General features: G+C 37.9%; 6 protein-coding genes, 1 long non-coding RNA gene and 1 other non-coding gene across 11 annotated transcripts in view; 4 read left to right on the forward strand and 4 right to left on the reverse strand.

The window, feature by feature from the left end:
- Positions 1-17883: 17883 nt before the first annotated feature.
- LOC122317185 (probable inorganic phosphate transporter 1-8) lies at positions 17884-21150 on the forward strand. Its single transcript, XM_043134140.1, has 2 exons — positions 17884-18863; positions 19855-21150. The coding sequence occupies exons 1-2, from the start codon at positions 18157-18159 to the stop codon at positions 20669-20671; spliced, it is 1524 nt and encodes a 507-aa protein (XP_042990074.1). The 5' UTR covers positions 17884-18156; the 3' UTR covers positions 20672-21150.
- A 7664-nt stretch (positions 21151-28814) lies between these two features.
- On the forward strand, positions 28815-31654 carry LOC122315012 (protein CUP-SHAPED COTYLEDON 3). The gene is made up of 3 exons (XM_043130687.1): positions 28815-29269; positions 30051-30325; positions 30660-31654. The coding sequence occupies exons 1-3, from the start codon at positions 29068-29070 to the stop codon at positions 31302-31304; spliced, it is 1122 nt and encodes a 373-aa protein (XP_042986621.1). The 5' UTR covers positions 28815-29067; the 3' UTR covers positions 31305-31654.
- Positions 31655-33497: 1843 nt separating this feature from the next.
- On the reverse strand, positions 33498-38110 carry LOC122317513. The gene is made up of 2 exons (XR_006244491.1): positions 37664-38110; positions 33498-33831 (listed from the first exon to the last, which is right to left on the reverse strand). It is a non-coding gene; the product is annotated as an uncharacterized LOC122317513 (long non-coding RNA).
- Positions 38111-40882: 2772 nt separating this feature from the next.
- LOC122317514 (protein PLASTID MOVEMENT IMPAIRED 1) lies at positions 40883-43938 on the forward strand. The gene has a single exon (XM_043134638.1). It carries the CDS (start codon positions 41125-41127, stop codon positions 43723-43725), a length of 2601 nt encoding a protein of 866 aa, XP_042990572.1. The 5' UTR covers positions 40883-41124; the 3' UTR covers positions 43726-43938.
- A 2111-nt stretch (positions 43939-46049) lies between these two features.
- On the reverse strand, positions 46050-48899 carry LOC122317516 (protein MULTIPLE CHLOROPLAST DIVISION SITE 1). 2 transcript variants are annotated; one of them, XM_043134640.1, is made up of 5 exons: positions 48765-48899; positions 48292-48558; positions 47511-47677; positions 46899-47286; positions 46050-46462 (listed from the first exon to the last, which is right to left on the reverse strand). In XM_043134640.1, the coding sequence occupies exons 1-5, from the start codon at positions 48777-48779 to the stop codon at positions 46262-46264; spliced, it is 1038 nt and encodes a 345-aa protein (XP_042990574.1). In that variant the 5' UTR covers positions 48780-48899; the 3' UTR covers positions 46050-46261. The 2 variants fall into 2 exon arrangements, with proteins under 2 accessions (XP_042990574.1, XP_042990573.1); XM_043134639.1 differs by having other exon boundaries at positions 48666-48841.
- Positions 48900-48942: 43 nt separating this feature from the next.
- TRNAW-CCA lies at positions 48943-49014 on the forward strand. Its single transcript has one exon. It is a non-coding gene; the product is annotated as a tRNA-Trp (tRNA).
- A 13328-nt stretch (positions 49015-62342) lies between these two features.
- Positions 62343-63229, reverse strand: LOC122315192 (RING-H2 finger protein ATL80-like). Its single transcript, XM_043130985.1, has one exon. The coding sequence runs from the start codon at positions 63111-63113 to the stop codon at positions 62514-62516; it is 600 nt and encodes a 199-aa protein (XP_042986919.1). The 5' UTR covers positions 63114-63229; the 3' UTR covers positions 62343-62513.
- A 4711-nt stretch (positions 63230-67940) lies between these two features.
- Positions 67941-72089, reverse strand: part of LOC122314930 (outer envelope pore protein 21, chloroplastic-like) — a 5615-nt gene continuing 1466 nt past the window's right edge. The window contains exons 5-7 of one of the 3 annotated variants that reach the window (XR_006243903.1): positions 71607-71716; positions 68275-68428; positions 67941-68089 (exon numbers count right to left, since the gene is read on the reverse strand). Coding sequence is in view for 2 of the 3 variants with exons in the window: in XM_043130588.1 (XP_042986522.1) it covers positions 71633-71716 (84 nt within the window). In the remaining variant the exon portion in view is untranslated. Of the gene's footprint in view, positions 68090-68274; positions 68429-70451; positions 70871-71510; positions 71717-72089 lie in introns of those variants that run through there. The other 2 variants (XM_043130588.1, XM_043130587.1) reach the window with 2 other exon arrangements.

Below are 72089 nucleotides of genomic sequence, written 5' to 3' on the forward strand. Positions count from 1 at the left end.
ACTGGTGGGATGGAATGAAGAAGGACGTTGCCTTATATGTGGAGAAATGCCACACGTGCCGTCAGGTGAAGGCCGAGCATCAGAGACCTGCAGGTATGCTCCAACCCCTCCCTATTCCTGAGTGGAAATGGGATGATATCACGATGGACTTCGTGGTGGGTTTTCCGAGAACGCCTAGTGGGAAGAATTCTGTTTGGGTGATTGTGGACCGGTTAACGAAGAGTGCTCATTTTCTGCCTGTTAATAACACCGACTCTTTGGGTAAGTTGACCCGTTTGTATGTCAAAGAGATAGTGCGACTACACGGCGTACCAAAGAGTATAGTGTCGGATCGAGACCCGAGGTTTACGTCGCAGTTCTGGAAGAGTTTGCAGGCAGCTTTGGGTACTAAGTTGAAGTTCAGTACTGCTTATCACCCGCAGACAGACGGCCAGTCAGAGCGCACCATTCAGACCCTGGAAGACATGTTGCGAGCATGTGTTGTGGAATTCCAAGGGAGTTGGGAAAATCATTTGCCGCTCATTGAGTTTGCCTACAATAACAGCTTCCATGCGACTATTCAGATGGCTCCCTATGAAGCTCTTTATGGGAGAAAGTGCAGGTCGCCCTTGTGTTGGGATGAAGTTGGGGAGAGTAGGATAATCGGACCCGAAATAATTCAAGAGATGCAAAGCCAAGTCCGAATCATTAGAGATAAAATGGCGGCAGCTCAGAGTCGCCAGAAAAGCTACGCTGATACCAGGAGGAGAGAATTGTCATTTGAAGTTGGTGATTGGGTTTATCTTAAAGTCTCTCCCATGAGAGGTGTTAAGCGTTTTGGTAAGAAAAGGAAACTAGATCCGAGGTACGTCGGCCCTTTTCAGATTCTGGAGAGAGTAGAGTCCGTCGCCTATAGAGTTGCTTTGCCAGATTATTTTGGGAATGTTCATGATGTCTTCCACGTATCATCCCTGAAGAAGAGCTTTGGACAGCAAGAGCCACGTTTCGTCGACCCAGCAGGTATTCAGTTGCAACCGGATCTCACTTACGAAGTTGTTCCGTCGCAGATTTTGGATTGGAAGGAGCAACAGTTGAGGTCCAAGACGATATCTTTGGTTAAAGTGGCTTGGGGAGATCCGTTGGCACAAGACTTCTCTTGGGAGCGAGCAGCGGATATGAGGGAGCAGTACCCGTATTTGTTCGAATAAGGAAGGTATGTGTCTTAATCTTGATCACAGATGGTTGATGTGCTTTCTTGTGGCTTGCTTTAAGTTGGTGGTTGATTTGCAATTTCGAGGACGAAATTGTTTTTAAGGAGGGGAGGATGTGATGACCCGCTTTTGAGTGTATTTTCGCTGAAATAATTGTTTTTATTTTAATTAATGTATCAGTTATTTATTTTAATTTATTTGCGTTTTAAAATTGGTTTTTAATTTAATTTAATTTATTTGATGTTGTGTTTTATTTCTTTAAGTTGTTTTGTGGTTTTTAATCTTTTTGGCGGTTTAGTTTTGTTTTCCCGGAGTGAGGATTAGACCTCACTTCCTTTCACATCTTTTTCCTTTTCTCTTTTTCATTTTTTCTTTTTTTCTTTTTTTTTTCTTTCTTTTTCCTTCTTCTTTTCTTTTTCCTTTCTTTTTCTTTTTTTTTCTTCTTTTTCTTTTTTCTTTTCTCTCTCCCCGCGTCCGAACCCCCCCGATCGGCTCTCTCTCTCTCTTCTCTCTCCCTCACGGCCGGAGCCTTCTCTCTACCGGCCCACCGCCGTCCGGCCACCATTTGGCCCCCCACCGGTCCCAAACTCTTCCCCTCCCTCCGGCGCACCACCCCTCCAAAGCCCACCCCCAACCGGCCGGCCGTTTGGCCGGAAAAGCTCTCCAAAGCCTCCACGGTTTTTCCTCCGATCCGCCGCCGTTGCTCCACCTCCGGTCACCATTTCTTCACCACTTCATCACCGACTCCTTGCCGTCCTAACCCACCCATTTCCGGCCTCCAATGACCACCGGAACAGCTCCTACGAGCTTAGTTTCCGATTTGCACTTTCCGGCCATTTCCGGCGATTCCGCCGCCACCCACGGCCGTTCATCACTTCCAATAGCTTCACAACCATCCCTAGACCATTCCCTATCAATTTCATGTCCTAGTTTGTCCCCGTCCAAAAGTGAGTTTTTCAAACCCACGGCCGCAGTGAATTTTCACTGTGACGTTGCTTTTCCGCCGCCATTTGCAACGCCGCTTGTTTTCTAAAATTACCGTATAGCGCTGTAAGTATTTTTCAAACCCTATTTTCAGATTTAAATATATATCGCTCATACAATTTATTTATTGTTGTTGGTTGTTGATTCCGGACTGAGTCCGAGAAGTTTCGGGGGTCGGATGGATGAAGGACGGAGTTGTTTGTTTAATTGTTTTATGTTGTTTGATTATTTTATTATGCATTGTTATGGCATTGCATGGTGCATGCACGTGTGTTTGTGGAATTGTGTGAAAAGCCTATGTTTTGGCGTGAGTGGTTTTACGGGTGCGTGTGTATCATGACCCCAAGCCGGGATGGGGTATTATCCCGGTAGAGCTCCTCTGGTCACTCAGGAGCGGAATACACTGAGTGATGTCTCCTGAGTTGTCGCTAGACAACGGGAGCGGGGGCTAGGGGTTGCTTGGCTACGAACGCACCGGGCGCGGAACCGGGCATCGCCCTACGCACCGACTCCATGGCCCTTCGCTGGTGAGGGCTAGAGGATGCTTGGCTACGCACGCGCGGGGCGCGGAACTGGGCATCGCTTGTTAGGTGTCACACGCGTGGTGGTACTCTGCGGTGTGGCACTGGAGCCAGGGTGTGCGGATGACCCCTAGGGGAGGTCATGGTGCACGCGGTTAAAATTGGATAATGGTTTGAGAGGCCAAATGAGACTTTTGGCGTGGTATTGGGCCAAATGGACTTTTGGCGAGATATTGGGCCAAATGTGACTTTTGGCGTGTTAGTTAGAAAGGTTGTGTGTTTTTGGGCCAAATGGGTTTTTGGCGTGTGTGGAAAACTGGTGTTTTATGAGTTTTGTGCATTGGGCATGTTTCATGCATCTTGTTTGAGTTTTATGTGTTTTTATCTGGTAGTGTTTGGGTTTTACTTACCTGCGGTACCATTCTTGGTTCCGTAGCTTTTGGTGCAGAGTTAGAGGACGAAGAGGAGGAGGCTGAGCCTGAGGATGCGGCTCCGCCGGGTTGCTGATGCTATGTTTTATATTTGTTTAAAACTGTATTTGTGTTTTTGTAATATTTTATCTATGTACGTTTTAAACAGCTTGTATTACGTTAAGAAAAATTCTAGTACTTAGTATGACTTTCGTTATCTGCTGCGTGTTCTTTCGTGCACATTTGTTGCCTTTGCACACACTCGGCACCCGTTGATAGGATGGTGACCCGGGTTGTCACCATCCGGACGTCTCGATTTCCCCGTGTTCGGGCGTGGGGATTTGGGGGCGTCACAGTGTGTATAACCCTTGTGCGTGTAGAAAGTGTTCTACACAGGGAATAGTTGAATCACCACGTGTAAGGTGATTGTAAGTGTAGAGGATGTTCTACACGGATCTTTTGTAGCGGTGTTGTTCAAAAGTGTAATAGGTTTCTATCTCCACCTAAAAGAGGTTGAATAGTGAATTTGGGGATCCTCAAGGGGTAGCTTGAGGCGAGGACGTAGGCAGTGGGGCCGAATCTCGTTAACATACTGAGTTTGCTTCTCTCTTACCCTTACTCTTTATATTTATTACTGTTTCGTATTTTGTTTTGTTTTGAATGAATGTTGTATGCTCTTAGTATTGTGAATGTGAAGCTCTCAAATGATCTATTTATAGGCATATGAGATTTCATATTCAAATTAAAAAAAATTCACATATTAAAGACAACATCATTCACTTTTTCAAAAAATTTAAATAAAAGGTTCTTCTTTTCAATTGTCAAAGACAACATCATTCATTTTTCAAAAACCTCAAACCTAATCTTTTACTTTTGACATATGATAAAAGGAGCACACTTTTCTTTTCAAACAAATCAAATCTAATCTTTTACTTTTTGCATATGACAAAAGGAGCACATTTTATTTTTTAAAAAATTCAAACCTAATCTTTTACTTTTTGCATATGACAAAAGGAGCACACTTTACTTTTCAAATATTTCAAACAAAATCATCTACCTTTTGTATAAGTCAAAAAATGTATCAATCACTTTTGAAAATATTCAAATAAAACATGCACATGTGAAAGATGACAATCAATCATCTTTAATATTTTCAAAGTTCCACCCTTTAATCAAGGCATGCACATGTAAAAGATGACAATCAATCATCTTTCAAAAATTTTCAAATTTAATTTTTAAAATATTCATGCACATGTGGAAAATGATTTTTAATGTTTTATGATAAAATATTAATTTTGAGCCTTAATCCTAATTTTGAATTTTTAAGAGATTTACAACATTATTCTATAACTTTAATGTGAACTTGTTCCCTTCTTGCTTATGCTTGTTTCTTTGATGTGCTTGACTCCATTGTGTAGACAACTGAGTTTGAGACTTCTTTATTCTTTGAATTCATTTGTTATCATCAAAATCTATGTGTAGATATATAATTACACAAATTTTAAAATATTGGCACTACAAGAAAATAGGCCTATTGCAGCGATTTTTATATTGTTGCAAAACAAATCGCTGCAATAGGTTATCTATTACAGCATTTTTTAAGTCGCCGCTTTTTTTGGTCTTAAAAGATGAAACGATGCATGATTTACTTGTTTACAGCGAAATATCTAACATTTACAACGATTTAAATCGCTGTATGTGTAAAATTATGTTTGCAGCGCCTAAATATAGTCGAAATTGATATGGCGCCAAGTTTCAATTTTTTTTCCCCCAATTTATGTTTTGTTTTCCCTCCAGCAGACCCCCCCTTCACTCTCTCCCCGCTCTCGTTCCCCCAGCGATCCTCCCTCGACCCACGCCGCCGCCCATAGCCCGTCGCCAGCGACCCCACCACGTCGCCGCGCTCTGCTCCTCTCTCTCTCTCGCACTCTGCTCTTCTCTCTCTCGCACTCTGCTCCTCTCTCTAGCTTGTCTTATTTTTAATCTTGTGGTTCAATGCAGGGTTCATCAGCTGTTGGGACCGGACTAGGAGAAGATCTAGGGTTGCAACCTCAAACAAACCTTGCTCATCTACCACCAAACGAGGCTCTGAGAAGAAATGGTATGTCAATCATCACTTGTTTTCGGTTTCCTTAATGCGTTTCTCCCTTGGCCTCCTCTCCAGCTCGTCTCTTCAGTACTAATGGTGGAACCCTAGCCTAAATCTCCTCAAGGAGAGGGATAAACATAGGTAAGCTTTCAAATTTTGGTTTCCATTTTTGGGGATTTTGATTCTACACGAAATGGACACCTAGGGTTGCTCTGAAAATTTTGAATTTTGTTTCAGCCGAGAGTTCTCCTCCATTCCTTCGGATTAGTATAATAGATGACATCAAAAAGAACCACTGCGGTTCACAAACAAGAGATTTATGGATCCAACATTGGTTTTGGGTTAGAGAAATTATACAAGTGCCTGAAAACTAGAAAGCCAAAAATTGCAGTTGTTGGGCGTGACATTGGTGCTCTAATTGTCTGTCGTGTTCTGCAAATGGAAAGCAATTTTTGCTTTGGGGAGGTTATATCTCAATTCACTAAGTTCTTTTAAGGTTGTTTTAGTATCTTCAATTCTAGTTGGTGCTGTTGCTCTGTTCAAGTCTTCCACCTATTATTTTAAGAGGAATCACATGTGTTTGCTTGTTTGGCCAAGTGATGTCGAGAATATTCATTGTCATACTGCATTCTATTTATTGAGTCCATGACTATTTACATCATATCTTAGATAGATTGTTGACTTTTTGGAGACTAGAAGGATCTTAATAACTTACCTAAAAGAGTATACTTGTGTTTCTATTTTTCTTCTTGTCCTCCTTTCTTTGTTTCTTGATAGTTAAGAACTATCAATTTTTCTTTTCTAAAAAAGAACTATCAATTTAAGTAAAAAAGAGCTATCTCTTAATTTTATAGGATCTCTATGAGAAGTTGGTTCACTATCATTTTCTTTCCAGTTTTTTATTTACTTCAAAGACAATAGTATTAATCAAATCACCACACATATACAAAGGCATCAAAAACATATATGTTTTCCTTTTCTTTTCCTTAATTATTGATCATGGTAGTAGCATAAATTAGATAATGGTTGCTGCATTTCATTCATTTCCACCATTGAGACTATGTTAGGCACATAGAACACAACCACCCTGAGAGCCTTGGATGTGTTTCTTTTTATTTTTGGTTCATGTCTTCTTCTAGCTGTGTTAATTAATATCATAACGATTCAAGAGCATTCTGTTTTAGTTAGAACCCTTGTAGTGTGTCGCAGCTTGAAGTCGTTTTGGATATTTGCTGTTTTTGGGTGTCATCTTTTGATATGGGGTTATTAGGACGTTGAACCAAACAATACATAAAATGAAGTACTACTTTAATTAAATCAGATATTGTTTATCTTTTCCAATATTGAAATCTATTTATTTATAATAATTATGCAGCGTTGTATCATTGCATTGACTCTATGCATGACTAAATCTATATCTAACAATATATTATTAGCAAACACAAAGAATGTGACACATGTATGCCTTTTTTTCAGCTTTAGCTTATGAGTACATATATATATATATATATATATATAAGTGAGTGATGGCTTACTTAGACACTAAGCATATCTAGGCATGCATTAGCATCATATACACTCATAATATTGTTAACTCTCAAATAATGACAAAGACCTATTGAAGATACTCATGACTGGAAAAAGTTTTGTTAAGTATTGGTTTTGTTCTTTTGTTAGTTGTAAGCAAGGAATTATTGTAATCCTCAAGATGATTGGTACTTGTTTATGATCAATCATGCATTAGTTGCATCAATACACTCAATTCCCTCAACAAAGATCAGTTTTGTTTCACATTTTACAAGTAATTAAAGCTAATAATCCTCCAGGATAATTTATAGTTAAACTACTGACAACATCGTGAATGCATGCATGCTCATATACTTATATATATATATATATATATATTCAGTTTTACTTTTGCTTATCTAAAATTGACAAAAGAAAATAGATATACACAGACCCCTCAACATAAGCAAGTGCATAATATCAAAATTCCAAAGATGTTCTGTTTTTCCCTATTAGAGGAATTTTTTTTACCACATGTCCCTTCATCTATCACTTTTATGGACAAATTGTTAGTATTAATTTTTAACCTTTTCCTCAACCTAATAACCTAAGTATACATATAGGTTATTGGCTGTAAAACTCGAATGAAATTTCCAATATGCATTCTGTTTTAGTTCAAATCAGGCCATTTTCATTTCTATCTTCCATTTGATCTTCCACTCAACTAAAGTTACTTGCAGCTTTCTGTGATGAACTACTTAAGATCAAGGGAAAAACTAGCTATCAAGTGATCCTTAGTTCTTAAAACTTTTTGGTTTCAACAAAAATACCAAAAGCTGTCAAACACATACACAGTAAATTGATGGATACAGAGAATGTTTTAGTTGTTGTCATTCCATTTTTTTTTTTTTTTTATAAATTGCCTATGCATGTGTTTGTGTATGTATAATGTAACTGTGGCTACTTAGGTATCTAATTCCATGAAGTACTTTAGCTAGCTTTTACATCCTTTGAAAAACTATTTATTATACAAGCTTAAGCCGAGAGACTTGGAAAAAAGACCCATTAATCCAAAGAATGTTAAATTTATCTGTGATCATCCCTTAAAAATTATTTATCATACTAAGCCTTTAGTTTCTTAAAATTAAGGGAAGCAGCAGGTAAACTTTGTCTGGTGTCACTTAACACACAATTATTGGTCACTTTGTTTCTTAAAAGCCAGCTTGACTTGGTGAAATTGGTAGCCTCATTATGATTTTGCAAGAGTCTCATTCTTTTTTAATGTGGATTCACTGCTTAAATATGTAGTTGGGTGTGTAACCAAGTGGAGGGAAGGCAGAAACATGAAGAATCCATGCTATCTACTGCTTGAAGAGGTGAGATGATTTTCTGCCTTGTCAGCTTTGGTTTCGAGTATTTTGAGATTGTGAAAAGTACTTTTAACAATTGGTATACGGATGTTTATATTCTATAGGTTGTATTGTGTACATGATAATATGGGATCATGTGTCTGTTATGCTAAAGTTAAACTACATAATTTCTAAACTTTATGCATTGTTGGAGGCTGCAGTAGTTTGAATTTTGTCATTTTTTTCCCAGTTTGTAAACCAATATCATGTCAATGTGCATTGGATCAGTGATAGTCTATGGAGGTGGGAGGATTGGGGAAATGGGGCAGTGCATGTAAAGGTATCAAGGAGGCTAGACCTTGTGTATGGAGGTGGGAGCATTGGGCTGTCTTTGTGGTTTAACAAGCAGTTTATTATTGTGGTTGTAATCATTTTGAGTCTTGATATTGTCATAAACATGCCCCATAGAAGTTAAAAGAGTCTTACTTTTTTCAGTTATAAATTAAGGTAGATATTTTTGAAAACTTTGAAAAACTTGTCCCAAGGCTTCTAAGTCTGGGAATGTATCAATTGTTGCTGTTTTTGGTTGTTTAGTTGGTTACTTTGATAGCTTGCATAAGCCAATAACATTGGTTAAGGGTTTGGTTGCTTGAATGTTGCTTTTGAAATATCTAACTAATGATCCCAAAAACATAGATATCTACCAAATGTTTGTTGTAATTTTGATGTTTTTTTTTTAGGTAATTGTGGAAAAAGAAACTTATTTTAGTTGCAACAAGTTACTAAAAAGCTGTCAAATGCCATTTTTTGGTGGTTTTGTATGCTCTTTGTATGCCTTTTATTGAGTGAAGTAGTATGCCCTGAGTTGAATCTCTCTACAAAGGATGCTTATAAAATTTTGAGTCTAATACAATGCTTATCAGTTTAGTGGATTGAGTTGGACTAGATGTTGGTTTGGCTGGCCGTTTTATGTCTTTGTCTATGCTCCAAGGTAGATAATGGCCGGAAAATGTGCAAACTGCAAATACTAAAGATTTATTTAACAATGCTGCCTTGGTTTTAGCTTCCAAGTTCTCCATATGTGTTGTGTGTGTGTGGTCTTTGAATCTCTGAAGGCTCAAGCAAGTCTTTAGATCTAAATTTCTTGTTTTTCCACTCGAAATTAGATTTGGACATTTTGTTGTCCTTGTTCCATGTTAAGTTAGAAAAAACCTTATTTTCTAACCAGTTTTAGACTAATTACTCATGATTGCTGATTAGTGGTTGAAGCTTCTTTCATCACTGCCTTCTTTGACTGACTTAGGTTGGATTTTAGGTTATTATATCAATCTGTTTGATTGTAGCATAGTGTCTTTGCCTTTCAAGAAACACAAGTTTGCACATTGCTTGCTGTGAGCATGAAGCTTTTTTATTCAAGTCATTGTTTTCTAAAATTATAATGTAAATGAATTTATAATTTGACTTGGGTAAGGATCCATGAGTACTTTGTTGTTATTTTCTATGTACCCTTTGTATTATTAAGTAAAGGGAATTAAATCCTAGCTGATCTACTAACTTTGCTTCTAATACAAGTGAAAAAAATTACTGAAACTGTATGTTTCAGTAGTAATTTTTTTTTTAATTTTGTAATTAAGTATTTGCAGCGATTTTTTGTCGTTGCAAATAAGCCAAAATTCGTTGCAAATAATTAGTTTCAGCGATTTTAGTCCTTGAAAAAAATGCAAAATGCAACAAAGGAAGTAAGCGTTGCTTTTGGCCATTTGCAGCGCTTTTTTTTTTTTTTTTGCAGCGATTTTAGTCCTTGCAACTAATGTTAAATGCAACAAAAAAGCAAGCGCTGCTTCTGATATGGCACATTTGCAGCGTTTTTATGGAAATTTGCAGCGATAAATAGACGCTGCAAAAAGTATCAAAAGCAGCGCTAGAATGGTATGTTGCTTTTGACGCACACAATTGCAGCGCTTATAAATGAATTGCAGCGATTTTAAGTGTTGCAAAAAATGGCAAAAGCAACGAACCAAATGTAGCGCTGCTGTTGTTGGGAGGCTATTGCAGCGAAATTTAATGATATAGCAAGGATAAATTTCGCTGCAATTGATCAAATGCAGCGCCATGGCAGTCACATGGGGTGGCCTTTTGCAACGTGAAATTAGTGACTTTGCAGCGGTTTAAAAACGCTGCAAATGAAGTCTTTTGCAGCGTTTTTTCAATAACGTTGCTATTGATCAAAAATATCACTTTTATACCGTCGAACATGCAAGGAGGGTAATAACGCTGCAATTGATCAATTACAGCGTTTTTTGAATGTATTTACAACGATTTTAAGCGCTGCAAAAGGGCTAATTTCTTGTAGTGTGGTTCAACAGTTCTTAATCAACATAATTTTTTAAATTCTTTCATATGCTGTTATAATGATTTACTGTTAAATACCGAGTCCCAAAAGAAAGGGGGGAAAAAATAGAGTGACAACATAGAAAAGCCAGCAGAAACAAAAGAAAATAAAATCTAAACCTAAGATTGTGACATTTGAGTAATATTTATGAGTAATTATAAAGTATTTTGAGAGTATAAACATGCGGTATTTCTATCATATTAAAGATATATATTGTTAAAAATTTGTGCTTACGTAAATAATTTTAATAATATAATGTTTTATGATAAAACGAGAATATCATATCATTCATGATCAGAGGATATCTAATAATTTTTCCATATAACAACTTCTTGTCCCACCACCAAAGGTGATGGATCTATAGTTATTTAGTTACTCTCATATGATTTGGCATGTACTAAATCTTAAATTTGAGTTTGAATATGAGTACGCATGAGATTGTTAATATCAGTCGCCTAAGAATTTATTGAAGAAAAAGGAAAAAAAGCTATACAACCTTCTACTATTCACACAATTTTTACATACCACTTTTTTTATTTTTTTTTTCTTTTATTAAATATTTAATATATAGATAATGAATAGAAGAATTTAATTAGTTTAAGAAAAATAAACTAAAAAAATTAAAAATTAATAAAAATATGGTGTGTAAAGGTTGGAAGGTTGAATAGATTGCTCTATGTTGAAAGTGTTGGACTTTTGGATGGTGATGGCTCTCATCACATATCACTCTATTGATAAATTGACACATATATAGGAGGTGGTTGTGTTCCCTTTCTCTCCAAGATTTTTCTTAAAGAGAGAAAAAATGGTAGGAATGGCGAGGGGCAATTATGGATGGTCTCTCCAGTTGGATGTGCCAGAGTAGCACTTTACTTGCTAGAAATTGAATAGGAGATGCTAGGGCTAGTTTTGGATTTAGAGATAGATATAATTTTAAATAAAAAATAAAAATTAAATAAAATATTATTATAATATTATTTTTTAATGTTATTTTTATTTTAAAATTTAAAAAAATTAAATTATTTATGATATGTTTTTCGAATCCAAACAGAATAGTTGGTGGAAAGTCACTAGCGTTCTCTTAAGTCAAGTTTGAATTATAGTCTATATCCTAATTTCACTAGGTAATTCAAAATTATAGTCTTGATCCTAATTCTATTGGGTAATTCAATAAGTTATGATATGTAGAAGTTGTGTAAATAATAAAAAGTGATGTAACTTTTTTCTTCAACAAATAGAAGCAAAGCAACTTCTACAAGAAAAATGAGACACCATAATATATATACGGAGGATGCAAATGAAATATTCTTTTCGAAGCCTATTTCCCACTGCAGGCACATCCAATCACTGCATATCACCTTATTATCTTTTGAAAAGAGTTTTGCTGTATATTTAAAATTTAAATTGATATTATTTTTATTAAAATCTGACTTTCTGATTAATTACGTTAGATATGTACACGTATTAATGTGCAAAATTATTTATAACTAGATTTTTCCTTTTAAAAAATGTGTAATTATACGAACAGTTGTGGAGTGTGTAAATGTTATACAATCATTTTGAAAAAAGAGTCAGATTTATTATTAAAAAATTAATTAATTTTTTCATATAGATCTCATATTTATTCATTTTTTGTTCAAAAAGATTATACGATATTCGCGTATTTTATGATTATAAATATATATTATTTCTCTTCAAAAAGTCTCATACTCAATAGGTCACCACTAATGATATATTCTAACTCCCAAAATTTAGTGGACAATTCTTATCCGGGAATTAAACTTCTTCCAATAATGCTAAGTATAAATCTTAAATAGACAAGTTTTAGATTCTTTATTAAAATATAAAAAAAATAAGTCTCATTAAAAAAAAAAAAATTAGCATTTTGAAATTTAGCATTTTTTCAAACAATTGTCTATTTTTTTTACAAAGGTATACGTAGAATATATCTGTATGAAAGTTGTATAAATCATTTTTCTACTTTTCGAGGACAAATAGAATGTTAATTCTCATGAAATATTTAGTAGACTATATTAAATCACAATGTCTACATAAAATGAATATTAACATTTTTCTATTTAATATAAATCTTATCAACTTAATACTAAAAATATTGACCACATGTTATCTTAGAGTATCCCCATCTGGGTCTGCATATAGAAGTTTTTCCTATAATTTAGATATTTTTTTAGGATTTTGCAATAAAAACACTCCACATCCTGTTTTCCATTTTGCGATCTATCTTTCTGGTCTGTACAGGAAATCTCCATCTTTGTTGATTTACTGTACATCCGCATCATGTATTTGGCTCCTATTTCTCCCCTTCCATCCTGCGTGTTCTTCCCTCTCGCTAAGGTAAACGGTTTGCTCCTCACACTTCAAGCACCATCGATGCACTAGTGAATCGCCAAACTTGTATGTACGGTTAGTTTTCTTCGTCTTGCTTACTCTTGACATGTGTTTCCACTTCTGTACGCATGTTCATGTCTATCGTTCGTATTCTCCTTCGTGATTTTCTTCGTCTTGGTATCGAGGCAGTAGTTTGAATTGAAGGTTGGATTTATTTTATATCTGGAGTTCCAAAGGAATTCTGTCTTGGGCTCAATGTGTTCAACTTTGGATTGAAGATCTGGGGTTTTCTTATGAAACCTGGGTTCCCAAAAAATAAGGGTTAATATGAAAATCGACGCTATGTGGGAATTCTGTGTTGGGATTTAGGAAATTTCACGATTCATACTCGATTAAATACCTAAGTTCTGAAAATATCGAAAAAATTTTAATGGGCAAAAGATAGCTTGAATCTTCGCTTTGAAGAAATTTCTGAAAATATCGAAGAAATATTGAAGAAATTTTAATGGGGCAAAAAATACCCTATAAAATGATCAAAACCATTATTCCGATTCTGTGAATTCCATTCTCTCTCTCGGTGGCTGAAGTTTCGAGCTCGGAGCTAACTAGGTTATGAAAGACTCTCTGCTTAGTTTTTTGTCAATTTTTTCTTAATCCTGTTTCATTGATTTATTTTCCTGGTTTTTCCTGGGTTATGAATTGCTTCGCTTCTTTCTTTGCTTATATGCATTGTGATACGGACATGCGAGAGCACCATTCTGTGATATTTTCATGGAAACTTAAGGAGTAATTATTTGTTCTTGCTACCATATTGTCAATCTCCTTGCTAGGCTGTTGGTTGTTGCGGCTTTAATTGTTCTGATACATACTTGGCTGACAATTACTGCCTTGCTTCTTTAGCATGAAGTCAATTATTTTAAATCCTCTTCTATTATAGTTGATGTCATTGATGACCATATAATTGTTGAATATAACGGTGATGTTTGAAGTTTTTCTCTACAGTTACCTTGTTTGAATATCTATCTATATATAATATCTATCTATATATAATATCTTTTTCTTTATGGTATTTTCTGACCTATTTCTTAATATACAATTCGTTGCATATGACAGGCAAGATTTGTAGCTTGTTCTGTTAGAGCTATGGTATTTTTTATTTATTTTTTGTTAGAGGTAGGATTGTTTGGTCCTGCTGTTCCCTGGGGAGGCAGTTTTTTTCTCAGTATATAGTCATGCTTCTTTCAGATAATTAGAATCAAATTGAAAACGGTTGTCTTTATATATCAATGGTAAATAGGGAATAATCATTTATCGTTTCAGAGCCCTTTTTCTCTCATGCCAAAAGATTGGGAAGAACACAAGGTATTGTTTTTTATTAACTAGTGTTTGAAAAACACTGGTCTTCATGTTTTTTATTTTGTCATCCTGGCTGGAGGTGTGTGTTTTATTGCATTTTTTGGAATCAGGAATCCAATTTTATGGTAGATACCTACTTTGAAGCTTCTAAGTTTATGAAGATGAGTTTCACCTTTTGTTACAGTTTTAATATTTGGAGAACTGAGATGACAGCCATATCAGTGACAATTAAAATCTGAACCGGATGCATCAAGTTTATTATGATTAATAGATGCGATCATAATTTCAGGATCTTTTTAATAACTAGTTTGATTTGAACCTATTGCATAATTATTTTCCAAATATATTTTGGTTCTTCATTTTTTGCTTTTTTCCTCAAATATTAACAAATAGTTCTTTCTTTTATTAATATATGTTACATTAATAATGTATATCGGATGTGGATGCTCTTATATAAATTAATGTGATTTGCATACTGTTTAGTTGGTGTTTTGTAGCTTGGTCTAATCACATATTCATTGGTCTAACCTTTTGTCACTTTGCTGTTCCTTAACTATAATATTACCATTTGTTGGTCATTGAGTAATTTCTTCGTTGTTGTTTGATAATTTGCAGTGTTTCGTATCATTCGGGGAGGGGGAAATATAATTAGGCTGTGATGATGGGGTTAATTCAGAAGTGTAATTGGGGCCCCATCGATATGGCGGGGTAACCGTTACTCGAATAGGCCAAGTTGCAGTTTGTGGTACTCTCCATAAACTGCAATCGGGGTTCGGGTGAGGTTTTGCAGCCATTCGATGTTGGACTCCTTGATTACGTATGTTGTCAATATTTACACCATTTTGAACCACATTTATTGTCTTATTCAATATGGGGAACCGGATGGGAATGCTCTTATTTTGTGTTTTGTGATTTGCATGCTGTTTGTTGTTGTTTGTATTCTGTTGCGATAGATGTATAATGTGTAAATTAAACCCCCTCAACTGTGATGATGACAACCGCATGTGAGGATTAGGGATATTTATGGCCATCTCTTCAATGGTTAGGTAACCCAAACGGCCAACAAGTCCTGGCAACCGGTCGTTGCAGCCATGAGTGGGTGGCCAAATTTCCATAATGTCACCATTCAATTCCTGAGCCCCGACTGAAACCCAAACTTCAAAGTGATGAGAATTTGATCCATTTTTTCATTATTTTTTAGAGATGGATTCTCAAGACTCTGGACATATGTACTTCACCAACCTTCTTAGCCAAGATCCTCAACTCGATCCCACTTACGGTGGGCAAAGTGGGAACTCTCCTATGACCATCGATGTCTTTCCACCCTTACCCCCTAACGAGCCTAACGGCGTTAGAAAATCAGTGAGGGTGCAAACTTCACCCCCGAAGAAGACAAGTTACTTGTCTCCGCATGGTTAAATTGTAGCCTTGATGCCGTTCAGGGAACAGATTAGAAACACTCCCAACTTTGGGAAAAAACCTTTGAGTACTTTTAGTAATATAAAGAAATTACAAATGAGCAGACAATAAAGTCTTTAATACATCGGTAGTCGGTTATTCAAAAGGCCACAAATAAATTTTGTGCGAAACTAGCTCAAGTTGAAGGGTTAAATCAAAGTGGCATGACCGAGCAAGATAAGGTAAAAATACCATACGCTTACTTATTTTACAAGTAATTTATTTTTTCATTTTCAGTGGTTTAACATGGATTTTATTTGTTTAAATACAAGTTTGAGAAGGCGAAGATTATGTACCAATCGGTAGAAAAATGTAGTTTCCAATTTGAGCATTGTTGGCACCTATTGAAGGACCAACCTAAGTGGATTTGGCGCGCCACAAATGATGTTCCGCCGTGAAGGAAGACGATGTCCCCGTCCCTGACCCCGATCTCAACTCGATGTTCCGCCTCTACAGAGGATTCGGTTTTTGATCTCGAGACAGAGAATGTGATAGAAAATGAAGTTATCGAATTGGACCGACCAATGAGCAGGAAGCTAAAAAAGGGAAACGAAAGGCCCAAAGCAAGCAAGTAGAGGAAAATTTTGAATTTAGAAAGACGAAATATACTCTTTTAGAGGAGTCACGTGCTTAGGAGAAAGAGTTTTATCGCCTTAAGGCCGAAAAGATGGAGTATGACAAGGAAAAAAAGAAAAAAAATTACGTCTTAAAGATGAAAGACTGAGGTTGGAGGCAGAGAAGATGAGAATTAAAGTTGAAAAAATGCAAAGTAAAATCCGTCAAGAGGACGAAAGACTGAGGTTGGAGGCTGAGAAAGTGGAACTTGCGAAAAAGGAATCAGATCAGCGCATTATGATGATGAATATGAGTGTCATGCCAGAAATGCAGCGGTTATATTTCCAGCAACTCCAGAGGGAAATCATGATGAGACGTAGTAATGCCCGAGATTTGGGTTGATTGTAATGTAATTTTTTTATTGTATTTTTGATGATAGTTTCCTGTTATACTTTTGTGCAAGTAAATTGGATGCCATAATTTCAGAAACAATTATAAATTATGCTAAATTTAATCCACTATTACATGAAAGAAATACGAGGCCACTGTTATCGTTAAAAAAATGAGTGGAAATTTTATATTCAATACGTGACTAGGTTCAAGACCATTAAAATAACGGATAAAGAATACTAAATAATAAAATATGGCAATCATGTTAGAAAATGCACTAATTAAATAAAAAAAATTACTATTTTTATAATATGAATTTCGATTAAAAAAAATATTGTATTTGATAGTCAAAACAGTAAAAAAATTTAATAGAAATTGATATTTGAAAAAAAAAAAAGATAATAAAACAAAAGAGTTAATAGGTAAGATTGTAAATGGAAGAGAGAGAAAAAAGTAATAAAAAAATAATAGAAAAATATTATTTAATAGAATAGAGATAGGAATGGGGAATGAGATGTGAGAAATTTTTAAAAGATGAATAATATTTAGAAAAAAATTTAAAATAAGATAATTTTAAGTTAAATTATAAAGATGAAAATAAAAAATAAAATATGAATGTTCTTACAAAACAATAAAAAAAAAAGGGCGTCATATCTGTACTTTGAAAATGATTGCTACCATTTTCTGTTCTTTCGTTTGACTTCGTACTTAGAAAAATCGTTGCAGATAAAAGGCCACCAAAGTGCCACCGAACAGCTAAAATGGGATTCTTTTTTTCATATATATATATATATCGAAAATAAAATAAAAATATACCCTCAAAACCCAAATTCTGAAATTCATATCGAGGAAACAAGGGTTCGGTGCGTGCCGTTTGATCTGTTTTTGGCACCAAAACTACGGTTCAATACATTATTAAATGGGTTTTGCTATACAACTTTCCAACACTTCAACACCCTATTTTTTTTTTTAATTTTTATTATTTTATTTTTTTATCAAATATTTAATATATAAATAATGAATAAAATAATTAAATTAATTGAAAAAGAATAAATTCAAAAAAAATATTAAAATAATATTAAAAAATTGAAAAAAGATGGAATGTTGGGGTATTGGGAGGTTGTGTAGATTTTTTCTTATTAAATAGATAACGATAGAGTTATTATTTTCTTACGATTTATTTATTATTTTATAGTGTATTGAAAAATTTTATTATTATTTTAATTATTTTTTTAACATTAATCGTTAAAAAAAATATATAAATTCTCTTCTAGTCAATTTTTTTAACTATTAAATAAAAATTTAAAATTTAAAAATTAAAAGGATTAGTAACTGGTGGTGGTAGGAGCAAGCTATACTGTCAACATGGTCTTTCGATCCGCATCTTCGTGGAATCATCGACACAAAGAGTCAATACTCCGGTCTTCGTCAGCCATCACATGATCGGAAACTACTAGATTCCATCTTCTGCTAATTTGTTTCTGCAAACTCTACAATACATATAGATGTATACATATAGATTCAACCCCAAACCCACGATGGCATTTTTTCTTCTTATGTAGACAGTCTAGTTAAGCCCGTTGAGCTTTTTTCTAAGATCTCCAACAATGGCGTTAAAAGTTCTGTCTGCGCTCGACACCGCGAGAACTCAGTTGTACCATTTCAAGGCGATCATCATAGCCGGCATGGGACTCTTCACCGACTCCTACGATCTCTTCTGCATCCCTCCGATCATGATCCTCGTCGGACGGGTGTACTACGAGAACGAGAACTTGTCCGACGAAGAGAAGTACAGGGTCCCACCAGCCGTGGTCTCGACCATGGTGGCGATCGCTCTCCTGGGAACAGCAATCGGGCAACTGGTCTTCGGTAGGCTCGGCGACCTAGTCGGGAGGCGCCGCGTGTACGGGCTCTCGTTGACGATAATGGTGCTCAGCTCCATCGGATGCGGTTTCTCCTTTTGCACGAGGAAGAGCTCATGTGTGCTGGGGAGTCTCGGGCTGTTCAGGTTCGCTCTGGGGCTGGGGATCGGTGGGGACTATCCCCTGTCGGCGACGATCATGTCGGAGTTCGCGAACAAGAAGACACGTGGAGCTTTCATAGCGGCCGTGTTCTCAATGCAGGGCTTTGGGATTTTGACCGCTTCGACGGTCACGATGGTGGTGTGTACCATATTCGACCGTGCATCCAATATATCGCCGGAAGATCTGACGCCGCGAGACGCCGATATTGCATGGAGGATAATACTGATGCTGGGTGCGGTTCCCGCTGCTTTTACCTTTTACTGGCGTATGTCCATGCCTGAAACTGCCAGGTAAGTTAATGAGAAATGACGTGTAAACATTTTAAATAGTGAAGTTTCTTTTGTAAAAAATTGAGTTTTAAAAAAGAATAAAAAAATATTTTATTAATAAAATTTATTTATTTATTAGAAAAAATTATATGAGATTTATTTATTTAAAAGTTATATTTAATTTTACTCTTAATAAATTAATTAATTGTCATATATATATATATATATATTTCATTTTATGTTTTTGTTTTCCTTCAAACTCTAATTATCAACAGAATTATTAGAAAGATACAATATAATATAATTTAATGCAATACATTAAATTTACTTATAATAACTAAAGTTTTATTATTATTATGTTATCAAATGATCTGAGGTAAATATGAATAGTAACATTTTGTGACTTTCATTGAGATATGTTTAAATATAAATAGGTTGGGGTATGTATTTAAATGTATAAAATAAATTGAGATGGATTTAACTTTTTTATTAGAAATTGAAAAGATAATGAGTTCTATCCATAATTGATTTAGGATGAGTTAAGCTTGCTCTAACGACCAAACACGGACAAAATACTAATTAATGAGAAGAGTACAACCTTAATTTTTATGTTAACCCATTTTAAAGTTTATAAGAAGCATAGTTTTTTTTGGTTTAATGTAGAAACATAGTTGGAAGTGGGGACTAGTAATCTTAGCAAAAATCAAGGATGGCTATAGGAACCAGTGAAAAAATGAAATCAAATTAAAATGGTAAAGAAATTAGCGAGGGATTAATATCTATTTGCAGGTCAACGATGATTTTTCCACATATAATGCAATCACTCACCATGATTTAGATATTATTGTTGTTGAATTCACGCAGCTGAATCAATGCTCATCAAAACTGTTGTTTGCATATCTTGCGAATTGACATTTTTTGCTTCAAGATTGAAAAGGGAGACCAGATATTCTTTAAATCAATGGATAATTGATAATCTCTTTCAGTTATCATGTATTTGTTTATTTCCCAGATATACAGCTTTGGTGGAGCAGAATGTTGTTCAAGCGGCCAGGGACATGGAGAAAGTGTTGGAAATTTCAATGAATGAGTTTGTCGAAGAGAACCCACCACTCCCAACTCCACCACCATATCCCCTCTTCTCCAAGCATTTCTTTCGTCGCCATGGCCGTGATTTAATGGCTTGCTCCTGGTCATGGTTTCTTCTGGACATTGTTTTCTATAGCAGCAACCTCTTCCAGTCTCAGATATACGAACAATTTCTCCCCAGAAAAAAACGTGTGAATGCCTATATAGATGCTTTTGATGTTGCAAAACTCCAAGCAATCATCGCAATCTGTTCCACCATTCCAGGATACTGGTTCACCGTCTATTTCATTGATATCATTGGAAGAGTCAGAATCCAAGCAATGGGTTTTTTCTGCATGGCATTGGTTTATTTAGCAATTGGGATCCCCTATGAGAAACACTGGAGTAACGACGCAAATGCAGGTTTCATGATCCTCTATGGCCTCACCTTTTTCTTCGCAAATTTCGGACCAAACACAACTACCTTTATAGTCCCCGCGGAGCTTTTCCCAGCAAGATTTAGATCCACCTGTCATGGAATTTCTGGGGCTGCAGGGAAGCTGGGGGCGATTATTGGTTCTGTTGGATTTTTGTGGGCTTCACATGAAAAGAAAGAGCAAGGTTATCCTCGAGCAATCGGAATGACTCCTTCATTGATAATACTTTCCGGAGTTTGTCTTGTGGGATTAGTGGTGACATTGCTTTTCACACGTGAGACAATGGGAAGATCATTGGAGGAGAACGAGAACGATGACTTATAAATGAGTATGAGCTGCCTTTGGGCAGATCTCCTTCGGGTACAAGTTTGCGGTCACATGAAGCTGTCTTGTTGCCTGGAGAGCAATCTTCTGATCTCCCAACTCTTTAACTGTGGTGTGTTATATCATTGTATGCCCCAAAAAAAAAAAAAAAAAGAGAGAGGTTCTTTAGGACTCTCTATTTTCTGTCATGGTAAAATGATTTGTGTGAAAGTAGCTATAGCTAGCTGAAGTGCTAGAAACTCTCTCTTTAGAATCGAGCTTCCTGAGGACTGGAGAAAACCTGTTATTAGTGTACAGATAGGAAATACAGGTATACCATTTGGAGTTCCTCGGCTAATTAAATCACTTCGTACGTTTGTGAAACCAATAGTCATTCAATAATTGTAATACTGTTATGTGCCAATGAATGTCCACCAAGAGAGATGAAGATCAGTATCACAGATGATCACAGAATCTAAATGATATATTATCAATGTTGATATGAGCTCTCATGCTATGTTATCTTTCCAAGCAGCTTGACTACTCTATTTATAGCTAGTGAATTAGAATCCACACAGATTTTATAATTCCCAAGAGGGAGATGGTTCGGCTCATATCCTAGACCAAAAGATCGAAAGGGCCAGAAATCACATTGTTCAAGACGGACTATCCAAAGCCCAGCAAGTAAACGATTAAAACAATGGATCAAAATAAAACCGAGTCTTTCGCTGTTCCTTATTTTTCTAGTTTTTAGCCAGATTGGGTTATTAGAAGGCATTCTGTTCAGTCCACAAAGCTCTTCAGGCTTCCTAGGATTTCTATCCATTCTTATATGGCCACTCTAGATCTCCCCCATTTTGGACCCCACGAATCCTTCACAATGATGTAACCCAAACTCCTTGATGCTAATGGCCATCAGATATGCCCTGCAAAGTCATAATTATCTCTTCTATTATGATACCAAGTTGCTGACATTGTTCCACTGTGTTTTGAGAGTTGAAACTTGAGGAACTTCAATGCTGCCATGATTGACTGAAGCTGCAGTCACTGGATTCACTGTTCTCATGCTTGTCTTGTTTCTATTTGACTTAAAAGAACCTGGTGGATACCCGTGAGTGTCCTTGTACCATTTGTCCATTGTAACTACAATGGCTAGCTGCATATATATATATATATGGTTGTCTTTTCGATTGACATATTATTACTATTTTTGTGGCAGATTTTGCACGAGTTCCTGAATTGGACTATTTGGGTTGGTAATCAAAGCTGTGACAAATATCCAGATTGGGAGCAGTAATAGTACTGGATATCATGATTTCTCGTTGCTTCTCCTTTTGTAAGACAAGTTTAAGAGACATTAGTTGATCGGTAGCAAAGTATCTAAGCAACAAGATTTGTCCTCTAATGTGAGAAAAACCTTGAAGTCCATTAAGAAGCATCTGACATATTCTTGCAGCTGTAAATCGATTAAAATCTTTAAGGCTCTGCAAGTACAAAGAAGGCTAGCTGTGGTTTCTAGTTCATGATGATCTGTTCCATCCTACAAACTGTTTAATTTGAGTAAAAGTAAGGAGAAATATTTTTTGTAGTCGGGAAATGCAGTCGGCGTGCAGTCGTGGAGAAAAAAATGAATTAATACAAGACCTATATGAAAAAAAAAATTATTTTTATAACTTTTTTTTATTTATGTAGGTCCCCCTGAATATAAAATAAGTGCATACTAAATTTCGATCCTGTTTATGTGGGGTGTGCCCAGGTGCATAAATAGCTGAAAATTCTAAGACTTTTGCTTTGATAAAATCACAACCAATGTAATTTCTTTGGAACAAAGTTCAAAATCCAAGATAGCAACATAATATTTTTGCATCTCATCCAAGGTTCATGAATTGGATCTTCAATATTGGATGGTTTAGCAATCGATCCATCTACTACAATGCTTGTTTTGTTCTTTGTACTCATTGCCATCCTCATGGCTTATCTCGCATGAAAAATTTTAACAGTAAAAGCTTGTGAAACCAGAGTAGCGCGCTCCAAGATTTTCATCGGGACATAGAGAACAATGGATTCGAAGATCTTCAGTAGGATTGACAGCAGCAGAAGAAGAAACATCCATAATCATTAAGTAGGGTTGATCGACAATTGATTAATCGAGAGAGAGAGCTCCGAAACCATGTAAAAAAAGCTACTTCTTTAGGAAATCACAAGTAGATTCACCATAAGTACTGAAGGAAAACCAGAAATTTATAAGAAAAAGGAAAACACCGTATTAAGCAATGGAAAAATATAGTTGCAAGCATAGTTGTGCACTAATCTGTGCACCAATGTGATGTGATTGGTCAAAAAGTAGATTTTATTGAAAACAGTGTTAATTTAAATTTTAAGTATGAATAAATCAGTATTGATACACAGATTAGTGCGTAACTATGCTTGTATGTAGCAAAACTCTTAAGCAATAAGTACTTTCCAAGAGGAAACTGAATTTTGTGTTACTGTAATCTGACCATACAAGTCGCACTTCCTGTTGTGATTTAAATGAAGTCAGATAGAAAATATCAAAATAGCGAATTTCATTTTTATTAAATTATATTAATTTTCTATAGAAATAATAGTTACAGTCATGAGTGCGCAAACATCGTATAATCACTTTAAAAAAAGTAAATAAATATGGGACCTATATAAAAAAAATTAATTTTTTAATAATTAATTTTACTCTTTTTTAAAGTGACTGCACGACGCTTGTACATTTCATGATTATATATAGTATTACTCTAATTCTCTAATATATACATTCACAATATTACTTAATTGTTATCATACTGCATGCATACCTGATAGTTGCATCAAAATATAAATATAAATTTTAGGGTAATATTGTTTTATATAATATTAGGTAAGACTTGTATTAGGTATGCAAGTCTTGTACAATGTCTTTAAAAAAAAATTAGACCCATTATTAAAAACTGAACTTTTTTTTTTATATGAATTTTACTTTTTTTTTTTTTTTATCAAAAAGAAATTTGCGAGACTTACTGTAAAAATCATTTTACTGATATGAATAATGGAATATGGAACAAATATGAGTTTAGCAGGCATCATTGGCTGAGTCAATTAACCACATTTTGTTTTTCATAAGGACAAAAACATCAACTTCACTAAATTTACAGGTCCAATATTTAAGAACAGGGCTTTTTCATCTCACAGCCAATATATCCTTTCTTTCAAACGGCCGGTAGTTCCATGATCGAAGCCCCCGTTGCAGCCATTGTTGTAGGGTTTGTCAAATCAATTAGCTTTTACTTCCCAGTTCCCTGCATATATTAACAACTACTTCCTTACAAAAACACTAAATTTTCTAAAATTTTTAAACAAATTAAAATAAATAATTTAAATTTTTTTAAATTCTAAAATAATAATATTAACAAATAATATTTTAAGAGAGTTACACCCACCGTTCATGGAGTTACGGTTAGTGTTAATCGGGTTTTTTTTTTTCTTTTTTTCTTACATGTATGTTTTTAATACTTTTAAATATTTAATAAATAAATAAATAAATCATAATATTATTAAAAAATACCTCTTTAATTACTAAATAAAAATATATATTCTGACAGAAATATTAAAAAACAAACCAACAAATACGCCATAATGAATGCAATTCAAAAGGAGAAGAAAAATAAAAATAGAAATCACTATCATCTTTCTGAACAACTACTGCGGAATTTAACAATGGGGGAATCATAGAACATTCTGCCAAAACCGTCAAATATTTCTTTTCCCAATTTACTGTTCCAGAGTGCTTTGCTATAATAATTACACGTCTTTTTAGGACTGCCCAACTCCATAAACACAACCCCCCACCCTTTCTCCCCCATTATACGCTATTTCGTACCTCATTAGCCAATAGCCACTGTTTTATAGCTGACACCATTATTCAAATAGGTAGGGACCAAAAGTTAGTTGCCATTATTAAAAAGAAAATTTTATACACTGAATCTTCTTTTTATCATATTAAATAATATATAATATATTTATTATTATTAAATAATTATTTATTACATATTTTTTTATTATCTAATAATAATAATATATCACATTTTAACAATTAATCTAACATACACTATAAAAAAAAAAATTTTGTAATCATTATTTTACAATTAAAATGAATATTTTTGACAAAAATATATTATTTTAGTTGGAAATAGTCATTTTAATTGTAAAATAATTATCATAAAAGTTTATTTTTTTTATAATAAAATAATATGAAGTTACGTCAATTTATAAAATTACTTTTATATAATCTTTTTATAATTAAATTTTCTTAATTTTTATCCATACACTTGACACTGCAAACTCATCTTAATTAGGTCTTGGAATACCTGAAAAGATGAGTGATATATTTCAATGTTAAGACAGTTCAGTATGAAGAGGAGAGAGAGAGAGAGAGATTGTATGAAGCCGTGAGTTCATTAAATTCTTAATCAATGAATCGAAACTAATTGGGTGTGGACTAGTTCAACCTTTTTATTACCAAATAAAAATAAAAATGTCATAACTCATTGTACATTAGTCGCCGTGAGCATTAAAAGCTCAGTACCGGCCACTTGCTTCCATACTGTACTGATCAGAGGACTGAATTTCAACGATCATGGCTATCGAAAAGAAAACAATATCATTCCATGCATGTCTTATTTTTTCATGTTTTTTTTCGATATATATATAGATAGATAGGTGGGTCCACTCTACTATGGGTAGGTATTAGTAGTACCCTCTATCGTCTGAATTGATCGTAGCGAGTACAATAAAATGTTATGACTTTCCTCGATCTGCAGCTGCATCCATCGCTGATTTGAGCCTTGCACCTCAGTGATACAGTACTCTTCCACGTAACATAACCAGTAAATCGAAATACAGAAAAACAAAAGAGAGAAAAAGAGATTTGAACGGAAATGGTATTAAACGACAAAAGGATATTGGCGTGGTCCCAACTCCCAACCTAGCCTTGATTCAGGGCCAACCCTCTTAAATAATAGATCCCAATTAGCAGCTGCAGCACAGCCTGCACTGGTGGGTACGGGTTCTCCTGTCGTTTTCACCCAAAAGAACCAGTACAGGCACAGTACCCCTGGCTGGCTTTCTCACGTGTGCATACATGCTTTATAATGCTAATTCAGTACGGTTCCCTTAAATTACGTACGTGTATATATATAAGTGAAGTGATTATCCACAGAAAAAAAAGGTCGAATCCCCCGTGGAAAAAAATGTCGGTCCCCCAGCTCCCAACCCAATCTTTCTCAATTCTCATATTCAGACTGCATGTATATTTGCATATAAAAGCCTAAAGCCTCATCACAAATCCGAGTAGTATTTATTGCACACCACGTACGGAGGGGACCCCTTTCAGAAAACACAGAAACATATTGGGAGGTAGATGATTGAATTGCATTCAGGGTATTTTGTTGAATCTTCGTTAATAATAATAATAATGATAATTATAATATTAATAAAGGGACAGGGCCTCTGTGGACATGCCTCTACATCTATACCCTAATGTCGTAGGACGGTAGGGAGAGCGACTGAGACTGAGACTGAGAGAAGGTCGGTGGTGCCTGCAGGCCGCCTGTGCAATGACCCGGACCTTCACCCTCTTATATTTAATGCTACCTTATCTTAGTCACCTGCTGTTGCATGTGCAAACCAAATCCTCATCCTTTGTTTTAATGCTAGCTAGCTCTCCTATTTCATGGCCCGTCCACGAAATATTGTAATTTCGGTGGTGCTTTTGCTTTGCTCAAAAAGCCCTGTAACGAACAAGCAACCATGCATTTTGCTAGGGCTCTCTCCCGGAGGCTATATTTTATATTTCTATTCAATTCCCTTTATGATCCGAAATTCATGTTTTCATCTATATATATAGTATGCCGTACGTACAATATTTCATGTTTTCATCTAAAATATGCAATGAAGATTATACTTTTGCACGGATAATATTCATCAAAATTGCTTGCACCTGTTTGTCAAAATCAACATTAGTGCTGTTCTAAGAATGCGCGATCCTACCCATCTATATGATAATATATATGTTCGGTGAGATCCAATGATAACTCTAGACAATTACTTGTCCGAGAAAACAAAGAAACAAGAGAGATATACATCTTATGCCCTGCGTGAGATTCACGTTGTGCCTTCGAGAGCCTCCTGTTGCCAACGTGGCATCTTCGGGACGCTTGACTTTTCTTTCCACTCTAAGTGTGGTGCGTGCATGTGTGCCGTCTTCGACGGTGTCTGCCCCTCGCCAGTACTCGATATAATTTCTGGTTGCTATCTTATATTCTCGTTTTCCTTAATCAAGGACTGAGTAAAAATAGATGTAAAAGTTTCATCTAACCAATTTAGACCAGCAAGTTGCAGCACACAATTCTTTATTGCTGCTTCTAACCGCAGTTCTATAATTTATTTATCAGATTATATAAAAACTATCACCAAACAATCTCTAAGAATTAGGTGAGAGCCATACTTTGTCTCCAGATCTTTTTTTACTATTTCTGTGTTATAATCTGTTAGTTTTAAAAAGGCGGGAAGGGACTCAATCTCATTAAAATTTATATATTGTAACTGTTATTTATGAAATTTTTACTTGCGGAGAAAAAAATAAAAAAAGAGGTAGCTCTTGAGATATATTCTACCAAGCTATAATAGTGCAAATCTCGAGGCCAATACCAATCAATGGTCTAAGGTCTAAAGGGTCTCGTTCTGTTCAACAAAGAGTGCTAGGTCCCTATCCGAAAGGGCAAAAAATAAAAAAATGTCAGAGACAGGATCGATCAGAGTTGTGGTAGGCATTGTAGGCTTATGTAAGATTTTTATTTCAGAGGAGCGGTAGATCGATTCATGGGCGCTGCTGTTATCTTTTACTTGTCAGAGTCAATGAAAATGGAGACGATATTATTAATTACCTCATCATGCTACACGTGCAACGCCGACGCCTTTCATTACGTTCCCGTCAAAAGAGGGAGCAAGTTTTAAATCCGTGTTAAGTTATTCCTCCTTTTACAGTACACGCTGTCATCATTCGTCTTACAATTTTCCTTTTATCTTAAATAATAACCCGATGATATCAGCTTGAAAGATCTATTGCCAGTGACCTCCTGAAGGGTTATTTGAGTTGGTATTCCCTGATCAAGATCAGTGCTACCCAGGATTTCTCCAGCACTCTCACACGTAAAGTACGGTTTCAGTAAATAGATAGAATTGCATTGATTTTGAAGGAGTTGTAGCGATCCAGAAAATCTCCAACTCCGCAACTTTGGATAGCGAAGAACACATGCTGTGGACTATTCCATTATCATGGATCAGGAAAGAATCTTATAACTCTCGCACGCGTTGATGGTCAACTAGTCAAAATGGTTGGGTAGATCGATTTCGGCGAAGAGTTACTACGATCGAGAGAGTACTGATAGCGATAATTAGTTTTATCATCGTTTGAAGAACATAGATCAGAGGGGTACGTACCAATGCGTGGTGCTCACACGTCCAGTAATAGAATATTAATGCATGGATATTCGTCATGAATTCTTGAAAACAATGAAAGTAATGAAATAAAAATAAACACAGTGACACCAAAGTTTGTGAAGGGAATTATGAAAAATGGAGAATAGCTCCATCGGCTCTAATTGGCACGGAATCATGTGGAGAAGTGTGCATCGATCGAGAAGACGGGCAACCAGAGTCTTTGGTCTACCTGATGACGTAAATCTTGTCACATCTTGAGAGCAACCACAATGAACTTCTGGCGACAATTATTTACTATTTTATTACATTTATACAGTAATTATAATATATTTTTATTATATTTCATAATGAAAAGGATTTGGTGAAGCTGATGATGATCATCTCACTGTTCAGATGGAGTACTGAATGCTAGCTTCCCTTGTGTTACCTCTCTCAAAGAAAGGCTGACCCTAAAACTCCAAGGCTCCAAACATATATGCTAACATACGCACGCATAAATCTCATCTCTGCAATCAACTTTACATTTACTACATGACCTTCACAGGCACGCACGCACACACAGTGACCCGCACGTACGAACGCCAAAATCTGTCGGTTTATTGCATTTTTACCCAGCTTTTCAATTTTTTTTTTCCCTATTTGGTTAGCCTTTCAGGTGCGCCTGTCTAGGCCCCTCTCTATGAATGCAAAATCCATCCCTCTCACGACTCCCTCCCTCGGTTAGCTTTCCTTCTATTTCGATTTCAGCGCTTCGTCCTCCTATATATTACGTCTCTTAAGAGCATTTCCCTTCACTTCACCTCATTCGTTCATAAGTATCGCTCTTTTTTTCACCCACCAAAACATTCAGTACTACACTGTCAAACCTCTTTGGGAAACATACAAATTTAAACTACTTTTGTGAAAACATGTTGACAATGGAAGACGTTCTGTGTGAGCTCGCCGGGGAAGACATAAGTGAGCAAGGCTTTCCACCGGGGTTTAGGTTTCACCCAACCGACGAAGAGCTCATAACCTTTTATCTTGCTTCCAAGGTGTTTAATGGGAGCTTCTGCGGCGTCGATATTGCAGAAGTTGACCTCAACAGATGTGAGCCCTGGGAGCTTCCAGGTAAGCATGCTATATATATACGCATAAATATCCCCAGGTAATGATGATGCAGTCATATATAGCTTTCTTCATGTATATTTCCTGCATGATTAGCTCCTGATCATATTACCATGAGAGTATTTTGAAGATAATAAAGTACTAGCAAGTACTTCTCTAAACTTTTTGTTGGAATAATTGTTTTCTCATTCTGGGTTAAGTGTAAGTAAGAATAATCAAATGACCAATATCTGCTAAGCTTTACCATCATGGTCTATAGTGACGTCCTCTTATTTGATCGATCCTTGTCGTTAGTCTTGCAAATCCCACAAATTAATTTTTCAGAATTCGATCGCCCTTTAAGAACTAACTCCGTGACCTACTAAATTACTTAAAAGATTTTAAGGAAACTATAGAACAAAATATTTGCTTGTACGTAGTTAGTAAAGAGTGCATGTCATAGATTAGATTAATGGTTTAAGACGAGGTTTTGTCCCGTTTATTTATCATTCCGGCGCACACACGCACACACCATTAACACTAAAATCTGACTGTCCCGTTGAAGCTTAATCTCCCACCATATATTTTTGGCCAGACCATCTGCAAAACCCTTTCACCTTCTGATAAGCATATCTCAACCATAAATAAATGTGCATTCAGAAAGAGAGAGAGAGAGAGAGAGAGAGAGAGAGAGAGAGAGAGAGAGAGAGAGAGAGAGTGGACTGAAAGTTAATGCGGTAGCCGGTTCTTCAGATTAACTGTAATTAACATGTCTGATGCGTTGATTTGTTATTTGCATGTTCAGATGTGGCAAAGATGGGAGAGAGAGAGTGGTACTTCTTCAGCTTGAGAGACAGGAAGTACCCGACCGGTTTAAGAACGAACAGAGCAACCGGAGCTGGGTACTGGAAAGCCACAGGCAAAGACAGGGAAGTTTACAGTGCGTCCAGTGGAGCCCTACTTGGGATGAAGAAGACCCTGGTTTTCTACAAGGGCAGGGCCCCACGTGGCGAGAAGACTAAGTGGGTCATGCACGAGTACCGCCTTGATGGTGACTTCTCCTACCGTCACACGTGTAAGGTATAAATGGACCCCTACCACAACTTTCCCCGACACGTGCGCCGTGGGAAACAAGCTATCACCCTGCAACTGGGTCCTAGTCTTTCTTTTGTAACTTTTTGGGTTGACCTTTTGCCATTTCATTTGTTGAATATCAGACCACGTTGAGTTGGATTGTCTACCCCCAATTTGATGTGACTTGCGTGATTTAACAAGCTCTATTTGGCGTGAACAGCAACTGCAGCAATATTTTGGGTTTTTACTTAAATAAGTGTGTTGGAAATAAATTCAGGGAGCATCCACTCATAATTTTTTTTGCTAGTACTTTAAAGTTTGTGAAATGGTCATTTTGCAGGAGGAATGGGTGATTTGCAGGATTTTTCACAAAAAAGGGGAGAAGAAAAACCCACTTCTTCAAGGACAAAACTACCTCTTGGAAGCTGCTTCATCGGCCACCAGTGGTTCCTTGCCTCCATTGCTAGAAGAAGTTCCAAATACACTATTAGAATGTCAATTGCAGGATCTCCAAAACTCTCTTCTGATAAATAACCAAGATGGCCTCAAAAGCCTAATACATCCAGTTGTCTCCCAATCCAACCTATTCCCAATAAATGGTTTCCTACCTTCCTTCTCTACCAGCACCACCACTGCAACAACCCAAAACACAAACACCAACAACAACCCATCACAGTCACCATTACCGTCGATACTCTTCAAGTCCCTGCTCTCACATCAAGATTGCAGTACTCATAAGGAACAGATCACAATTCAGAAACAGTGTAAGACAGAGGCAAACTTTTCCAACGTCCAAATGCCGGCCGATGCAAACTTGCAATGGATGGACAGGATTCACACAAGCACAAATCAATATCAAAATTCCTTGCTCGTTGAAATTGATTGTGGCTTGTTGGGGCTCTCAGCATTTGCTTCTGCTCCTGCTATAGATGCCCCTGTTAATGCCCTGTCCAATTCAGTTGCTCTCAACAGGACTGGCTTTTAGCTCATGTCGGATCATCCAAACAGGATCCCCGGAGAATCTTGGGCTTCAGTGCTTAAAAATTCTTCTAGTTCAACTTTTATATTATTAGTTTAGATATACATATAGACTTATAGTATCTTCAGAACCTATCAATCTGATGTGTATGTACCGTTTCTATATATATATATATGTAGAAAGCCACCTCCATAGTGTCCATCCATGCGCACCCAAATGTATTAGACAGTTTTTGCAGCTGAAGATTGAGGAGCGCTGTTTTATTACTATTATTGTACAAAAGTCGATTTCCTTTTGCAATTTTCTCCATGTTTGGCTGCATTATAGGTTGGATATTCGACGTCCTGTGCGATATATATGTTGGAGTGGGACAGGTTCTCTTTGATGTGATGCATGGATGGGATTGAAGGTGTTATATTTGAGTCATCTTTGTTTACAATTGATGATGTGATCAGGTTCCCTCGCATGCGTTCTGTTGTGGTATTTGTTGGCCCTTAATGATGAGGTCTCCTTTAACCCTACGCAAACGTAGGCTCTGGTCGGGGAGACAAGTTTCCGAAAGTATTAGGAGGATTCCATTAACGCCAGATCTCAGTTGTAACGCCGGCATATGGTTATTAGAGACCGTGTTGGACAAGAAAAAGAGTAATTCTATCCATCAACTACTACTTATATTACACATTACACATTTATAAATTTTTATAGTATAGGAATATTTTTTATAAGATATATAAATATTTTTTATAAGGTGTATAGTATGCAGTGATGAATAGTGACTGCTATTAATATTTTCTTCAAAAAAAAGTTGTGTACCATATTCCATATGGTTATTCCAATTGAGATACGCATATGGTTATTCTCTACTGATTTTTTCATATTTAAATTTTAATTTAATACTATTTTTAATAAAATTTATTTTTTAACAAATTATATTAAATTAATACACATATTAATACGCAATTATACTTAAAATTAAATTTTTCTTTAGAAAAAGGCATAAACCCCGACCTAAGGGAAGCTTTTGCCCTTTCATTTCATGCTTAAAAGCCATGTAAACCCCCACGAGCAATATTACATACAGTCATGGAATTGCAAACGCGGCACAATCACTTTGAAAAAAAAGTGAAGTTTACGATTAAAAAGTTAATTTTTTTTTTCATATGGATCTCATATTAATTCATTTTTTTTAAAGCGACTGCACACCACTTGCACAACCACCACTGCAAATATTATTTCTCAAACCCCCACGTCTCCACGCACGTGTGGTGACTGGGAGATGGTAAAGGTGACCCAATTTTGGTAGCAAGGATGGCATTAGCTTGAGCACCTAGTGACAAAATGAGTATATCATTGGGACTTCAAAATAGGGGGTTTGGGTTCCAACCAAACTAGTGTAAATAAATGTGAGACGAGATTAGCTTAGTAGGAGCTTTGCTTTTTGCTGGTCGGTAATTCATACACAATAATAAAGTCACCCAAGCCACTTTCACAAAGCGTTTGGAAGAATGCTATGCTTGTCTTGACACCGAAGAGCCGCCTTCATTTTAGTCTGGTTAATACATCAAGCTGGCACGACTAAACGACTAAACTCAGCCCATTGAGTATGACCCTGATCAATGTAATTGAAATTACGGTTGAAGTCATCGGTTAGCCTTCCAACCCAAATAGTTAGACTGATTTTCAGATGGCAGGCTATCAATATTCACGATGAATGTGAACCGTGAAGCACTGTCTGATCCAAAAATAATGAAAGCACCCCTATTACTTGCATTTTTTTCAATGCTTCATTTCACATATTCCTGTGAAGAAGCATGCCATTTGACGACCCTCCTAATTTCTTTTGTATAAAAAGGAAAAAGTTTCCTCTCTTGAAAATATAGTATTGAAATGATTCCAATGTGCGTCCTACCAAAAGCTTTCAGCTAGTCCGAAGTTTGCTACTTCCGAATTACATATTCAGAACCCTGAGATCCCAGAACCTCAAAAAGGCAACTTGGGTTTAAAAACAGTTTATCATTAACATCGCAGATGCGTGTCACGTACGGCCATATGCACATGCTTCAATTCGAAAATAGTGCTATCACTTATCAGTAGGTCATAACTCGTACTCCACAATGCGTGAGCTACTCCTTAAAATATCAAAGCATTACAAATATTTGAAAATGCATAAACTACTCTCCACAGAAACTTATATTCATATACCATGTTAACCAATCAAAACTATTATTATATTTAAGTTCTCATACATTCTGCAAAGTTAAAATCAGGCCATCTTATATAATTATACATATATTCCACAATGTTAAAATGGAACCTGGCTATACTTGTACTGATTGGATAATGCTTAGTTGTGGGCAAAGCAAAGGAAAGAACAAAGATACTTCTTAAAGTTCTTCAAACAAAAGCTAGATGCGCTCATCACTCCAAATAACTACATTCTAAAACTCAACAATTATTCTATCATGAAATTATTACATACCCCATTCGTCTAAGAGAGGACCTTTACAAGCATGCATGCCAAGTGAAGATGACCCTGCAAGAAAGTGAAAAAAAATACAAAGAGTCATGAATCATAAACCAGAAATACTTACATACTTACAAATAGAAACAAGAAAGGGACAGCAGCTCCCCACATCCAAAGTAAGAGGCCCTTCATTGTAGAGCAAAGAAGAGATAAAGAAAAAGGGAACAGTAAGCAGCAAATAAAATGCAGTTGGAAAGTGAACAATGCTTTCCACATTCCAAGTAGAAAGACAGTGTTTGAGTAGCCCTTAATCCTAATACAAGACATAATTCCAAAGATTCCAATGGTTCACAGCATAATTCTTGAAAATTCTGCATCTGTCATCTGCAAAATATCTTTGCAGGCTATGAAGTACATGAGAACATGATTTTTAAAATGGCAGCATATGCTGCTATTTCTTTTTGATAAGTAATTATCTTTATTGAATATGAAGAAACTAGGCAATGCCCAAGTACACAGGGAGTATACAAAGTGAGACACCTAGTTACATTCTAGTGTACTATAAAGAAAATAGAAACTCATGAACATTCCCGCCCTTTCGAACAATAGCAAAAAACCATTGAAACAAAGAGAATACATAAAAGTTCCAGATTTCGCCCACTCCACACTCCTTATCATTAAAGCACCTCTCATTCCTTTCCGACCATAAACACCACATCAAGAACAAGGGCATCATCCGCCACACTGCTGCCAGTTGAGCGCTGTTGTGTGGTCTATTCTAGCATGCAAGTACCTCCTCCACACTCCTAGGCATAACCCAATTTAGCCCAGTTCTACTAAGTCCAGCCCATAACTTCCCAGCCACCTCACAATGTAAAAGCAAGTAATCTATTGATTCCCCAGTCTTTTTGCACATATAGCACCACTCCATGACAACCATACCTCACTTTCTAAGGTCATCAATCGTTAAAATCTTCCCCTGAGCGGCTGTGCAAATAAAGAAAGCAACTTTAGAAGGTACTAACACCTTCCATATACTCTTCCGCGGAAAGAAAGTTGGCTGTTGGATTGTCAAGGCCTTATAAAAAGATTTAACAGTAAACTTTTTACTCCCCGTGTGAGTCCACAACATACAGTCTCCCCCCATTGACGCCTAGATTTATTGAATACAAATAGCTGTAAAAATCTACCAGCTCTTCAAGTTCCCAATCCTGCGCATTTCTTGTAAAAGTGATATTCCAAGTTACCGTCCCATTGACAAGACATAGTATTTCTGAAATTGAGGCCTGCTGATTTCCAGCCAATTTAAATACTGCTGGAAATGTAGTAAAAAGAGAACTCTCCCCACTCCATGCACCTAACCAAAAGTGGGTTCATGCTCCATCACCCACCTCAAACTTTAGATGTTTTTCAAAAGCATTCCATCCCTTTCTTATGAATTTCCACAGGCTTACTCCATATGACGTCCCTACGCTCTAAAGAACACCATTCCCCCCACGCACAACTATACTTTTGATCAATGACCTCCCTCCACAGTGAGTTCCCTTCCAAATGATATCTCCACAACTACTTCCCTAATAATGCCGTGTTAAACACACTCAAATTTCGCACCCCTAACCCCCCATTCGCAATCAGCCAGGTCACCCTTTGCCAACTCACAAGGTGAAACTTGAATTCCTCCCCCATGCCTCCCCACAGGAAAGCTCTGAACAACTTCTCTATCCGATTTGCCATCTTCACCGGTAAAGAGAACAGGGAAAGATAATAGGTGGGGAGATTGGATAGGGTGCTTTTAATGAGAGTTAATCTTCCCCCTTTTGATAAGTGTAACCTCTTCCAACCCGATAATCTTTTCTCAATCTTCTCTACTACTCCATCCCAAATGCTCATTGCTTTATAAGGTGCTCACAAGGGAAGTCCTAAGTATTTTAAAGGAAGGGGCATAATTTTACAACCCAATAGCTCCGCTAACGAGGCTATATTGCTCACGTCCCCCACCGGGACCAACTCCAACTTCTCCAAGTTCACCTTGAGCCCTGATATAGCTTCAAAACACAAAAACAACGCCCTTAGGGCTCGAATCTGGCCACTATCTACATCACAAAGAATGAGTGTGTCATCCGCAAAAAGTAAGTGAGAAATGATACTAATATTACTATTGCTACCCACTGAAAAACCAGCAAGAAAGCCCCCCCCTTGCTACACACTAGTATGAACTAGTGTCATGCTCATCATATGAACATGGGAAAGCATCTCTTGCTTCATTGTGAGATTGTTAGAGCTTTGTGGGATAGATTTTTGGTAGCATTCAGCTGGCTTGGGTTATACCTAGAAGGATAGGAAATCTTTTAGCAAGTAGGAGAGGCTATATCAATATGACAGCTCACAAATTGCCTAGCTAGTGTGGAGAATTTGGAGGGAAATGAAGGGTAGAAATTTTGCGGATTGACGATGGAAGAGCTTAAATATTCCTCTTCAATACTATGTTTCTTTGGCTAGCTGCTATAGATTTTAATGGGCTTGGTTTTTATGATTCCCTCATATCCTTTCCTGTGTCTAATTAGGTTTTCCTCTTGCAATTTTCCTTTTTGAATAAAATCATCAATAACTTTCAAAACAATATTTTTGTTTACCTTAGGTTGGTTGGCAGGTGGCAACAGAGTTGGAAATGCCTCCTCAACAAAATTTGTCGTGTTTATTTTGTTGTAATATAGAACAACAGGGAATTGGTTTCACAGAAGAAAACTCATCCCATACAGCTTTCAATCTCGTGTAATAGGAACTTACTGAAGATTGATCTTGGGTCAACAAAGCAAGATCTTTCTTGAGTTGAAACAAGCTAGGACCATTACCTTAAGTGAATCTGGTTTTCAGATTCCTCCAAACTTCTTCAGCAATTGAAGTGCTAATAACACTGGCACCAATCTCTTTTGTAAGAGAATTAAGGATCCATGAAAGGACCATATTATTACAATGAAACCACAAAATGTACAATGGATCAGATTGATCTGCAGGTCGAGAGAAAGTTCCATCCACAAAACCCGTTTTGTTCTTGGCATTGAGAGCTGTCAACATTGATCTGCTCCACGTATAATTGTTCTCACCATTTAATGGCTGAGAAACAAAAATGGAACCAGGGATTTCTCCATGATGAAGAAAATAAGGTTGGAAAAATCCTCAAGCAGAAAAGCAGGATTTGATGCGGAAGTCATCAGAGTTTATTGCTTTGATACCGTATCAGAGAATCTTGATTGTGCAAGAAACAGAGAAACGAAAGACAGAGTCTTGAGAAAGAAGTTGTATCGTATTACTTCAGTGATCAATTACATGAATTAAGTCTCTATTTATATACATTCAGTGATAACTAACTAATATAACTGACTCTTGCATATTACACGTGTAACCCATATACCAGCTTGACTTATAACTTAATGTGTTCAGAAGAAAAGCAAGCATTTAGTCGTATATCATTAACAAGGGCAAGGCAACGCAAATACTATCAAGTACCCATTCTATGTGGTTCACCAAAACAAGATTATTTCATCAGCACAAAGTGTAGCGATTGTACAGGAAAAAACCAAGCATTTGCGACTATACAGATATATGCCTACAACTTGGAAACGAAGGCAACCCAAAATTCTATAAAATAATCAGCAACTAAAATCGCATCGGCTTCACTTTCAATTCTCTACGGATTTCAATTCTTTAGAATCCCCAACACATGTGCGTGTATGCTCAATTCAAAGCCCTCACCTTGGGCCACAATATCCATTACCACACAATCACAGCCTCAAATAAATCTTGGAAATCAATCAACAAATGGGACTTATTCGCATAATAGAAGTAGAAGTACACCCTAACCCTACAGAAGAAGAAGAGGAGGTAAAAGCATGTGACGCACCGATAGGTGAAATAGAAAAGGGGGACTGATTTATTTCTGGGACTTGTCGGACTTAGAGGAGGACGCGTAATCTGGAGGAGAGTAGATGAGAGCAGCGACCATGGCTCCCGGAAGAACCACGTACTTGGCCAAAACCGCCAGCTTCGTCACCAGTGGCTCGCCCCTCATAAACGCCATTGCTATTGCTCGCTCTTTCTTCCAAGTTCGATCTCGACTTTCTACAGAGACTTCAGCGGCATTGGATTGGATCGAATCTCGATAGTACAATATTGCAAGGTGTTCCCTTTTTGTTCCACCGGAGAAGGGCAAAAAAAGAAATAAAAAAAAAAAATTGGTTAAAAGCCCACATTGAAGCAAGCCCGAGGCATTTTTGCGACCAAGGTTAGTGACAAGCTTCAACTGCGCGAATTTTAAACAATTTTTTTTTATTATTTATTTACAGAAAAGTTGGGACTTCATATAAAAAAGAAAAAAAATTCTTCTTATCATCCTTACACTTCACACACTACATTTATTTTAATTTTTTTTTTATTTTTTCTATAATAAATATATAATGTGTAGATGATAAATAGAATAATTTAATTAGTTTAATAAGAATAAAATGAAATAAAAAAAAAAAATATTATTTTAATATATAAAGTGTGTGGTATAAGATGATGTGTAACATTTCTCAAAAAAGAAATATATACTTTTTCGTAATATTTATCTTTGTTAGATGGAGGGGCCACGTGGGCTGAACCTCCTCTCCAGCATTGTAACATTACTTGGCTTGTAACGCATGACTTATAACTATGCGTAATGCCATTTAAATGGTAAGAGTGAAAGCTAAAGGACAGCCGTACAGGATGGTGGCTATATATAACCCCATTCAGATAATTCTTGGCGGCATTCTAAATTTGTCAAATTTCTCTATTTTGTTTTTTCTTAAAATAATATTTGGACTATAGATATATTGAGTATTGTTCTAATCTATACTATATAATATACTTCATTACTAAGAGGAGATGTTTGACGTTTTGCTAAACTAAACAAACTTGTGGAGCCAATTCAATATATTGCGTTTGAAGTATTTTCGATACGCTTTCTTACAATTTTTATATAGAAGACTTGCATAGAATTACATCATTTTATAAAAAGATTCATAGACTTAATTGATTTCAAAAAATCGGTTCAATAAAAAAGAGTTACTCATTATTTATAAACATGTCTAAGATCTTATCTATAAGTAATATAAAATTTATTCCTCAACACTATATCTTCTTTAAAATATTCATCTAAACTATTTATTGGAAAACAATTGTGATTTTAAAATTTCTTTATCTTTATTTTCCTAATAATCTCTATGATATTGTTTCCGAATCTTATGGTAGTTTAAAAAAGCTTCTTCGATTTAAGTTGATCTGTTTGGACCAAGTTATTGTTAAAATCTGAAAATGTTAAATGAGAGATATATGTCTTACAACGTGATGCATCAGACACAATCTCTCCTCCAACTAGTCTTAGAGCATTAGTATTGGCTTTATCAAAAGACAAGCCAAATGCACAAAATGATGAATCTATATAAATTAGAGCTGCATTGGTCTCAGTAAACAAACAATGGGAAGTTTTGAGTTACAGGATTTTTGAGTTTTCCTTCAAATTTGAAAGGCTACTATACACTCATTAAAGATTATTTTACTACATTTTAATGGCCAACTTCTATCCTTTTCTTTTTTCAGTTTTCTTCATACCTTCTACTTAATTTGTATGAATGTTATTGGGCATAATGATGACATTTTTTAATTTTTACATATATATATATTTTTTAATTTATCAGGCATAATAATGAAATTAGTTAGAAATCAATAATTTAAATATCAAATTAAATTATTAATGTACATATAGTTAGTTTAATTGCAAAATAAAAATATATATATTATTATTAAAAAATAATATTATATTATTATTTTGATGAATCCAATAGCTAATTCAATGTGAGATTATGGATAGGAAGATTTTAGATTTATGAAAAATTTATACTTTTTATCAAATTTTGAAGATGACTTTAATGAAACCAATGTGGATGTTCTTATATTCTGAACTCAAGATTATATTTTACATGAAATTAAAAGGAATATCAAACATGTAGAAGTCCAATCTTCATAATTTATATATTCCATGTTTCGACTGTCACCTCCCTCATGTACCACTAAAATGTTGCAACTTCTTCTGGAGGATGATGGGTTTTAATTCGGAGTCCCTCCCATGTTGCGTCTTCTCAAGGGAAACACATTGTTCACCCTCTTGCACGAGATCTGATTAATTCTATCATTCCAAAAACAGAGGAGGACCACGACCACTCTCCAAATCGCACTACTTTTACACGTTTTGGGACTAAACTCTCCAGTGTTAGCTTTCTTTTGTTCTACACTAACACAATTTGCTCAAGAGGCAGCTTCCATTGTTGCTTTCTCTTGTTTGTTCTACACCATTCCCCGTGGTCTCTCTACACCCAAAGTTTTCTGAATTTTGCAACATTTTTAGGACCCCCCACCATCAATTAAATTACCTTTCCGAATTTTGCTCTAGGTCCACGCTTTCTGCCCTCTCACATCCAAAAGGAGAACATCAAGATTAACTCCGACGAATCCAAGTCCAGCAAAAGTGCCAAAATTTTGTGCATTATTCTGAACATTCTATAGAGATCATTATCTCATGCTTACAACAGCTTATGATTCTCTACCGAAACGAAAGGAAAAGACTCAAAAGACATTATTTTAGCATGGATGCGACATAAAGTGTTGTTAAATTAAACACATGGGCATTCATTTATTACAATAATGAATCTTTACGTTCGTTTGAATTGAGAAAATAGTAACTGGTATGGTATTTGAAGGGAGGCTGAGCTGGCTGGGTCTATTGCCACAGGATGCTGCCAACTTAGTGTGAACCTCATCTGGAAATCTCCGTGGATTATCGATTAGGAGCGATTAAAAAAAAAATTTTGAAATTATTTAAAACACAGATCGGATTCATCCAAAACTTAGAACTCAGAAGAAAGCCCTGTCACGTCAAGGTAATTAATAGAACAACCCTTGGGAGGAGAATAGTGAAGATATGAAGGAAGCTTCGCTGGAAATATGAGCAAGAAATACAGCGCACCAGAAACAAAAAAATAAAATGAGTGTGAGGAGATGGGCACTAAATTCCAATCATGTCATTTTCAGACAGAGAGAGAGAGAGGGAACACTAAACGTTCATCTCTTATCCTTCACACAATTTCCTGGTTCATAAAGAACCAACCATTGCCACATTCATAACCATTTTTATGGCAGTTTCTCCACCTCATAACCATTCGACCTTCTGAACCGCTTATCTCCTCCTCCGTTCCAATTTCCAACTTTCTGCTTGAATTTTCAATATCGTCAACACCATCTACTGTTGCATCAATCTCGTCTTCTTTGCTTGCCTATTCTTCAGCCATGGCAGCTGAATTATCCGGCGGGAAGAAAGCCAATAATCAGCTCTTGGAAGAACTAGAGGAGCTCAGCCAATCACTTTACCAATCCCATATTTCCACCACTCGAAGAACTGCCTCCCTCGCTCTACCTCGAAGTTCAGTTCCTTCAATTCCGTCCGCTGATGCGACTGCCCCGGCTAAAATCGAGGAGAAACCCAGTAACAAGATACGAAGACGTTTGTCCTTGTCTCCATGGCGTTCCCGGCCAAAGCCTAATGACGAAAACGAGAATAATCATAGAGCCCAGATAGCGAACCAGCCGGAAGTCAAGAGGTTGGATGAAAGAGCAACTTCATCAGCTGAGAAGAAGGGAATTTGGAACTGGAAACCAATAAGAGCTCTTTCTCATATTGGAATGCATAAATTGAGCTGCTTGTTTTCTGTCGAAGTTGTCTCGGTCCAGGGCCTTCCAGCTTCAATGAATGGCCTTCGGCTCTCAATCTGTGTTAGAAAGAAGGAAACAAAGGATGGAGCGGTTCATACAATGCCATCAAGGGTCTCTCAGGGAGCTGCTGATTTTGAAGAGACATTATTCGTTAGGTGCAATGTCTATTGCGGTTCGGGGAGTGCCGGAAAGCCGCTGAAATTTGAGCCACGGCCATTTTGGATATATGTGTTTGCAGTTGATGCTGTGGAGCTTGATTTCGGGAGAAGCTCTGTGGATTTGAGCCAGCTAATTCAGGAATCAGTGGAGAAGAGCTACGAAGGCACACGGATTCGGCAGTGGGACACAAGTTTCAGTCTTTCAGGGAAGGCAAAAGGAGGAGAACTGGTTTTGAAACTGGGGTTCCAGATTATGGAGAAAGATGGAGGGATTGAAATCTATAGTCAGGCCGAGGACTTAAGGTCAGGCAAAGCCAAGAATGCTTCTTCTTTTGCACGCAAGCAGTCGAAGACATCCTTCAGTGTCCCTAGTCCAAGGTTGTCAAGCCGAAAGGAACCTTGGACTCCTTCACAGACAGCAGCAACGGCAGAACTTCAAGGAATTGATGATTTGAATCTCGATGAGCCAGAGCCAGAACCAGCTCCCTCTGTTCCAAAGTTGGAAGAATCAGAAACAAAGATGGAAGATCTTGATCTTCCTGACTTTGAAGTCGTGGATAAAGGCGTTGAGGTTCAAGAACGAGAGGATGATGCAGACCGGCAATCGGAAAAGTCAACTGAAGCAAAATCAGTTTCAAGCGAGGTTGTCAAAGAGATTGTGCATGATCAGGTACATCTCATAAGATTGACCGAACTTGATTCAATTGCTCAACAAATAAAGGCGCTCGAGTCTATGATGGGAGACGAGAAAATTGTCAAGACAGAGGAAGAAACAGATTCGCAAAGACTGGACGCAGACGAAGAAAACGTGACAAGGGAATTTCTTCAGTTGCTTGAGGAGGAGGAAAGTAGCAATCATAAATTCAAGCAACCTGATGAAATTCCCCCCCTCCAGCTTGAAGGAGCCGCGGATTGTACAGAATCCGAATCCGAATCCAAAGTGTACCTCTCAGATCTTGGCAAGGGCTTAGGCTGTGTGGTCCAAACAAGGGATGGAGGCTACTTAGTTGCCATGAATCCTCTTAATACTGAAGTTGCGAGGAAAGACTCTCCAAAGCTAGCCATGCAAATATCAAAACCATTTGTCTTGCCGGCATGTCAATCCACAAGTGGGGTTGAATTGTTCCTGAGGATGGCAGCTATGGGGTTTGATGAACTTAGCTCTCAGATCTTTTCTCTGATGCCCTTGGATGATCTGATGGGTAAAACTTCAGAACAGATAGCTTTTGAAGGAATTGCTTCTGCAATCATCCAAGGGAGAAACAAGGAAGGCGCTAGCTCAAGTGCGGCTCGTACAATCGCTGCGGTAAAGCTCATGGCAACCGCGATGAGTACAGGTAGGAAAGACAGGATTTCGACTGGGATTTGGAATGTGAATGAGGAACCATTAACAGCAGAGGAGGTTCTGGCATTCTCAATGCAGAAGATCGAGGCCACGGCAGTCGAAGCTCTGAAAATTCAGGCCGAAATGGCCAACGAAGAAGCTCCATTTGACGTTTCTCCACTCAACAGCAAGGCTGCACCTGTTGGAAATGATCAAAACCATCCCCTGGCTTCTGCTGTACCACTGGAGGATTGGATAAAAAAACAGAGCTTGGCTACTTCTGATGGCGAGACTGGAGATGGAGCGGCAGATATCATAATAGCAGTGCTGATCCAGTTGAGGGATCCAATAAGGCGGCATGAGGCAGTTGGAGGGCCTGTGATTGCACTTGTACAAGCCACTTGTGCTGCAACCGAGGCAGATGACTATGATGATGAAAAGAGATTCAAAATAAAAAATTTGTATGTTGGGGGTTTGAAGGTAAGGAGTGGGAAAAGAAATGCATGGGATACAGAGAAACAGAGGCTGACCGCAATTCAATGGCTGGTTGCACATGGATTGGGGAAAGCAGGGAAGAAAGGGAAACACGTTCAGGCAAAAGGGCAAGATTTGTTTTGGAGCATTTCCTCACGAGTGATGGCCGACATGTGGCTCAAACCCATGAGAAACCCAGACGTCAAGTTTGCAGAACAGTAGTAGTCTTTCTTGTTTAAATCCACATACATATAGAGCAAATTCCTTTCATTGCCAATTGCCATAATCAGCAACATCGCTTCTTTTTTTCCCAACATAAGGAATTCGACAAAAATTACAGAGGGTGAGATTTGATGCTGTTTGTAAGTAGATTTCTGTCAACATTGCGATGGATCGAGATGTTCTATAATTTTCTAACTTAAATACTTTCAATAATTCGGAGAGAGATACACATAATATATGAACTTTACTATACTTAATATCGTCTCCTCATTAATCACAGGCAACATATAATACCGTAGGGTTTACAATCTATGTCTTTATCTCTCTCAAATTATAGAATTATTTGGGTCAAGAAATTATAGAGAATCTCAATCCCATTTGATGATAGAAAACACAATCTTGTTGCATTTGTAATCTATATAAAGTTTGTAATGCACCTTATATTATGAAATAAAGTGATTAAATTCATTAATATTGAGTCACCCAATAAATATAATGCATATTTTGTGTACTTTTTGTTTCCTTTCTTGTATTGTTCAGAAAACATTTGGCTAATTTTCGGCCAGCTTTAACATCCCAACCTGAGGAAACAACTCTACGCGATGCGACCAGAATGCTGACATGTTTGAGAGATGCCATTGTGTTATAAGGAACTAGACGGACACATAATAGTTAATAATATCAGAATGTATAAGAAAAGCACCTATGCCTAACAAAATCAAGGGAATACTCATAATTGTAATCATTTTATCACCATCTTTTCTTACGATAACAGAAGAATGAAAAGATTCTTCAAAAGTCTAGTTCTTAAAAGTGCATGATAAATATCAACAAAACCTAATATCACAAAAGAAATTAAGTGAAGTACTCTAGACACAAAGTATTGAAAGGTATTTATAATTTCTTCTCTAAGGCCTATCCCCAACCCAGAGTAGCTAGGCGGGGATGCGGAATACTTCTTACCTATGCTACAAATGGTTATTAATGAATTGAGATGATATAAGTTGAGATAAAAGTTTAAGGTTAAATAAAATATTATTAAAATATTACCAATTGTCATCTCTAAATTTAAATCAGATCATTTTCTCAAAAAAATTTAGATCAGATGAAGTCCGTTTTGAGTTTATTTCTATGTGATGATTGTAAACAAATTATCTCGTAACTCATATTATTTTCTCATGAACTGTGATGATCGTAAACAATTTGAGATCACATATATAGCTGTAGACCAAAAAAAATCAATGTAACTATAGAATTTAATTCAGAAGGATAGAGAAAGGGTACTGAATCATAATTTTCACGATGCATGTGCAAACTGCAGAAAGTTGGAAACAACATGCATGGCGTGTGAACATCGAAGTACATATATTTTTTTAGCATTTGGGAATTAGGGTTACAGTATAGTCAGTATTTTCTTTGCAAAAAATGAATTCCTTCGTTTAAAATAAAAAATTGTCAAATTTACCTTTTTTTTTAAAAATGAGTATGCAAACTTTATATATCTTAAAACTGTATAAATCATTTCTCATAAGATATTCCGTTACGTGTGAAGGGATATTAGGCCATTCTTCATGAATTAACGGGCTCGGTAAGCTATATATTTAGTTCAAAATAATAATACATATAGTTACAATTTTACATACAAGATCTATTTTATCAGTTTTCTTTTTAAATTCAAAATTTTCATTTTAAATTTAATAATTTTCAATGTATCAATAACTAATACGTCACAAAGTATTGTTATGCAAATAAAAATTATAAGTGCAAATAGCCTTTTTCTTTAAGCTAATGGTCTCTTCGACTGCAATAATTCCCTTTGACGGTTAGATTTTCATTTTCTCATAGCATGCAGTTGTAGAAAGTAGAAACAACCATCTTTCTTGTGCTCTTTCTTTCTTTCTTTCATGGACCCTTGAGTTTTCCTGCAATTCAATTGCCAGAGGGCTCATTTATTGTTCTAGAAGTTTACATGTCATCAGCAAATGTTGTCTAAAAACCCACACCAAACATTAATCAATGATGTGTAAATTATTTGAAGTATTCATCTCATTTTTACTTAAATCCTCAAATTTAGGAAAATTTTTTAGATGATTTTCATCTGTTATGTATCAAGCCTGACAGATGATATTTCTGCTGTTTCATCATGGCCAATGGGTCTTTGCTCTGAGATCTTCCTCACAAGAGATCGTGGCCTCTGCATTGCACTCTGGGCCCTGGTATATTGGATTGGAGACAGAATAGTTACCTACACATCAACACTCCAGTCTCCACCTCTGTAGACGATTCACACCTTTAAGGGGGGCGGGGCGGATAGCAACGGCAGGTAAGGCTATCAACAGAAATACATTGCAATCCAAGTAGAACAGCGATGTAGTTTCATCCTATTTACAGACCGGACTTCATAAAGTCCAAAACTTGGAATAAAATTCATAGAAATATCTGGACTTGCTACGTTAAATCTCAGAAATACAATGTTTGCCGCTCAGCTGCTCTCTTTGGCAAATGGCCGCAGTATTTGTACAAGCCATATGCAAACTTAAAGTTTCTGCGTTTCCTCGGAGGATGAGTTGCTTTCAAATGAAATTGGGGCACGATTTTCTTTGGGAGGCATTGACTCACCCGTTTGATTATTAGAGCTCTGTTCTACTTGCTCATCTGACCTTGACTGGTCCTTGAATGGTCTCTCAAAATCTTTAGCATTTCTAGGATCTATCACTAAATTATTGAATTTTTGCTCCTGCCATAAACCAAAAAGAAAAAAATAAAACAAAGAATCGGAAGGGAACATGTTGGAAGGGCATTTTATGCCCCCTAGCAATCAACAATCACCCGTCAATTCACACATGCAAAGACATAACGCAGAATAGATACAATTAAATTCAAGTTCCTAGCTAATTAAACAACTTCTACGGTCAACTATACCTGTAGGTAGATGGATGCTGGGTAGAGCTGTGAGCTAATATATGCAAGGAAACATGCTTTTGACAATGACCATTTTAGCTTATTCCTATAAACTATTCAACTACACCTAGGTTTGCAAAATCCAAGATACTGCATATCATTTCAAAATGCAATAGGAAGAAACCACCCCCCTAAAGTTGGTGAATCTATTAAGGTATAGAACTTAGATTTATTCCCTGTTCCCATTAGTAACCATAGTCCTTAGTACTTACCGTTTGTAGTCCTTCAAGCTTTCTCTGCAATGCCTCATGCTCAGCTTGAATACGGAATGGAACACCATGCTTTTGATACACATTATTTTGTGCCAAGTCTTCATCAATGTCGCTAGTTGTCGTTGCAAAAGGATGATTAGCAGGAATCCATCTAATCGTATCAGGGTCAACATCAGGAGGCACCAATTCCCCTTCTTTAAGAAAAATTGTAGGTCTCTTCCACTGGTATGCTCGTGATCTCCTCTTCTGGTGGATGGCTTGTTCCTCTTCCGTCAAAGTTACTGGGGCTAAACGATAAACCTTTCCACACACTTCGATGGTTGAATTGCCCTTCCCAACTTTCACCAACGGATTATTGAATGGATCTTCATACTTGAGAGGCCTTGAACTGAGTGAAATCCACAAGAAATAGCACATCATTATTTGTGCAAAGAGAATGTCATGACTAGAAACCTAGAAGTGGATCTAAAACCAGCTTATTGAGACAAAAAGTTAAAGGTACATTTTCATATAGAAAAAACCCCTCTTAGGATCACATCAATCATCATGCATACCACTTTTACAATTCAAAGCTCAAAAACAGAAGGAAGGTGTTAAGGATTAGGATCATACATGCCTCTTCTATCAGATCTTAGCTGGCCACGTCTGACAAGATCAGCAACAGAGCCAGGACGGCTTTCCCTCGACTTCCTTGTGGCATATAATCTTACACCGATTACCAAAAATGCAATCACAATACATAAACCTATAGCAAAATTACTCCCTCTGTATCTATTCATCTGAGATCATGAAAGAAATCCAGTAAACGTGTGCACAAATAGCCAATGCTTACTCTTCAAATAGAAAGAATAAATAAAATCTTAAAATGACTGAAGTTCCCATGGCAGAAACTCAATATCAACAGTACCACATACTTCTGATAATACACATGCATAAACCATCTCCCTCAAAACTACCACCTTCACCAACACAGAATCAACCCACTAGTCACAACCCACTCCATACTTTCAAACAATCTAAAATTGATCAATTTATTCATTAACTGATAGGGCTGCTGGTGTTATAAATTGGATTATGAACTTTTAGGTTTTCGAGGGTAACTTTGTTGTAGGGTTTTCAAAATTATAATAGTTGTTCTTAATTATAAAGTTTAGATTTTTACTACATTATAACCTATAGGCATCCCACAGCTGCCGTCTTGGCCACGGCTTCATCAGTACTCAATACCAAGCACAAAGAATCCGGTAACCAGCGCCCTTTAAAGAATTTATACGACCATTGATACGAGAAACTGAATATTCCAAAAAGGCATCGAGCAGCAACGTTCCCACATTGGTTTTTCAATTTCAATGAAAAAGAATTGAAAGCGAAAGAGAGAGTGACAAAGTGTTACCACAAAAACAACGGGAGGGGAAGAGCTGATTATCCCTTGAAATTTGGTTAGCCGGTCTTTTACAATCACGGAAATTCTCTCACTCTTAACCACCGCCTCATCTCGGTCACTGTGGTCCTCTCCCCCGCAACTCAAAGAATCGGTAACCGCTCTCAGTAAAAACAACTTCCGGTGGATCTTTAGTCTGTTTCTGCTCGGCCTACCACTACTTAGCCCAATATCTGCTCTGAGTTCAACTAAATTCGAACGCTTCGAACCCCAAACTGGCTGCTTCGTATCCATGATTAGCAGAAAAGTTTAACCAAATCAGGAATATGGGTTACATTACGAGCGAAATACTCCATAAAGAAAGAAAAGGAAATGGAAGTGCCTACCCGGAAAGAAATGGGATGGAATTGAAGAGTTCCGGTTGATGCCATTTATAAGTTACAGTGCCTATACAGTGATTCAAGGATAGGGTTTCTGAGGATTACCGTTGTCTGTATCATACGAGAGGGGCGATTTGTCCTTCGTGAAAAATTAAAAAGATCTCAGAACTATCGATCATTTCATTTTCACTCGTTCCTCCAGGCTCCAGGGGAGTCGTTTGGTTGGCGAGAAGATTTGAAGGTAATACTTCAAATAAATTAAGTTCAAGACTTAACAACAGGTGGATCCGTGGCGCAATGGTAGCGCGTCCGACTCCAGATCGGAAGGTTGCGTGTTCGATTCACGTCGGGTTCAAGTTTCCCAATTTTTCTCCCCTAACCCTTTACCCCACGAGATGGGTCCGAAAAGGGGAAATTTTTTATTTTATTTTTATTTTTTTATACTCTTAATTTTATTTATTTTTTAAATCACAATATTATTAGAAAATATTTTCTAAATCATTAAATAAAACAAAAATATTTATTGGTGAGACTTGAGAGTAGCATTTTTCTGGCCCTTAATACGTATTAAGACAATTAATCAACTGTTTTGACAACCTACGAGAAGTTGATACAACTATAAAATCCTCTTCTTGAGAAGATGCTAAATTGCTAATCACATTATAAATTTTATACTGAAATTTTTACAAATTACCAATCACCAATATAATAAATATAAATTTGTAAAGTATATAAAACTTGTGATATCTCAATGTTTCCTCGACTTTTTATATGAAATGAAAATTCATCGTTAAATTAATGGATCAAAAAATTATGGATCTAACACGTTTGATAAAAGGAAAATACTTAGTACATTGAAGAAGTGTACCGATCAATATTTTTTAAATTATTTGTATGTGTTTTTTTTTAATATTTAAAAAAATACACAAATGCTAAAAAAAATCAAGTTTATTTTTCTTAAACTAATTAAATTCTTCTATTCATTATCCACATATTAAATATTTGATAAAAGAAAAAAATTAAAAAAATATATAATGTGTGAATAGTACGAGATTGTGTAGCTTTTTTCGAATGGCCTTTGACGAAATCCTTTGTTGTGTCTCCTATTCTGATTTTTTAACTCATGGTTTCATCAGGATTCCTATAATAGCTAAGAGAGATGGTCGTAGGATTCTCATACTTGTGATCTTTTCAATAGTTATTAGTTATAATAAAGTCTTAAAAAATATAGATAATATATAGAAAAAGTGAAGGAGAGGGCTTTGCAGCTATTGTCCACTAAACTGAAGAGTTTTCCACAAAAGAAAAGTCAAGAATCAGCCGAAGAGCCTGCGATACCCAAAATTTTCTTTTACAACACTAACATCTAGGATAGACATGACGGTCCACTTGAATCGAATCTCTTGATTAGCCCACTCTATCCTTTAACTTGGGAGGTCATTATAAATCTGGTAGTTCAATTTTTTTTTTTTTTTTATAAAATAATGCTAAAGGATTTTATGTAAATAGATTCATAAATTGATATGACTTGATGTAATATATTGAATCTATTTTAGAATAAAATTAACTTTATAATCTGATATATTATACTAAATCAAGTTAGTTTTTGAATGAGAATTACTGCAGATACAAAGATATTATATAAAATAAACATATAAATTGATGTAATTTTATGGAATATGTTAAATCTACTTTATAATAAAATTAAATTTACAATCTGATATATAACATCAAGTACATCAATTTGTGAGTTTACTTTTATGTAATTATTTTGTGGCTAAAATATTTTTTATTTTTATTTTAAATAGGTACCTGTTTAAAGAATAAAAGGTCAAATTTTCCAAATAAGGAAAATAATGGTTATATAGGATGTGTCAAAATGGATAGAAGTCAGTATGATTAACAGAGGCTACGATCAAAATTCATTACTAAGGCAAAGTCCTCTTTATAATTAAGTATATTATTGACATAATAGATTAAGTACCTTTCGGCCTAATGTCACCGCCCTTCCTTTTAGGGGCAAGATGTCCGGTGATCGAGTTTCCATACAAAAAGAATAAGACCCATATGAGCTTAGAGGATGAGCAAATTCAATTTGATGGTGGGAAGTGATGATAATGATGAAGCATGCGTGTTTATTGCGTGAGAAACATCCAAACCCATTAAAGATAAAGGAAAATGGAGAAGAGTACTCCATGCAAAGGCCTTTCCAATTCATCAGAATTGCATGCTTTTTTTGCATGACCAATATAACTCTTTCTTTATAGGAAAAATATAGTTACAAATATAATTATACATTAATCCGTGCACCAATTTGATATAATTGGTCAAAAAGTAAATTTTATTGAAAACGGTATTAATTTAAATTTTAAGTATGAATGAATCAATATTTATACGCAGATTAGTACGCGACTTTACTTATATATAATAAAACTATTCTTTATATTATCTCGCTCGCAATCTTTCAAAATTGAAAAGTATATCTTTTTTCCGTAGAATATTATACGTTATAAATGATAGTGGTAATTGTGACGCTCCCAAAATCTCCACGCCCGAACACGGGGAAATTGAGACGTTCGGATGGTGACAACCCGGGTCACCATCCCATCGACGGGTGCCGAGTGTGTGCAAGGCAACAGATGTGTACAGAGAAACACGCAGCGGATAACGAAAGTCAAACTAAGTACCAGAATTTCTCTTAACGTAATACAAGCTGTTTAAAACCTACGTACATAAAATATTACAAGCACAAATACAGTTTTAAACAAATATAAAAGATAGCATCAGCAACCCGGCGGAGCCGCATCCTCGGGCTCAGCCTCCTCCTCTTCGTCTTCTAACTCTGCACCAAAAGCTACGGAACCACGAATGGTACCGCAGGTAAGTAAAACCCAAACACTACCAGATAAAAACACATAAAACTCAAATAAATGCATGAAACATGCCCAATGCACAAAGCCCATAAAAACCCAAGTTTTCCACACACGCCAAAAACCCATTTGGCCCAAAAGCATATCCTTTCTGAAAAACACGCCAAAAGTCACATTTGGCCGCCAAAAGTCCATTTGGCCCAATATCTCGCCGGAAGTCCATCCGGTCCAATATCTCGCCAGAAGTCCATCTGGCCCACGCCAAAAGTCCCATTTGGCCTCATAAACCATTATCCAATTTTAACCGTATGCACCATGACCTCCCCTAGGGGTCACCCGCACACCCTGGCTCCAGTGTCACACCGTAGAGTACCACCACGCATGTGACACCTAACGAGCGATGCCCAGTTCCGCGCCTCCCACGCGTGCGTAGCCAAGCATCCTCTAGCCCTCGCCAGCGAAGGACCACGGAGTCGGTGAGTAGGGCGATGCCCAGTTCCGCGCCCGGCGCGTTCGTAGCCAAGCATCCCCTAGCCCCGCTCCCGTCATCTCTCTCGACAACTCAGGGGACATCACTCAGTTTATTCCGCTCCCGAGTGACTAGAGGAGCTCCACCGAGATAATAACCCATCCCGGCTTGGGCTCGTGATACACACGCACCCGTAAAACCACTCACGCCAATACACAGGCTTTTCACACGTGAACAAAAACACACATGCATGCACCATGAAATGCCAAATCAATGCATAATAAAATAACCAACCAACATAAATCAATTAAACAGACAACTCCGTCCTCCATCCATCCGACCCCCGAAACTCCTTGGACTCAGTCCGGAATCAACAACCAACAACAGTAAATATTTGAATGAGCAATATATATTAAAATCTGAAAATAGGGTTTGGAAAATACTTACAGCGCTATACGGCAATTTTAGAAAGCAAGCGGCGTTGCAAATGGCGGAAAAACAGCAACGTCACAGTGAAAATTCACTGTGGCCGTGGGTCTGAAAAACCCACTTTTGAACGGGGACAAACTAGGACACGAGATTGATAGGGAATGGTCTAGGGATGGTTATGAAGCTATTGGAAACGACGGACGGCCGTGGGTGGCGGCGGAATCGCCGGAAATGGCCGAAAATAGCAAATCGGAAAACAAGCTCGTAGGAGCTGCTCCGGTGGTCGTTGGAGGCCGGAAATGGGTGGGTTAGGACGGCAAGGAGTCGGTGATGAAGTGGTGAAGAAATGGTGGCCGGAGGTGGAGCGACGGCGGCAAATCGGAGTGAAATCCATGCGGCCTTGTTGGGTTTTTTCCGGCCAAATGGCCGGCCGATTGGGGGTGGCTTTCGGAGGGGTGGTGCGCCGGAGGGAGGGGGAACTTTTGGGACCGGTGGGGGTCCGGTTGGTGGCCGGACGGCGATGGGCTGGAAGAGAGAGAGAGCCGGCGCGGGGGAGAGGGAGGAGAGAGAGAGAGAGAGCACCGGGGGGGTCCGAACGCGGGAGAGAGGAAGAGAAAAGAAAAAAAGAAAAAAAAAAGAAAAAGAAGGAAAAAGGAAAAGAAGGGAAAAAGAAAAAAGGAAAAAGAGAAAAAAGGAAAAAGATGTGAAAAGAGATGAGGTCCAATCCTCACTCCGGAAAAACGAAACAAACCGCCAAAAAAGATTAAAACCACAAAACAACTTAAAGAAATAAAACACAACCTCAAATAAATTAAATTAAATTAAAACCCAATTTTTTAAAACGCAATTAAATTAAAATAAAATAACTGATATATTAATTAAAATAAACACAATTATTTCAGCGAAAATACACTTAAAAGCGGGTCATCACATCCTCCCCTCCTTAAAAACAATTTCGTCCTCGAAATTGCAAATCAACCACCAACTTAAAGCAAGCCACATAAACGCTCATAAACCAACTGAGATCAAGATTAAAATACATACCTTCATCATTCGAACAGATACGGGTACTGCTCCCTCATGTCCGCTGCTCGCTCCCAAGAGAAGTCTTGAGCTAACGGATCTCCCCAAGCCACTTTAACTAAAGGTATCGTCTTGGACCTCAACTGTTGCTCCTTCCAATCCAAAATCTGCGACGGAACAACTTCGTAAGTGAGATCCGGTTGCAACTGAATACCTGCTGGGTCGATGAAGCGAGGCTCTTGCTGCCCAAAGCTCTTCTTCAGGGATGATACGTGGAAGACATCATGAACATCCCTAAAATAATCTGGCAAAGCAACCCTATAGGCGACAGACCCTACTCTCTCCAGAATCTGAAAAGGGCCGACGTACCTCGGATCTAGTTTCCTTTTCTTACCAAAACGCTTAACACCTCTCATGGGAGAGACTTTAAGATAAACCCAATCACCAACTTCAAATGACAATTCTCTCCTCCTGGTATCAGCGTAGCTTTTCTAGCGACTCTGAGCTGCCGCCATTTTATCTCTAATGATTCGGACTTGGCTTTGCATTTCCTGAATTATTTCGGGTCCAATTACCCTACTCTCCCCAACTTCATCCCAACACAAGGGCGACCTACACTTTCTCCCATAAAGAGCTTCATAGGGAGCCATCTGAATGGTCGCATGGTAGCTGTTATTGTAGGCAAACTCAATGAGCGGCAAGTGATTTTCCCAACTTCCTTGGAATTCCAAGACACATGCTCGCAGCATGTCTTCCAGGGTCTGTATGGTGCGCTCTGACTGGCCGTCTGTCTGCGGGTGATAAGCAGTGCTGAATTTCAACTTAGTACCCAAAGCTGCCTGCAAACTCTTCCAGAACTGCGACGTAAACCTCGGGTCTCGATCCGATACTATACTCTTTGGTACGCCATGTAGCCGCACTATCTCTTTGACATACAAACGGGTCAACTTACCCAAAGAGTCGGTGTTGTTAACAGGCAGAAAATGAGCACTCTTTGTTAACCGGTCCATGATCACCCAAACAGAGTTCTTCCCACTAGGCGTTCTCGGCAAACCCACTACGAAGTCCATCGTGATGTCATCCCACTTCCACTCAGGAATAGGGAGGGGTTGGAGCATGCCTGCAGGTCTCTGATGCTCGGCCTTTACCTGACGACACGTGTGGCATTTCTCCACATATAAGGCAACGTCCTTCTTCATTCCATCCCACCAGTAATTTTTTTTCAAGTCTCGATACATCTTTGTACTGCCGGGATGAACTGAATACGGGGCCGCATGAGCTTCCGCCATGATTCGTTCTTTGAAATCTGAGTCCTTCGGGACCACTCTGCGATCTCGGAACCGAAGTACCCCATCACTATCCATGCTATAGTGCAACGGCCCTCGAGATTTTTGGACTCTTTTCCTGATGTTCAGCAGCTTCTGATCCTTTCTTTGGAGAGCTTTCAATTCTTCAAAATCTATTACCCGGATGTCAAGAACTGAAGACAAAATCTCTACTTGCTGCGAACTCTCTATAAGGAGTCTTCTCATCCCATAAAGTAACGAATCCATCTCTGACGGTTCGGCTTCATCCTCCAAATGAGACTTCCGGCTCAAAGCATCAGCAACTATATTAGCCTTCCTCGGGTGGTACTTGATCTCGCACTGATAGTCACTGATTAGCTCCAGCCAACGCCTCTGCCTCATATTCAGATTTTTCTGGGAAAACAAATGCTTCAAGCTCTTGTGATCAGTAAATACCTCACAAGCTTCCCCATACAAGAAATGCCGCCATATCTTGAGTGCAAAAACAATCGCAGCCAATTCTAGATCATGCGTCGGATAATTCTTCTCATGGTCCTTAAGCTGATGAGATGCATAGGCTACAACCCGTCCTTCCTGCATAAGGACACAACCCAAACCGAACTTAGACGCATCACTGAAGACTACGAATGACTTATGCGGTTCTGGGAGTGCTAACACTGGTGCCGTTGTCAACCTGTTCTTCAATTCCTGGAAGCTTCTCTCACATTTCTCTGACCACACAAATTCTGTATTCTTCCGAGTCAAAGCTGTGAGAGGTCCGGATAGGCGAGCAAAACCCTCTACAAACCTTCGGTAGTAACCGGCGAGTCCCAAGAAACTCCTGATCTCGCGTACTGTAGTTGGGCGTGGCCATGACAAAATGGCTTCTACCTTACTAGGATCAACTGCCACTCCACCCTGGGAAATTACATGCCCAAGAAATTTAACTTCTTCCAACCAGAACTCACACTTGCTAAGCTTGGCGTATAACTGGTGTTCTCTCAATCTCTCTAGTACCAGGCTAAGATGATACACATGCTCTTCAACATCTCGGGAATAAATCAGTATATCATCGATAAATACTACCACAAAGGAATCCAGGTAAGGTTGAAACACCCTATTCATCAAATCCATGAACGCTGCAGGGGCATTAGCTAACCCAAACGGCATCACCTTAAATTCATAATGCCCATACCTCGACCTGAAAGCAGTTTTAGGCACATCCTGGTCTCTGATTCTCAGCTGGTAGTATCCCGACCTCAGATCAATCTTAGAGAACACGGCTGCTCCTTGAAGTTGGTCAAACAAATCATCAATCCGCGGAAGAGGGTATTTATTCTTGATGGTCACCTTGTTCAATTCCCGATAGTCAATGCACATACGAAGGGTTCCATCTTTCTTCTTAACAAATAAAACTGGTGCACCCCACGGCGACGTACTAGGCTGAATAAATCCCTTCTCTACCAGTTCTTGCAACTGAGTCTTCAACTCTTTCAATTCAGCCGGTGCCATGCGATAAGGAGCTTTATGCACAGGAGCCGCTCCAGGTTCCAAATCTATAACAAACTCCATCTCCCGAACAGGGGGTAGTCCGGGCAAGTCATCCACAAATACATCGGGGAACTCTTCCACAACTGGAATGTCTGCCAAAGACTTCTTCTCAGACGGCGTGGACACCATCTGCACCAAGAATGCATCCGCTCCCCACGCAATCTCTCGCCTTGCCTGAATCGCCGATATAATTATCGGTTTCTCTTTTAACCTACTCTCCACAAATTCCAGACAATCACCATCTGGAAGCTAAAAGCTAATTATTCGACTTCTGCAATTAATACTCGCAGAATATCGGTATAGCCAATCCATTCCGAGGATAATGTCGAAACCCAACAGCTTGAACACCACCAAATCAGCATCCAAGAATCTTCCCTCAAAATTTAACGGGCATCCCAAAGCAACCTTGGAACACCACACCATCTCGCCATCGGGTAGCGCCACTACCATAGCTTTCGGCAACGGTTCCGTGACCAAGTTACACACCCGAGCAAACGTGGAAGACACAAACGATCGTGAAGCACCGGAATCAAACAAAGTACAAGCATAAAACTCATACAAACGGACTCTTCCTGAACCAAACACACAACCCATGAAATCCAAAAAACACAACGAAGAAACCAAATGCACCAAAAATTAAATCCAACTTAAAATTAAATTAATCCATACCTGTGATTACTCCAGCATCATGGGTCGCTGGTGCCTCATCATCCACCTCTCCGGGTGTGACAGCATAAATCCGGGCTTGCACTGCTTGTCTCGGGTTGGTTCTTCCACCGTGTCTACCTCCACGGCTCCCTTGAGCTCTAACGGGGCAATCCCGAGCAATATGCCCCACTTGGCTGCACCGATAACATTGGGGTCCGCTACTCGTCCGACACTCGCCCTCATGAGCTCTATTACAAACTCCACAAACAGGCATACATCCTCCCATGCGAACACTGGAGGATGCTTGAGATCGGGTTCCAGTCCGCTGAACAAACTTCTGAGGCGAACCCGAGCTGCTTCCTTCACCAGAAAAACTCCGCCTCTTTTGCCCTGAAGGGGAGCCCAAACTCAGATTATTTTCCCTCTCTATAAGGGTGGCCACATCCACTAACTCCTGAAAAGTGGATATCCGATGGCTGACCACCATGCGGCGTATATCATGACGCAGCCCCTCCTGAAAACGATCTGCTCGCATCTCCTCAGTGGCGACAAGATGAGGAGCAAACCGCTCAAGTTCTATGAATCTCCGGGCGTACAGCTCCACTGTCGCGCCCCCTTGGACCAGATTGGAGAACTCTCTTGCCTTTTGCTTCCTTACCGATGCGGGAAAGAAGCGGTCATTGAACTCTTTCTTGAAACGCTGCCAGGTCACCGCAGCGAAAGATCCCAATTCAGATTCCAACAGCACCCTCTTGGTATCCCACCAATCAGAAGCAGTGCCCTGCAAGAGGTAGCTGGCGTAAAGTACTTGTTGTGCCTCAGTGCACCCACACACCTCAAAAGTCTTCTCCAGATCCTTGATCCATTTTCCAGCCTGAATTGGATCCTCATTTCCCGTGAAGTGTGGAGTCCGATGCGCTAGGAAGCGCTCATAGGTGCATCCGGCTTGCACCATGCTGCTGGACCCTCCTGGATACATCCAAGGCCCTCCCTGATATGGCCAAGGACCTCCTGGTTGTGGCCAATACCCTCCTTGTTGCGGACAAGGTTCTCCTGACGGTGGATAAGGTCCTCCTGATGGTGGACAAGACCCTCCTGATGGTGGCCAAGGACCCCCTTGTGGTGGCCAAGGTCCTTGTGGTGGCCAAGGCCCTGCCTGTTGGGACCTCGCACTCTGTTGCATAAACTCCGTCATCTGCCGAATTGCTTCGGCTATGGAGTCATCTCTGGAGGTATTTTCTTGCGGTTCCTGAGTATTTTTCCTTGGTCTCCCCATAATCCCGTCACAACACTACTCTTGACCCTCCTTTAAGAAAACAAATAAAACCATCATAAAACCAACAAAAACAAAAACAGCACTACACGGCAAGAAACAAAAGAAACCAGCATGCCAAAACATAACTAAATAAATAAAAACAAACAACAAGCTCACACAAAAAAAAAAAAAAAAAAAAAACAAATAAAACAACTATACTTAACATAATTTTCAAAACACAACTTTAAAAACATTCTGGTACTACCTACGGGACATGTGGTTTTACCCAGAGCCAAACCGCTCTGATACCACCTGTGACGCCCCCAAAATTCCTACGCCCGAACACGGGGAAATTGAGACGTCAGGATGATGACAACCCGAGTCACCATCCCATCGACGGGTGCCGAGTGTGTGCAAGGCAACAGATGTGTACAGAGAAACACGCAGCGGATAACGAAAGTCAAACTAAGTACCAGAATTTCTCTTAACGTAATACAAGCTGTTTAAAACCTACGTACATAAAATATTACAAGCACAAATACAGTTTTAAACAAATATAAAAGATAGCATCAGCAACCCGGCGGAGCTGCATCCTCGGGCTCAGCCTCCTCCTCTTCGTCTTCTAACTCTGCACCAAAAGCTACGGAACCACGAATGGTACCGCAGGTAAGTAAAACCCAAACACTACCAGATAAAAACACATAAAACTCAAATAAATGCATGAAACATGCCCAATGCACAAAGCCCATAAAAACCCAAGTTTTCCACACACGCCAAAAACCCATTTGGCTCAAAAGCATATCATTTCTGAAAAACACGCCAAAAGTCACATTTGGCCGCCAAAAGTCCATTTGGCCCAATATCTCGCCGGAAGTCCATCCGGCCCAATATCTCGCCAGAAGTCCATCTGGCCCACGCCAAAAGTCTCATTTGGCCTCATAAACCATTATCCAATTTTAACCGTATGCACCATGACCTCCCCTAGGGGTCACCCGCACACCCTGGCTCCAGTGTCACACCGTAGAGTACCACCACGCATGTGACACCTAACGAGCGATGCCCAGTTCCGCGCCTCCCGCGCGTGCGTAGCCAAGCATCCTCTAGCCCTCGCCAGCGAAGGGCCACGGAGTCGGTGAGTAGGGCGATGCCCGGTTCCGCGCCCGGCGCGTTCGTAGCCAAGCATCCCCTAGCCCCGCTCCCGTCATCTCTCTCGACAACTCAGGGGACATCACTCAGTTTATTCCGCTCCCGAGTGACCAGAGGAGCTCCACCGAGATAATAACCCATCCCGGCTTGGGCTCGTGATACACACGCACCCGTAAAACCACTCACGCCAATACACAGGCTTTTCACACGTGAACAAAAACACACATGCATGCACCATGAAATGCCAAATCAATGCATAATAAAATAACCAACCAACATAAATCAATTAAACAGACAACTCCATCCTCCATCCATCCGACCCCCGAAACTCCTTGGACTCAGTCCGGAATCAACAACCAACAACAGTAAATATTTGAATGAGCAATATATATTAAAATCTGAAAATAGGGTTTGGAAAATACTTACAGCGCTATACGGCAATTTTAGAAAGCAAGCGGCGTTGCAAACGGCGGAAAAACAGCAACGTCACAGTGAAAATTCACTGTGGCCGTGGGTCTGAAAAACCCACTTTTGAACGGGGACAAACTAGGACACGAGATTGATAGGGAATGGTCTAGGGATGGTTGTGAAGCTATTGGAAACGACGGACGGCCGTGGGTGGCGGCGGAATCGCCGGAAATGGCCGAAAATAGCAAATCGGAAAACAAGCTCGTAGGAGCTGCTCCGGTGGTCGTTGGAGGCCGGAAATGGGTGGGTTAGGACGGCAAGGAGTCGGTGATGAAGTGGTGAAGAAATGGTGGCCGGAGGTGGAGCGACGGCGGCAAATCGGAGTGAAATCCATGCGGCCTTGTTGGGTTTTTTCCGGCCAAATGGCCGGCCGGTTGGGGGTGGCTTTCGGAGGGGTGGTGCGCCGGAGGGAGGGGGAACTTTTGGGACCGATGGGGGTCCGGTTGGTGGCCGGACGGCGATGGGCTGGAAGAGAGAGAGAGCCGGCGCGGGGGAGAGGGAGGAGAGAGAGAGAGAGAGCACCGGGGGGGTCCGAACGCGGGAGAGAGGAAGAGAAAAGAAAAAAAGAAAAAAAAAAAGAAAAAGAAGGAAAAAGGAAAAGAAGGGAAAAAGAAAAAAGGAAAAAGAGAAAAAAGGAAAAAGATGTGAAAAGAGATGAGGTCCAATCCTCACTCCGGAAAAACGAAACAAACCGCCAAAAAAGATTAAAATCACAAAACAACTTAAAGAAATAAAACACAACCTCAAATAAATTAAATTAAATTAAAACCCAATTTTTTAAAACGCAATTAAATTAAAATAAAATAACTGATATATTAATTAAAATAAACACAATTATTTCAGCGAAAATACACTTAAAAGCGGATCATCACAGTAATTGTGAAGGACGGTTGCGTTATTATTTTAAAAAAAATAAATAAATACGAGATTTATATAAAAAAATTAATTTTTTAATAATAAATTTTATTTTTTTAAATAATTATACGATATTTATACCTTTTATAATTATACGTAACTCACGTTTAAAATACATCGAAGCATGTAACTTTACTCACGTTTAAAATACATCGGAAGTGTCACCATCGTACAGACAGAGTGGGTCTTCATGAGGCCCAGAGCCGCCATAACAGTAACGTATTATTTACCATTAAACCATAGAAAAAGAGGGGTTTAGACTGTTTAGTAACCAACAATATTTCTTAAAAAATACTTACAAAGTTGTGCTTTGTTGATCACTCGAAATAAAATGCGATTCATAAGTACACGATGCCCATTTTAACTGGTTAATATTAGGGTACTTGGGTGGCCCACCCATGTTTGTTTTTTGGACGGTCCAAATATAAGGGAATAAGAGGTAAATCAATATCTAATCATTATCATTTGGAACAAGGCGGTCCAAGTCCAACACTAACGTCTTCGAGTCAACACAATAGTGGATTTTTCAAAATTTTACTTGAATTATAAGGTTTTTTTAGTAGGGAAAAAGATAAATTAATAGATATAAATATAATTAAGAAACTTGCATAAATGCCACTAAATGATATAAATATAGTTTCACGTATCTGTCTATCTTTCTTTCATTATAACAAAATCAAAAATTCAGACAATAAATAATAATACTAATCGAAAAAGAAGATGCTATATTTTTTAAAAAAATAAAAAAAGTTGAGACCTCCACATTGCAAGAAGCATGGGTCCATTTCATGGAGACACTTCTAAAGATGATCATGAAGCAAATATTTAATGATATCTATAGTTGGTTAGTGGGTTACAGGCCTTTGTTACCATCACTTAGTGTATTAAATTAGAAAAAATTGGCTTCTTTATGAACTCGACCAACCCATTTTGCTATATATGACAATATCTAACCCTTAATGCATTGGTCATCTTTCAATTTTTCAAATCTATCACACTATAATGGCTAATGTGAAACCTTTTTCCTAAATGCACAATGGTTTTTTGCGTCTTTCTTATAGTTATTGCACTTTGGCACTTGGCATATTCCAACACTCTTAACAGGAATTCACGCATAAAGATTGAAGATTTGAAATAATTTGAAAAAACAATAATAATAAGGATGAAAGAAACTCCAAAAATAGAGTTGGTGGGGGCAAAAAGGATTGTGTTTTGACATTTAGGCAAATCCCATGTAGTGAAGAAGAAGTTTTTATGGATTCTTTGAAATGGGCCCCATTTTATTGGTCTCGATTCCATGGCCCTCACTGAAGAAAATCATAATAGGTCATGTATGAGTCATTATCTCCCACCATCATTCAATTTCTCTCACTCTTTCTTTTCCTTTTGGGCATTTCAATAGCGGATAGTTTAGTGGGGGAAAAAATTGAATTCATTAAATTAGTCAATTCAATGCAAAATGCTAAAAAATTACCAAAACCTCCATTAATTTTAAGAATTTAGTCAGGATAAATTTCTTAAAACTTCATTAATTAATTAAAATTTTTTTAACACAAAGAAAACTACTAACAATATTTCACTGTGTATGGGGGGTGTGGGGGGTTGAAAGACTGAAACACAGTAGAAAGTTGAAACCCTCATATACACCATAGGAGTACATGAAATGCATAGACGCGAATCAAATTATCAAATACAGAGAAATCATCTTGATGATTTTCGTTTGCTAAGTCCTAAAATCCTGGAATATATTCATATTATTATTAGTAATCTGAGCTTTAAAAACCCAAATTAGTATTAAGGCAAGAACCTATTGGCATCGTCTACTCGCTCCTTGAATCTGGCCTCGGCTTGAGGTACACCGCACTTATGACACCTGGCGACCAGCAAGATCTGGCGGCAGGAGGGGCAAGTGGAGTGGGACCCGAGCCACGTCTCGATGCACCCCACGTGGAAGGCGTGGCGGCACTGAGGCAGCACGAGGATCTCGTCGCCGGGGGCGAACTCGGACAGACAGATCGCGCATTCGGAGGAGGAGAACTTAGCGGCGGACTCGGCGGTGAAGGGGAACTTCGGGAGGGACTTGAGGATCTTCTTCTTGAGGCCTTTGTTGGCCAAAGAAGCCGCCGCCACCGTCGAAGATGGAGTAGTCGACGACGCCGTTTCGGTTTCAGGGGAAGACGAGGCGTTGGCGGAGGTGATAGCTCGAGAGGTGGACAAGCGTCGGAGCCAGGCGCAGCGAGCGACGGCGACAAGGCCTAGGACGCAGATGAGGGCGCAGAGGAGGGCAGCGAGGATCACCACGAAGTCGGAGTTGACAGTGACCGAGTCGAAGGAATCGGTCGCAGTGGCGTTGGAAGAGCTGGCCTCGCCGAGGAACCGGAACGGACGAGTCATGTGATTGTGAAGGAGACGACAGGGGAAGAGAGAGAGAATGTGTGTTAGGTGGTTGAGTTGGGAGTGTATGTATGTGTGCGTGTAACGTATTCTTCTGTGCAATTATTATGATTATGGAATGGCTTTAGTTTATTTATAGTGAGGAATCTGTTGCTTAGAACTATTGGGACAACAAAAAATTGGTCTTTTTTTTGTTGAATTTTGTGTCTTCCGAATGGACTTTTTTGGTCCAATTTGTTTATGTCCATCGGACTTCCCCATCTTTTAGACTCTGAATTTTAACCGCATACTAAATTCTCTGCTATCATCCTACGGATTTTAAAAAGATTTGATATAACAATTACTTTAAAAAAATATATTAAGAATATTATTATTTCAGAAATATTATTGTCATAAAAAGATTTCATAAAAATAAATTTATAAATCGATGTGATTTTAATTGATCTATTAAATTTATTTTATAATAAAATTAATTTTACAACCTGACGTAATATATCAAGTCACGTTAGTTTATAAATTACTTTTATAAATTCCGATTCTCATAAGTAAGGCCCATCACTTATTCCCCCAAGCCCAAGAACTCCAACAATGGCCCATGATAGCTCTGGTAAATCGGGAGTATCCGTGTGTGAATATGGAGCGGCCAGGAAACAGATGTAACCAATTGCCTAAGTACTACACAACCATCCCACACATTGGGAATTGAACTCAGTGAGAGAAGACTAAGGAAAGGGAAGTCGTTGATCCATAGACCTCAAAGAACGGACGGAGAAGAGGAAGGCAATTCAAGATAAGGTCAGACGAGCCAAGTGTCGCATTTATGAGGCTGAACCAAGAGTCGTGACGTGGACAAGGGACCTACAGAGATAGAAAGGATCTACCCCCTTCCCGGACGCCAGTATAAATACCCATCCCCATGGCTCTCTCTACACTTTTACTCCAATGTTTATTTGCAATCATCTAAAAAACTTTATTAACTTTGGCATCAAAGGCTCCCCAACCCCTAAGCCACCCTCCTCTAGCTTCATCTTCTCTGAGTTTTACAAATCCATTATTGAAAACTCGAGTCCCTAGAACTTGGCTCAAGTGCGTACAAAATACAATGTCAACAATAGTAATATTTATGATGCACAATTTCATAAAAATATGAATGTCATATCCTATATATATATATATATATATATATATATAATATGATGCATCTTTTTAGCACTTTTTACCGGTGATAAAATCTCGTGATCAAACCTTTTAGTATGAAAAGTTTGCAGATAAAATGGAAATTAGAGCTGGGCTCCTACTCATCAGAGTCAGAATGCCCAACTCAAACCTCCGACTCCAACTTCAAATTAGAACGATTTTTATTCTAATCGAAATTGCCAGAGTCAGAGTTAGAGTGTCAAAGCTACTCAGAGAGAGAGAGAGTGGAGAGGAAGACATAAATACTATTTTCAAACCGGTACATAAAACATAAATAAGACTGGTTTCATTTAGGAATAATCTATCCATCCCCCGGTTTTTAAAACGCACGCCGCACTCCTGACGTGGCGAACCCGGTCCGACGTCAACATCACGGTTTAATCCGGGTGGGAAGAAATTGAAACTGTCAGACGCATCGGGCAGGACATTCAAACTCTCAGACCTCACTCTTCCCTCCCCTCTCAGACCTCACTCTTCCCTCCCTCTCACAATCCTCCCTCTTCCCTCTCAGAACTGTCACGACGCCGGAGACAAAGAACCTACCCTAAGACTCATAAACGGAATACGGCCAGAAACGTCCGTCCTCCTCCCTCTGATCCTCCCTCTTCCCTCTCAGGACTGTAACGACGCCGGAGTGAAGAAAAACCCTCAGACCCATAAACGGAATACGGCCTGTCACGCTCGTCCTCCTCCCTCTGATCCTCCCAGACAAAAACGCCGTTTCCCTCCCCCCTCCGTCCTGCTCCCTCTCACTCGACTCTCCTTCTTCTTTCTCACCCCTGCTTTCGCCGGAAAGACCCAACCACCGCTGTCCATCACTCCGGCACACGGGAAAGGAAACTTATCGGAAGGGTCACCATTTCCATACGGCACGGCATCGGCGTGACCCTCTGCCCGCACTCCATCGCTCCGGCCCGACCCACCGTTTAGGACACATGCAAGGGTAAGATCAGTAAATTAAAATGCGACAAATATTTCTAGGTTTTTATATTTATTTATGTAGGTTTATATTTTTGTGTTGTCGTTTCATCTCTCTATTTCTAGCATATCTGATATTTTTTGTTTATGGATGTGGGATTTGATCCTCTGTTTGATCCGCTGTTTGATCTGTTTTTTATTTGCTTTTTTGGGTTGTTGATGTTGTATGTAGCAACAAATTTGTTGGTTGTTGATTATATCTGAAATGAGGGAGATGCTGGGATTGGTTGGAAGTTGAAAACACAGATAAAACAGACCCGAGCTTGATTCAGTACTATAGTATTCAGCGATGGTGTATGTATTAAATCATAAATTTGGTTGTGATGGAGAGGGAAATCAGGGGTATTATTGTGGCAAGGGTTTGAGGGAAATGATGGGCATTGATTGTGAATGGGTTTGAGGGAGAGGTTCTTTGTAGGCACTAATTTTGTTTTGAGTAGCAATCAAGGTTTTTATCAAGAGTAATGTTATCAGAGCTATCTAACGTCATTTAATGTAAGAGGAGATCCATATATATAGATGGAAAAAGTAAAAAACATGCATATATAGAGCTTTATGCAAAGGAAAGGAATGAAGAATTTAGACTTATACCTGGGTAAAAAGATCATAATGAACATCATCTGAATCATACATGAATGGAAAATGATATGTCAAACTTACGTTTTCCTTTACTTGAATATTTCTTCATTTTAATGGGAAAAAAGGATTACAAGGGGCTTTCTATTTATATTTTGTTTGAAATACGTAGATAATTGTGCTTAACTTATCTGTTTATGTTTATAAATGAAGGTGCTTTATTGTGAATGGGTTTTAAACTTTTTACTTGGTTTGTTGAAAAAATAATGTCAAACTTATGCTCCTAGTACCAGGGAAATTGCTTCTTAGTACCATGTCTCCATAATGTCAAAATAAGGTGCCCGTCCATTGATTCTTAGTATAAACCTTCATTATCTCTTTTATATTCTGCTCCTATGTTGTAATAATTCTGAAAATTTGTACGTGCACATAATAAATCAGTTTTGCACTTAAAGTAGTCATTGCGTTCAATATTGTGAAATACTTTTTTCTGAGTGGGATCATTAATAACCTCATCATGTAGATCAATTATGGCATCGAGTCAATCATCATCCTCCGTAGTTAATGATCTTGAAATTGACTCACCGAATTGTTGGTGTGGTTTGAAATCGCCATTAAAGATCTCTCACACCCACAAAAATCCTAGAAGGAAATATTATGCTTGTCCAAATTATTACACGGTAATTAGCCTCCTCCTTTTTTTGTTTACATTTGAAATTAATGTACATATTCTGAGTCAATTTACCGAAGCTTGAAATTGTTGAATTGTCCACAGGAAGAACCAAGATGCCAATTCTTCATTTGGGAAGATATCTTTCAATCAGTAGTACGTGAGAATGTAAACAACAGAAGAGAGAATGAAGTACGGAAGAGGGAGGATGCATTATTGTTGCGTGAATATGAAGCTCAAAAAGAAAAGGACAAGCTAGTAGAGAGAGAGCATATGCTTAACAAGCAAGAGGGCGAACTGGGAAGAAGGATAATAGAGAATAGGATTGGTCGTATTTTGTTGTGTGTAGTTTGGATTGTCTCGCTTGTAATAGGTTGGTTCTAAATGTAGGTGTATTATGTTAGTTTTAATTTTGCATTTCTGGAAGTAATGTTGGCAAGATTTTTGTTGTATTATACCGCCTTGCCAAGATTATGGTTGTAAATATCATCTGACTTAGTAAGGACTGCCTTTTCAATTTCTAGTAGACAAGCCTATTTAACCATTTATTTCTCTTGCAAAATATCTATTGACTTTCATGATCATTTTATTTTTTGTATACTGCCGCTTCCTATAAAGAATGTTCTACACCACTTAACACTTGACATGTACTTTAAAACATATCAATATAATGCCTTTTCTGTATTACAGGTTGCCAACTAACATTTTCTACAAACCCATAAATGGCCACGTACAAATTTTGCATTTCTTGATATGTCAAAACCTGTCAAATAACCCCCATATTTTTCCTCCATACCTGTGTCAACTCCTACGCCAATCTCATTAAAATTTTGCCATGGTTTTTGTGGACAACCTAGTTCTTAAAATTGTCACCTGTAGTTTATATGCAATATAAATTGAAAAGTACCATCCAATACACCAAGTAATTTGTAAATCAACACCATTCACTTTCTAACGCTACCCCACCTACCCAACACTTTAAATTCATATACAAATTGGAAAATAGCATATAATCTGTAACCTGTTGGTCAACACTACACCATATACAAATTGGAAAATATAATTTATCCACTTCATATACAACCATGAATTTACAAATATATTATCCACCTCATATACAAATTCTTTTACAAAATATTTTCATCTTTCAACTTGTTATATACAATATTCAACTCCTACGCCATATCATCCAAAAATTTGTCCAAAATATTGTACGTATTCCACGGAGTTGAGTGGGATCAAAAACCACTTTCGGGCATATCTCAAGAATACCTGCAAGATATTAAATGCAAAAATCAGCCCAGAGTTATCATAATAGCTATATATGTGATAAACAATTCAAAATTGAATGCACATTCATATCAAATTAATTCGAAAGCAAAAAATGGTTTTAGAAGTCAAGCTTCTAAATCCCAATAGACAAAATATCTGTTTCACTCGTATGTTATATTTCACTCCGTATGGGTCGGATGCCGAGATAATAGAAAATGCTCTCCCCACATTTTAATAGTAGTAGGCCAAGATGATGATGATCATTCTCTCCCCCCATACAAAACTGCATTTGCACAACGACAAATATGTTAAAGAGTGAAAATTCTCATACCAACATATATGGCGTTGTATTTGGATTTAGTGTATCATGACATTTCTACAATATACAAAAAACCCTCATCATGGATTAATTAAAGGCTCAATATCTAAAACATATGGATTTTCAAATAACCAATGTGTGTACCATACCTGGGTGGGTGAAGTCGATGTAGAAGGCCTGGGTGGCCTCAAATCTTCCTCTTCACCCATCACGCTATTTGAGGAACCATTTGGGACAGTATATTTTGCAGGTGGAAATTCAGTGGGCAGCTTATCTACTTAAAATCAACAGCAATAACTCACCCTGCAAACACATAACAGTTCTGTCAATACCCGACGACACCAACAATTGATCCCCAGAAAATATTAACCACTAAACAAACGCAATGGCTACTTTATGTGCATATTCTGGATTTTCAAATAATTTTTGTGCGTACAGTTTCGACTTCACAAAATTCACATATACTGTTTCATGGGGCAAGGTTGTGATCAATGATGCAAAAGGCGAGCAACTGCTAAAAATACATGTAAGAAATTACCATGCAATGATGCGATGCAAAGGGCTAGACCTGTTCAAAAAAAAAAAATTTCATGATCTCATGATTTCCTTTCTCATTTATCAATGAGGCCAACGTGTATCATACTTTTATAAGCATGAGAATAAATTATGCGTCATACAAAAGGACCAACCATGAGAATAAATTAGACTGCTCTTGTCCACTAGTAATGTACTCAATATTCAAATTCTTTGCTTCAAATGCATTAAGTATAACATTGTGATGATCAGTTAGAAGCTTAAAATATTCCTACCTCAAACTAATTAAAAGCAACGCATATATTTCTTTAACATTGATCTATCACACAAGCACAAATTAATGCCCCTAACGTTGCAGGCTTGCAGGTGCAGGGATGTCAAATATAGCATTTTTATTTTTTACTTGCAACAAGCTCAATACAATACCAGCTGCCTTTAGGGAAAAGAAAAAGCACTGATTTGAATGCTGGGACAAACTCGTTACTCCAGGAAAAAAAAAAGGTGAAAAAAAAATTCTCGTAAACTTGTGTAATAGTAATTAATGTAAAAACAGTCACATATTTCATTTTTCCCAATGTTTCTTTTTCTCGTAAACTTGGTTTGTACGCGCCACGACGACAACACCTAAAACACTAACAAGAAGAAGCAGCGTAGCTACCAGTGGGAAGGAAGGATTATATCCAAGCAAAAAGTTGAGACTTCCTGGGTTATCAAATCAAAAGCAACCAACTTGAATATTCTCAAGCAACAATACTGTAAATTGCAGCCCCATCAACGAAAATAAATGGGGAAGTATCCGAACAAGAGCCGGAGAGGAAGCATCAACGAAAATAAACTGCAGACCCATCAACGAAAATAAACTGCAGACCCATCAACGAAAATCAACTACAGACCCATCAACGAAAATAACTTGCAGACCCTTACTTTCTTACCCTTGCAATACAACATCCGGTGGGTCTGGGAAGCATCCGAATACCACCGGAGGATTGTGCGGCGAAAGTAAATGGGGAAGTTTTTTTCGTCATACGGACAGAAACGCGCCGAGAGAGGAAGCAAACCCAGCCGAAGTTATGAAGCCAAACGTGCCGGAGGAGATGAAGTCAAACGGTCCGAACTGATGCTCCCACACGGGCCGGAGAGAAGGTCAGGCCGGCGAAGGAAACCAGCAGGGGGCGTGGAGCAGAGCACGCGGGGAAGCTTTCGTGCGTCAGAAGTGAAGAAGAACGCGGGCAGGGGGGGGAAATTGAAATGATGCAGTTCACCAAACGCCGACGTTTTAAAAAAAAAAAAAAAATGCCACGTTGGCTGGAGTGAGGGGGTTGCGTGAACAGTGGGTGGTTGTGTAGTATAACTCTTTGATTTATTGTTTTGTTTTTGTGTTTTTTCTTTATTGAGTTTGAGACGACATGGGTAGCGGAAGAGATCCAGACGTTGAAGTGTTAAAGACCTTGGACCATTGGAAGAGACGACAAAAATACCTAATCTCCACTACCACTGTCACTCGAACCACTTGTAATGGCGGAGAGAGCTAATTTTCTTGTTTTAAGTAGACAAAAACGGGTAGAAATTAAATATTCACGACAACTCAAACAAGAATATTTGATGCGTCAATCGAAGAGTAATATGTACGTACGTGTTTGTTCCTTTCATTTTTATATCTAATAAAATTCACGATGGTGGGTGACATAAAAGTCTAAGAGGTCCGAGGGAGGTTGGAGGTCAACGAATTGGTACATTATATTTAATGATCAGAGAGCATCTGATTGCCATGGCCCAAAGTTGTGAAGAGGGATTCCCAGAAAGAAGATATATGCATTGGTCAAAGATTGAATACAAGCACTTTCATACAAAAATACCACTCTCGAATAAAGATGTTCCATGGCAGATAATTAGCTAGATTTATAAGCTGCCATGCACCACCGTAACATCATGTCAACTTTAATGAAAACTTGTAATAAAAATTAATAGAATATCTATTTGCAAGCACATTTATTGATGTTTTGAAAAAATAATGGTATTTTGACTTTTTTTCCTTAGTGCAATAAGTTTCACAAAGTGGCTATGTTTACACTTCAGCCTGAAGAAGCAGAACTCTTCAATAAATTCCCTAGTTTTATCCCTCTTGTGAGATCACTCTTGACACATGCCAGTATTCCTGTTAGTGGAAATCCACAGATCTATTTGGTACCATGGGAAGGTTAAAGCTGGACCCTAGAAAAAAAGATGAAAGGACAAACATGATTACACTATAATATTTATTAGTGAAGAAGCTTTATGCTATACCAATCCTCTAAAGCAGGAAAGCTGCTTCTAATTTATATTGTCCCCTGCAAATAGCAGTGCTAGACATGTACGTGTAGGTGCTTCCAAGTCCAAATTCAATGGATACTCTAAGGCCGTGGTAATATATTATGCATAGTGGTTCCCAAAGATGGGACCAGACATGCTTTCCCGTCTCTTGTGTTGTCTTGAAGTCTTAACTCTAATGATATGCCGTTAATGCGTACATCTAACTGCCCTACATCATTATTCAATTGTGCCAATTGCACAATTGAATAACAGCACATAACAACATCAATATCACCATGATGCATGTCCTTGCCAAGGGATCCTATGTGTCCCTTAACTCAATCTTCAACATCACTGTCAATATCTTTCTTAAATCTCAAGGTCCCCCCTGAACTGTCACTTTCTAACAAGACCCAAGCCTAAAATCTGGGTGACAAGTAGGACCCTTCCTAGATGGGTGGTAAATCCCCAACCTCCACAAACTGTGGCTACCATGGGAGGTTGAATTATTGACAGTGGAAATTTAAATGATTAAATAGGAATAAAATTTTGATCATCGGGCTTAAGAAACTGCAGTTCAATTAACCAATAGTCAGTGTCTGCTTCTCGGCAGCCCAACAGAACATGAAATAACATGTAATGCAGGTATATTTCCCACCTGCAAAAAATAAATGGTCCTGTTCCTCACAAGTCGTATCTCACGTTCCATCTACCATTAACATCAGCATTGAACGTCCAATTGTTTTCCCTGATCTGCAGATATGGAACCTGAAACAAAGATAGGAAAGGAAAAAAACCAACAGCATCAGAAAACGAATTCAAAAAAATAACCTTCAGATTTAAGAAAACACATGGTGAAGACTTGTGGAAATACATTTGAACCCATTTTGTGCAAAACTATACTTTCAATAGTCAGAAATCTGAAGAAGGAAAAGAGAAAAAAACTTTAACACAATCATATCCCTGTTCTGCATCAAGAAATCTACACTAAAAATTGACTCCAGGGAAATAAAACAATCAAGAATGGACAGCAGAATATATAAAAATGGCATAATTTACGAGAACAACATAAAAAATATATATCTATTGAGTAAAGAACAAAGCATCAAGAATTATGGGATAGCATACAGTACTACTGTAA

This window comes from Carya illinoinensis, chromosome 7, assembly GCF_018687715.1.
Source record: "Carya illinoinensis cultivar Pawnee chromosome 7, C.illinoinensisPawnee_v1, whole genome shotgun sequence".
In the NCBI taxonomy this organism is placed as follows: Eukaryota; Viridiplantae; Streptophyta; class Magnoliopsida; order Fagales; family Juglandaceae; genus Carya; species Carya illinoinensis.

Bases quoted from the DNA above. Each gene is read 5' to 3' on its own strand.
- LOC122317514 (XM_043134638.1), top strand. From the start codon at position 41,125: ATGGCAGCTGAATTATCCGGCGGGAAGAAAGCCAATAATCAGCTCTTG.
- LOC122317516 (XM_043134639.1), bottom strand. From the start codon at position 48,710: ATGGCATCAACCGGAACTCTTCAATTCCATCCCATTTCTTTCCGG. The intron at 47,678-48,291 runs GTAACACTTTGT...TCATGATCTCAG, and splicing joins CCCCTCCCGTTGTTTTTGTG to ATGAATAGATACAGAGGGAG. The intron at 47,287-47,510 runs GTATGATCCTAA...GATTTCACTCAG, and splicing joins AGATCTGATAGAAGAGGCAT to TTCAAGGCCTCTCAAGTATG.
- LOC122315192 (XM_043130985.1), bottom strand. From the start codon at position 63,113: ATGACTCGTCCGTTCCGGTTCCTCGGCGAGGCCAGCTCTTCCAACGCC.
- LOC122315012 (XM_043130687.1), top strand. From the start codon at position 29,068: ATGTTGACAATGGAAGACGTTCTGTGTGAGCTCGCCGGGGAAGACATA. The intron at 29,270-30,050 runs GTAAGCATGCTA...TTGCATGTTCAG, and splicing joins TGAGCCCTGGGAGCTTCCAG to ATGTGGCAAAGATGGGAGAG. The intron at 30,326-30,659 runs GTATAAATGGAC...GTCATTTTGCAG, and splicing joins CCTACCGTCACACGTGTAAG to GAGGAATGGGTGATTTGCAG.
- LOC122317185 (XM_043134140.1), top strand. From the start codon at position 18,157: ATGGCGTTAAAAGTTCTGTCTGCGCTCGACACCGCGAGAACTCAGTTG. The intron at 18,864-19,854 runs GTAAGTTAATGA...TTTATTTCCCAG, and splicing joins TCCATGCCTGAAACTGCCAG to ATATACAGCTTTGGTGGAGC.